This window comes from Ascidiella aspersa, chromosome 3, assembly GCF_963924565.1.
Source record: "Ascidiella aspersa chromosome 3, kaAscAspe10.2, whole genome shotgun sequence".
Classification (NCBI taxonomy): Eukaryota; Metazoa; Chordata; class Ascidiacea; order Phlebobranchia; family Ascidiidae; genus Ascidiella; species Ascidiella aspersa.
The window spans coordinates 27673225-27744765 of NC_139449.1; the positions used below are offsets into that span (position 1 = coordinate 27673225).

General features: G+C 36.8%; 6 protein-coding genes and 1 non-coding gene across 8 annotated transcripts; 3 read left to right on the forward strand and 4 right to left on the reverse strand.

The window, feature by feature from the left end:
• Positions 1-5910: 5910 nt before the first annotated feature.
• On the forward strand, positions 5911-8181 carry LOC146161295 (nucleolar complex protein 4 homolog B-like). Its single transcript, XM_083384445.1, has one exon. The coding sequence runs from the start codon at positions 6375-6377 to the stop codon at positions 7839-7841; it is 1467 nt and encodes a 488-aa protein (XP_083240571.1). The 5' UTR covers positions 5911-6374; the 3' UTR covers positions 7842-8181.
• A 306-nt stretch (positions 8182-8487) lies between these two features.
• Positions 8488-13492, forward strand: LOC146161296 (dipeptidase 1-like). Its single transcript, XM_083385125.1, has 10 exons — positions 8488-8518; positions 8852-8981; positions 9705-9846; positions 10310-10442; positions 10950-11100; positions 11298-11352; positions 11648-11824; positions 12439-12523; positions 12630-12705; positions 13270-13492. The coding sequence occupies exons 1-10, from the start codon at positions 8488-8490 to the stop codon at positions 13490-13492; spliced, it is 1203 nt and encodes a 400-aa protein (XP_083241251.1).
• A 1936-nt stretch (positions 13493-15428) lies between these two features.
• Positions 15429-20344, reverse strand: LOC146161297 (pyridoxal phosphate homeostasis protein-like). Of its 2 annotated transcripts, none has more exons than XM_083384582.1 (5): positions 19806-20344; positions 19243-19386; positions 18090-18294; positions 17143-17384; positions 15429-16670 (listed from the first exon to the last, which is right to left on the reverse strand). In XM_083384582.1, exons 1-5 carry the CDS (start codon positions 19902-19904, stop codon positions 16611-16613), a joined length of 750 nt encoding a protein of 249 aa, XP_083240708.1. In that variant the 5' UTR covers positions 19905-20344; the 3' UTR covers positions 15429-16610. The 2 variants fall into 2 exon arrangements, with proteins under 2 accessions (XP_083240708.1, XP_083240707.1); XM_083384581.1 differs by having other exon boundaries at positions 19803-20344.
• Trnaq-uug (transfer RNA glutamine (anticodon UUG)) lies at positions 17801-17875 on the reverse strand. Its single transcript has one exon. It is a non-coding gene; the product is annotated as a tRNA-Gln (tRNA).
• Positions 20345-28504: 8160 nt separating the features above from the next.
• On the reverse strand, positions 28505-32754 carry LOC146161299 (uncharacterized). Its single transcript, XM_083383406.1, has 4 exons — positions 32647-32754; positions 32227-32257; positions 29447-29631; positions 28505-28632 (listed from the first exon to the last, which is right to left on the reverse strand). Exons 1-4 carry the CDS (start codon positions 32705-32707, stop codon positions 28526-28528), a joined length of 384 nt encoding a protein of 127 aa, XP_083239532.1. The 5' UTR covers positions 32708-32754; the 3' UTR covers positions 28505-28525.
• A 23756-nt stretch (positions 32755-56510) lies between these two features.
• Positions 56511-60208, forward strand: LOC146161300 (josephin-2-like). The gene is made up of 4 exons (XM_083383933.1): positions 56511-56805; positions 56893-57018; positions 58633-58827; positions 59276-60208. Exons 1-4 carry the CDS (start codon positions 56561-56563, stop codon positions 59406-59408), a joined length of 699 nt encoding a protein of 232 aa, XP_083240059.1. The 5' UTR covers positions 56511-56560; the 3' UTR covers positions 59409-60208.
• A 7517-nt stretch (positions 60209-67725) lies between these two features.
• Positions 67726-70911, reverse strand: LOC146161301 (deoxyuridine 5'-triphosphate nucleotidohydrolase-like). Its single transcript, XM_083384305.1, has 4 exons — positions 70495-70911; positions 69168-69379; positions 68331-68401; positions 67726-67826 (listed from the first exon to the last, which is right to left on the reverse strand). The coding sequence occupies exons 1-4, from the start codon at positions 70671-70673 to the stop codon at positions 67770-67772; spliced, it is 519 nt and encodes a 172-aa protein (XP_083240431.1). The 5' UTR covers positions 70674-70911; the 3' UTR covers positions 67726-67769.
• Between the last annotated feature and the right edge of the window lie 630 nt (positions 70912-71541).

Consider the following 71541-nt stretch of genomic DNA (forward strand, 5'->3'; position numbering starts at 1 on the left):
CGCCTCGTTGCTATGTTTTTGTACTGGCACACTAGGGAGACCCCTTTTTACTTGTGACGTCATATGTGAAAAAAAACTATGCCCCCTAAAGCAAAAATCTTGGATCCGCCCCACATTCTTCCAGTGAAAAGTTTGAATCGCAGCGAAAGCTTTTTTAAACGTCTAGAAACAGTCAATTAATTAAACTTGAAACTTCGAATACTTCACGTTTTTAATTTTATGGAACAACATTTCCCAAGACACGCTCGCATTTAAATTATTGTATTTTATTTGTGGAATTTAGCGACGGTAAGACTGACCAGCGGTTTGTTCGGAAAGCTTCTAATTTACGACGATAGTGAACTCTATGAACCGGCTTGGAGAAACGTTTGCGAGGTACAAGGTTTGATTAATTCATTTCTCACACAGACTTTTGCTATAGTTACTTAACCAATTACTTATCTAAAACACAATTAACATTCCTGTATATATCTTAGATACACACTATTAACGCCGAAACAACACAAACTTATTATTTTGAAAGTGTTTTACGTTTCCTTTTTAGAATATTTAAATATTTATTGCTAGATTGTTTTCTTAAATCACCACTATAATCCTTATGTTAGGATATGATCACTGATGACAACCTGATATCTGTCATGAAAACTGTGTGTGCTCAACTGGGAGGCTACATCGACAACAAGCTGTTTTCAGCACAATCAAGCGGGCCTCAGGAAAATGTAAGTTAATTAGTGTACAAATGTAACATGCAGTTAACACAGGAAGCGTATATTGTTAAAAGCGCGTTTGTTGTACATACTTTCATTGCAAACATGCAATGCTACTATAGACATAGCATTTACTGAAAAGAAGTTCTGTACCGGAAGAACTTCTTTTCAGTACCTATATCCTTGTGTTCTCACTGCAAGTGTAAAGCAAATTTTATCATTTGTTTCAGACTTTCCTGATGCCGCTAAGTTGCGATAATGGACAGAAATCACTGATGCGTTGCGAACACAACGGATGGAGAGAATACGACAACTGCCAAAATCCGCTGCAGCTTCAATGTCGTTTAGGTAAGTATTGTCAATCCTTGAGTCGAGTTAAGGTTGATTATTTAGCTTTTAGGCTATTTATAACAAAATAGGGTAACCTATTTTATAATAACGCCTTCTACAAAATGAAAGTTTGTCCAAACGTTAGATATAACTTTGCTCCGAACTGACCGTTATTCCACTTAACTCTGGCAAGAAAAATAAAAGTTGTGTTAAATTAAAAAAAAATAATCGAGTCAAAAAGTATGTTTCGTCATTGTGGCATATTTAACATCATCAAAGAAAAATAGGCCTAGTAGTGGCCTATGTTCGGGTTATTGTTTCATGTTGTCCATATGTTGTTAACGCCCAATAGACAAGCCGATCATGTGGACGACCCATTCATCAGGCATCGTAACCTATGAGTTTGCGAAGACGCACTGCGAGTCATTATACCGTCGGCTCTGCTACTCCTTTGAGGTCTTTCCTTATCAAAACACAACCGGAGTAGTTCCTATACAATCGGGTGACGAGTGGAACCCAATAGAGTAAGTTCACAGGGCATTACCGCTTCACGAATGTTGATAATCCAGGGGTCGGGAACCTATGGCTCTTTTTGTGACGCCATATGGCTCTTCGATAAACGAAACTTGCTTATAGATAAATCTATAAGCTATAATTTCTGAGCATGATCTGAATAAAACTAAAAGCGGCCACGACCGCTTTTCTAACTTTATTTTCCTTTCTATTACATGTTACCAAATTTTCAGCGCTTTTCTACATTCTCTTTGTATCCAAAAGGCCCTATCCTTTCAATGGAACTCCGTCATCAAAGTTGTGCAAACTTAGCTAATTCATTTTTTGGTACATAGCCTATTATGTTCTGTTCTATAAATGAGAACAAAATAAACGGCCCTGCTCAATTTATTATTTTTTGTCAACACATAACTATATGTTAAAAAACTATTATATGGCTATCATGGAAAAACAACAACAAATATTTGACTTGGCTCACTTAGCTAAAAAGTTTACCGATCCCTGATTTAAACTTTTAAGTTTCGTGGAAATTGCAGTGAGTCAAGTAATATTGAGAACCGCGCCATATCCTTCACTGCTAAGTGTCTCGCTCTTAGATTTTAGTTTTTAGAAAAAGAAATCAAAAACGCTCGTGACTAACACGCGACAAGCCGCCAACACATATAAGCTATTGATACGTTTTATACAGCTTAGTAAAATTTAGTGCAGATACGGTTATACTCAAATGCTTTGCAGAGACCGATTTAACGACTGGATACAGATTGGGGATTCCCTCGGGCGGACGGGTTGGATTCACAACGACCATTATAACGCACCGACGTGGGGTACCAACGAGAATTCAGCCGCCACCCTCAAGGGACACGTCATCTGTTGCGTCATAGACTAAAGTTATGCATTTTCGCAACGGTCAAACATGCAGGCCTATATCGAATGGTGTTTTTACCCCAAACAAATCCTGCGTGGTACACTGCAAGTAATGCCTGAGAAGATTGTTGCGTATTGGATATGGTTGAAAGCCAGAGCAACATCGATTCATTAAAGGAATTTGCATTTTTCCGGTTCTTGTATATTCCTGATTTCCTTTCTGTTTTTTTTTCGACCATAAACTATCCACAAGCTGTTACACTTGTCACCTTCGGTTTATTTTTAACTTTGAGAAAGCGCCAAACAAGCTTAATTGAGGCGCAAGCGCACTAAGTAAAATACTACAAGGTTTAGTCATGGGCGCCCGCACAGGAGGGGGGGGGGCAAGTTGCCCCCCTGGAAATTCAAAATGCGATTATTAGTATTATTTATAAGTGTTAAATGTATTACTTATGAAGTTTAAAAATATTATACATTATCCATTGCCCCCAGTGGCGTATCCAGGGGGGCGGTAGTTCTTACCCCCTTTTTTGTAAGTGCATGATATTATCGTTTTTGGTTCGTTGTCATCGTAACAAACTGTTCGAAGCGACGTGCTTTTTAAGTAATTGGGTCACGCGTCTTAATCTAATGCGAAACCAAAATCGAGCGCAAAACGCCGTTTTTCGTCTTTTGTTTGGTCGACCGTAAACGCTGGACTTTAAGCATACTCTAAGACCACGTGCTAAGTGTGCAATTTAAACAACTTATTTCCCTTAACCGCAGCTTGTAATTTAGCTGACTTGGCACACAGCTCGGAGCAGATGTAGCGCTAATCGTGGCATAATAACATCCGGAAAAAACGATCTTCGTATTGCACGTGGTAAAAGGCGTGCTTTTTGTAATTTAGCGCTCGTTACGTTCATGGAACTTTGCGGTGCTGATTATGTGTGATTCTGCTTCAATTAATCACAGGTCTTGGTTTGTTTTTTTGCCTGAAGTTAACGATTGCACACCGTGATTTCGCAGCCGGCGCCTGACAGGATTGTCGATGACGCACGTGGTCGCTTTTTTTGGACGTATTTGGCTGTTTCTGATTAGTTTTTTTCTCAGGTCTTGCAATCACCATTCTATGACGTCATACTGTCACTGTTTTATGACGTCATTATTCAACAACGTCAGACGAAAAATAGGGTAATTCCCCAAGTTGAAAATTCAGGACCCCCCGTTTTGATTTTCTGGTTACGCCCCTGATTGACTCCCCTGGAAAATTTTCTGCGGGCGCCCCTGGGTGTAGCCTATCTATTGCACAGATACATTTTCGCCAATTCATCTACCACTAGAAAGACATTCGTATTATCGCAAAATCTTTTAAGGTCCACATCCTTAATGCAGATGAAGAAAGCTTGAAATGCTGTCGGATGTAATTCAAAACTAATTTTTGATGAAGTTTTTAACTGTAAGAAAGTTCAGCCCTTTATAAAAAAAATTGGTAATAGACGTGCTACCAATAATAAATATGTTCTTGTGACAAACTGGGGACCGCCCCTACCCCCACTGGGGTTATATAGTGTCCTCACCTCACAAAGAACAAAACGTTTAGCTTAATTAATATCAAGTTATGCTAACACAAAACATTTTTGATGTCACCAGGTAGATTCTTTAATGATCTAAAAAATAGGAAATTTTAAATTTTAACCTAGGCTAAAATATCATTTGACAAAATGTTGACCTGTTGGGATACATTAATTAAAAACAAAACATTTTGTTGTAGGCCTACCGTATAAAGTAGGCTACTGCCTAAGTGGTTTGGCCAACATTTATAGCCACTCTGGAGTTACGGACCAGTGTGATCATATGTTCCCATTCCGCACAAAATATATTTATTATGATACATAAATAAATAATTCCGCCTCAATAAGCAGTTCATTTTATTACTCGTTTTTTTTTACATATGAACACACGTCTTACAATCATCACTTTGGTGTAGCCTATAAAACAAAAAAGTCAGCCGGAATAAACGATTTTACGCGTGCGTAAAATAAAGTAAATTTGTGGTAGTCACGCAACGATATAAGTGAGTTTTGGCAATTTCGATTATACAGACCTATAGGCAACAGCGGCGGCTTGCGAGTCGCCTGCAGTTCTTTTTTGTACAAGTGGACACTGTACCGGTAGTTCGCGATGCGATAAATGTGTATAAATTCCCCCTCATGGTTTTGGGGCCCATAAATTAGAAAAAAGACTTTCAACGCCCCCTTGTAATTCCTTACGCTTGGAAACACTGGCTTAAAACATTAATATTCACGAACTAAAACAAATGATTTCATATGCTCAGGCTAGCATAAAAATTTTAGAGCAGGGGTTCTTAAACTTTTTTTACCGCGGACCCCTAAATTTTTTTTTTGCTTTGCATGGACCCCGGTAGACAAGAAATGCTCCAAAATGACGTCATAAATTGACGTCACAAAACAAATAGACTTCATGACTCTGTTATTTCGGTCCGAAAAATGTGAAAGTTAAATGGAGTCTAACTATACATTCAGTCCAAAACCGTTCAATTTTTAAATAAAGTGTTTCCTTTTAAAAAATAATTACTCTAAGTATACACTATTTTTTTAACTAGGCCCTCATGGACCCCCTAAAACTAGTTCACGGACCCCCAGGGGGTCCATGGACCCCAGTTTAAGAACCCCTGTTTTAGAGGAAGCTATGCCTGTGATGCGATTTGAATTTCGGTTAAAGAGTAAACTGGTGTGACTATTGATTTTTTTTAATAGATATATAACATTTTTTTGTATTTCAACGACCAAAAGTAGTTAATATCCTTTACAAACGTATTTTACTTAAATTTGGCACGGGATATTTAATTATTATCCACAACACGTGAACAAGACACGGCACGCATGAATGAACACATTTAGGCTGGGAACAGCAACAGCCACTTTTGGGAACAGCAACAGCCACTCATACCACAACGCATATTGTTTGAGTTAGGGTTCGGGTTAGCGTTTGGTTGAGGGTGGGTCAAGTTATTATTAATAATAAACATAATATTACTTGACCCACCCTCACCCAAACAATATGCGTTGTGGTATGCGGTATTGTTTTGTTTTTTGCATAACTTTTTCACGTAAAAAAGTAATCGAACAAATGTAAAAATACATGGCCGACCAAATCTGCTCGCGCTTTATTCACAGGAACTGGCATATTAAAATGGTAATTGTTCTAGCAAATGTGCACTTTATGGACTTGGATAAGCTTAAATGATTTATATCACTATAAAAACTATTTGTGTTTTATGAACTGCATTACACTTTGCACCTAATAGGCCAAAATAACAGCGCCTTACTTAAAAGTTGATGTATTTTTTCAGCCAACTTGCCAAATTTGGAAAATTTTGTATGTTATAATGAGATCTCTAATAGATGCACTACCCTGTTGGCATTCTTTCGCAGCCCGCAGGTACACTTTCAAGATTTTTCTTAAATTAATTTTTGTGCACTTATTTAGTACCTTGCAAACCTAAATTCAAGATGAAAGGTTTAGTTGTGCAAGATTCTTGAACCCACGGTGTGCATGAAGCCTTTAATTACACACCTGTACACTCAAAATTTGCACTGCACGTCCAAGGTATTGGCGTGAAGTGTCATGAAATGCAGACTGGTGGATTAACAAAATACTTGTGATTCGGCAGACCAGAGAACAAAACATACACACCACTTTTTGAATGTATGGGAAATTAGGTTGTTTGTAAATCATGTATGGTATGAAGGTACAAAATCAGTACCATTTGTGGTGTATTAGTATGGAGAAATTGGCTATATATTATTTCTCTGTCGTATCATATTTTAATAACTTTTAACATGGATATTTTCAGGCACTTATTTCTGTATATAGATATAGAACTTAAAAAATCACCAATTTCACATATAGAAAATTTCAACATTGTAATTTCAAGTGGGGCTTATAAACCATATAATGAAAAAAGGTTTAAAGATTCTTCTGGCTGCAGCCCTGTCCTCGCGAGAACACATTAACAATTTGGTTGAGATTATTAATTTAATTAAACCAAATAAACCTAAACTAAATGATGCAGTAATCGCTTCGGTCAACATTTTAACCAAGTATCTTAAAGAGGATAATCTCAGTTTTTCTGATTCCCAAGATCCAAAAGACAGTGATGCATTGTACTGTCAATGGCTGTGGGACCAACACAGCAATTGCTTTGATGCAATGTTAAATTGTTTAGTTGACACTGAGAACTCCATACTTTTACTGGAGAACATTTTAACACTGTTGCAACTGAAAGGTTTCTGCATGAACAAGAACTCGGATAAGTTTTTATTCCCAGAAGACCTGCTTGAAAAGACTGTTCAGTCTTGTTTGTCCAGCAATGAGTTATCCGAACATCTAACTAGGCTCCTTCCATTAGATGATTTCCGCTTCTACATTTTAAAAGTGATTCCGAAAGTTGTCAACAGCGAACAATATACTGTCGAAAAGGTTTACTCTTTTTTAAAATCCATTGTCGATTATATGCCAACTACTGATAGTGAGATGAACTCTAGTTTTATATTTTCGGAAAGTGATGTTGTAAGCCTTCAAAAGTATGCCAAGTCACCACCGTTTTCGGTCGCTCAACATAGAAAGCGGTTTGCAAGTGCCTGGCTTGAATTTCTAAAGCAGCCGCTCCCTGGTTCCATCCACAAAAATGTGCTTATCATCTTCCACACAAGCCTTGTACCCCATTTCGCCAAGCCCCGTCTGCTGGCCGACTTCTTGACGCGCTCCTACGCGAAGGGTGGCGGCCTGGCTCTGTTGGCCCTACACGGCCTCTTCGTGCTCATGCACCAACACAATCTCGAGTACCCCGAGTTCTACCGGCACGTGTACAGCATGCTGCATCCGCGCATCTTCGACGCACGCTACAAGGCGCGCTTCTTCTACCTGCTTGACCTGTTCCTCGCCTCAACGCACGTGCCTTCCTACCTGGTCGCCGCATTCGCCAAGAAGATGTCGCGCCTCTGTCTAATCGCGCCGCCGGACTGCGCTCGCCTCATGGTCGCACTGGTACTGAACCTGACGCGGCGGCACCCGAGCGTGCGGCAACTGGTGCATCGCGCGCCCGCCGAATGCCAACAAGTCGCCGAGGACCCGTTCGTCGAAAGCGAACCGGACCCGGCTAGGACGCGCGCTCTCGAGAGCTCGCTGTGGGAAATCGCGACGCTAAAGCGGCACTACAGTCCCGACGTGGTGAAGAGCGTCTCGTTTAAAGGCGTCGGCTCGCTGGAGACCGACATCGGTGCGCTTCTCGACTCGGACTGCGCGACGCTCTTCGACCAGTCGTGCTCCACTGATTTCAAAGAGTGCCCGGCCAGCCACGTAACCCCCGATCGCTTGTTTGGAGGCTTTGAGGATGTAACCACGGAACTTTGGTGCACGTAGCTTTCTGCGTTGTGCTGGTGTTAAAGCGTTGCAAGTTTTTGTTCCGAAAGTTTTTTCGCACAATGCGGCAGTTGCGAAGTTTTTTGCACAATGCCGCATGTTTTCCTTACACAATAGCATCCAAAAAATAAAAATTCTTTGGAGTTTTTAAACACTGGTTACCAAATTTATATATGGTCGACTTCAACTGAAAAGTTTTTTTTTTCAATTTGCTTAGCGAAAAGAGTTTCCGGAAATGTGTAAGCAATAGGTTTAATGATTACATGCACTGCTGTTTCGTGTGTGAGTTACGTTTTCTTTCTAATTGTAGTAAGATCTCGTGATTAAACAAAGCCTACTATTTGAAGTGTTTACCAGGTTTGGTGGATGGTTAACTAGGTATTGGTGGTGCAGCCTTCCCTAGGACTTCGATTTGTGTGAAATCATAACACCAGTGAGCAAAAAACTAAAGCGTTTAAAAAGTTTCACTTTAATTGAAAAATAAGAACAAAGCGGCAGAAGAGACAAATGGAGAAAATATTAGCTAAATGTGTTTTCAGTTTTTGTCGTTAAACAATTCGAGTTTTTACCTTAATAAAGCACTGTCTATAGGAAACTGATCAGATAGCTTTGCAGCAAACAAAAATATCGCATCTAATATTTGGCAATGAATACCACAAAGACACTTCTGCTTATCGGTAAGTAGGTTACAAAACCACATAAACTTAAAAAATGTAAAACTAAATAAAACACCCTGCTAAATCTATAAAACTGTAAGTAAATTATTTTGGACGCTAGCAGGAATGATCTATTTGTAAGTAACTTGTAATCACTTCGAGTAATTAAGTCAGATTCATATGGGCTATTATCAGGCGCTTTAAGGTAGTTCAACTATGGAAAAACAGTATATAGAAGGTTAATTATTTAGTGTATAAACAAAAGCTTCAGGTGTGTTAGTAAAAAGGTGTACTCGTATGTTGGACGTTAACACTCGGTATGGCCTAAAAATTCGTTATTCTTGTTCATTGCAGTCGGAATCGCCGCTATAATCGCAGCAATAGCCACTGCAATAGCTGTTCCACTTACTACCGGGGCAACGCCGGAAGAAACTGACCTTGAACATGCTAAAGTGCTCTTGAAGGAGTCACCACTGGTTGACTGGTCAGTTAAAATAAGAAAACTGTTGCTATTAGGAATATTATTAATCAAATTAGCCTGGTATTTAGTTTCGTTCAAACGTTTTGACCGCCTACGCACTCAGCAGACCACTTCCTTTTGGGTTAAGTGAAACCGAAAGTATGTACGGTACGGCAAAAACAAAGGAAAAACTAACGAAAATGCGTACATAAACACAATAAAAATGTTTTTATTCTTAAAAAGCCGATCTGTGTAGGACAGTGGTTCCCAAACTTTTTTGGCTCGCAGCACACTAAAAATATCGTAAATGTTTCGCGGCACACTTTTAACAGAACCACAATAGAGTCATTTTACAATCGCCCTTAACACACGACACACTATATGCCTCAATATGAGGAATTTGTAATGATTATTGCGTATTTAAGTCTAAAATACTTGCGTGTATGCCTATTGGTAATATAAATAACTTATTTTCCAAAGTTACAAAAAGTTTTGCGGCACACTTTTTTAATTGGGCGATGGCAAATTTTATTTTTCCAAAATATAAATGTTCTGGATTTGGTTGTTAGAAAATATACGGCGCTAAAAGTCGACAACCTGACTGTTGCCGAGGATGCAAACACCTAATTAAAAATATCAATAGGCTATTCTGGGCCTGGATTAAATCTTTTGATGGGCAAAACAATTATTAATTTTTACTGTAAATGAATCAAGCAAAACGTGGTTTCCTCTTTTATCGATGTACAGTCACAACGACTTGACATCAAACATTCGCATCCAAGTGCAGAACAACCTTTCCTCGATCAACCTGTACGACGACATGAGGGAGCAATTCGTGCTCTCACACACCGACATTCCAAGGATGAGGGCCGGACTCATGGGTGGTCAGGTGTAATATTAGGAGTTTCAAGTTTGTAGGCCTATCTCGGTACCATCAGAATTAGATCGATTACATTAATTGAGTTCAATTACACAATTACAATTTTCGGCATTAAAACTCTTGTTTTCTCAATATCAATATATTGACCCAAAATTTTAGCAAATTAGAATTATACAGAATGAAAATGCCTCAAATACATTACAATTACAATAAAACTGTAATCCATTCCATCAATTACAATTACAAATTACAATTAATCAAACTCTGGTTTCCATTACTAATTCCGTTTGTAGAGTGTATAAATTTAACTCCGATATATATTTTTAAGCGCGTTTTATCTTTAATTGGTAGAATATAAATTAAGTCAATTTTTTTCCGAAACTGCTGCAAACTTAGCTCTCTTTGAATTGTTGCTATTTCGTTTTATTTCTAATTACTTGTAGAAAACCGAGCGAGTGATTGTAATTGACAGTTTTGGTCCTGTTACGCTCCATGCAACGCCCAAGGCAAGGACGCCACCAGGAGAGCACTGGAGCAGCTTGACGTCATGTACAGAATGATCGACCAATACCCGAACGAGTTCCAATCAGCGTACACAGCCGATGGTACAAGACGAATGAACCTAACCCATAGCCGTCAACAATAGACGCGCCTTGTTTGCGCAAATTTTAAGATCTGTGGTCAGGCCGTGCGATAAGGCGTACACCCACAGTCCACACCCTACAATATATGCCTTCGCAAAGTAACTTTGGAATTGTTCTAGAAATAGCTGAAAACGCGAATTCATAAATTGCCTCGTTTACGTCCTGGTTATTGCATCCGCATGTTTCCATTGCAAAATCCATGGCGGTGGACTTGCTTTGTGACATAGGGTAGTTTTTTATATTATTGATGGTAAAATTTTACAGAGAAAATACACCGCCTTATTCGTTGTAACTCCGTGAACAATTTTTGCTTATGTTGTACAGTACATGCATGTTTTTTATTTCTCTATACTTTTTATTCGGAAATCCGTGCCAGAGATATATTTACTAGCAAGTCTTCTATAATTTTGAAAATATTTTTTTCTTGAAAATGACAAAAATCGCTGATAAATATCACCTTTATTACAGACATCGAATCGGCGTTCGCACAAGGAAAAATCGCGTCACTAATTGGACTGGAAGGGGGACACATAATCGACAGCTCGTTGCCTGCCTTAAGGATGTTTTATCGGCTCGGGGCAAGATACATGATTCTCACGCACGCCTGCGACACGCCGTGGTAAAAAAAAACATTCGAAAAAAAAACAAGTTTTTGACGACGAATTTTTTTTAACGAGTCCCAGATTTATTTGTGTGCTCAGAACAGCACAGTATGCCAAATCGCGATTTTGTTGTAGTTGAACATTTTTTGTACTGGAGTTAGTAGCCTACGTAAGGTTTCTTTAAAGCAAACGTTTTCTTTGGTTTCAATCGCAGGGCGGACAGCTCGGCTGGAAGATCACCGCACGGAGGTTTGACGGAATTTGGAAGGGTAAAGTTAAACAGCTCAACATAGCTTAATTATTTAGCTATTGTACCAACTCCTCTCATTTTTGTTTAAAACGATAAAATCTTTGGCATAACTGCTGTATTTCTTAAAATGACAACACGCAGAATAATATAATGGTATTTAGGAGAAAATGTGAGACTATAAAGGCCTATGACGAAATTGATACCACTAATCACAAATCAGCTCTCCCGAAACTTAGCATTCAAGCTATCTGCTCAGCAATACCATATTGCCGCTGAAGTATGATTTTTCGTAAAAAACTCAAGTGCGATTTTAGAAAGTTATCCTGGAAATGAATCGACTCGGAATGATGGTCGACGTGTCTCACGTGTCCATTGACGTCATGAAACAGGCGCTAGGTGTCAGCAGAGCGCCGGTGATTTTCAGTCACAGCTCGGTCAAGGAACTTTGTAACCACAACCGAAACGTACCCGACGATGTTCTAAAGACCTTAGTAAGAAAACATAACGAGTGTCACATAACTAGCTTATATGTTTGAAAATAAGAAACATTTTCAAATAAACATGGCGGCCTTCGATCAGAACGTAGCAAATCTGTTTTCTGTATATTGATGCAACGGTATCACGAAACATCACAGTCGATAAACAAGGCATAATGTCATGTTTATCCGGTTAACAGTATAGTTTCCATACCTTTGTAAATATCTCTCCAGCCAAAACAATGAAATTTAGTGAAGCGATTTAGCTCCATTTTAGTCCAATCATCAGCTAAACTTTATTGGTGAACTGATACATGATTTATTAAATAGGATAACTGTAAGGCGCCGAACCTGCTTGCGGTGCAATAATTTAGTTTAATAAAGTAAAGTCTAATGAATTAGCATGACGCTATAATTTAGCCAATGTTGAAATAAAATGAACTTGAATGGAAGGAATTTTTAGGCCGATTAAATCCTTCCTTGGCGACCCACTGTTTTACCATTTGCGACTCATGTTTAGGTCGCGACCCATAAATTGGCAACTTATCTGTTAATACTAAACTCAAAAATAAATACGATCTATGATCCAATGAAAAAACATTTATTTTTATATGTTATTTTCTTTTCAGGGTGAAAACGACGGTGTGATAATGATCAATCTTTACACCAAATACATCACATGCAAAATAAACGCAACCGTTAGCGACGTAGCAGGTAAAATAAAATACATTTTTAAGTTGTTTTGCGGTGTGCGTTAGCGGCCGTAAAGGCACTACTTTATTTCTCTCTACCTGATAATTTATGACTTAATATGGTTTAGATCACTTTGATCACGTTCGAAATCTGATCGGTTCAAAACACGTTGGCGTCGGTTCCGACTTCGACGCTGCTCCGTTGTAAGTAAATGGTAAAACAGTAAACTGGCATGCGGAATTTACTATCACAAATCGCATAGCCTACTTTTAATGAAAAACGAGATTCGTATCTTTATTATAGGTATGCTTGAAGGTCGATTGTAATTTGTATTAATTGATTCGCCGTATTAATAAAGAGAAGATAGAAATGTAGCCCACTTGGGTTCGACTGGTCCTACGTCTAAAGATTTAATATGCAAACACGGCGCTTTAATTGTCATCTGGGGTAGCAATTCTCTGTTTGTCGCGGCCCACTATACTACCTCAGAACATCCTTAAGTGTGCCGCGAAACTTTTGGTTATATTGGGAAACACACTATTTATTAGGACTTATAGGCGTACACATGCGAGACTTGAATGCACTCTACCCTTTATGAAAATGATTATATTATGGTATAGGCCTTTACATATTGTTGTGCCGTCTATTAAAGGCGTCTTTTAAGGTTTGACATTAATATTGTGCCGGAAACTTTTTCAACTGTTTTTAAAAGTTTGAGAAACGCTATGCTCTATGCGTTAAACACCGCATGCATGTTTTCCACCCAGAATGCCGAACGGCATTGCGGACACATCGCAGTATCCCAACCTCTTCGCGGAGCTGATTCGGCGCGGCTGGAGCGACGATGAGGTAAAAGATGCGGCTGGAAGGAATATCATACGAGTGATGAGGAAGGTGGAGGACGTCGCCGCTCAGCTCAAGGAGGAAAGTCCCGACGAGAGCTGGATCCCAGGAGAGGAGGTGGATCAAGAGTGTAGGTCACCGAATTGATTGGATTTGGAGGCTAGAGGAGTGTAACACTAGAGTGCACCCAATGACCGTATGTTTACCCTTCGCCTCATGCTTTGAATTGCTTTAATTCTTTTTCGTTTCGATTCTGTAGCATCTTTACGTAAGGTAACAAAAAATCTCACTTTGACCCGTATGGTGTGCAAAAAGTTGACCGTTTTAACGGTGTTACTATCTGCCTTTTTGATTTACAAAAATCCAAAGTTCAATTTATCTATTTTTCCGCACCAATGAGAAAACCTTCCTTAATAATGATGCAATATCTACGGCAAGGGTTCTTAACCTGGGGCACGTGTACCTCTGGGTGGTACGCAGAACCAAGCAGGCGGTACGACATGCAGTGTGAAATTATGCGCTAATTAGGCATATTTGTAAAGAAAGCGTAATTTACGAAAAGCAACAACAAAAAAAACATTGGTAAATTGACTGATTGTTTGAGTGTTGTAAATATTGTTGAACTTACAAGACTGTTTTTATTGCACGCATTAAACACGTAAGTTATAAATACACGATTAATTCCTAATATGACAATTTTACTTATTTTCGTCGAGCATTGTAGACGGGGGTGGTACGAGGAAATTTCATGAAAGCTCGAGCGCAAAAAATGTTACGAAACACTAATCTACGAAAAAAAGGATGTGCGTTGTGCGTTATAGTTGTTAGGACAACAAGGCATTTAAACTCCGTGTAACAGATGAATTCGATAAACGGAGGAAAAGTAAAAAAAAACTTCCTTGGTAAACTTACATTTTAAAAGTTCTATTTTTTTTTTTAAATATTTTTGGGTGTCTAGGGATTCTCCCCTCCGAAGATATGGTCGATACAATTTTTGAGACATCTAAAAAAATTTAAAATTTTGGCGGGAAAATCGTCCTCAAAATCCGGCCAAATTTTTTAAAGCATTTTTGTGACGGTTGGGGTAGACATTTCGGCGAACACGAATAACACAATGCCTTTCAGAGTTGCGCCACGTATCGCTTAACCAGGCACAATCGTAAGAAGTTAGTTAGCCTACACCATATCACCAGGTTGTACATAATTGGAGTAGAGCCCATTCCGGGTTTGGGAGAGGGTGATTGCTGTAGGTAAATGAAAACCACAAATATCTTTAAATATAGTCTTTGTTTTAGGAATTTATAGGGTGATTTGATTTGCTTGAATTTTTTGGTTTTTCGACTATCCGATATCATGTTAAAACTAGGCCTTGGTTGCTCGTTAGTATTAAATGCACCACATGCGACTTGTTGTGTGATTTTCCAATTTTCCTTGAGTAAACTATTTCTAAACAGACCTTGGTCTCGTGTATTCACACTTTTTAAAGGTGAACGAAGATTAAAAAACATAAACACCTCCTTACAAGAGTGTGTCCCCCGGGAGCAACCTAATGATTGGCGTTTGTTTAACGATAACTCCTAACGAAGTTTGCAATTGTCCTGCTTAACAATGAAAACAAGGATTTTGGGGAAACACAAAGCATTAAACTACGAAAACCTTGTGAAACAAAAGATTGGTTTAAAAAAAACCCTTCGTGACGTTAGTAAAGAGCACGGCGAACTTTTTTTCTCAAGCAAAGACAATGGAAGAAAGAAACAGTGTGGATTGCATTTCAAAATAATATCTGATTACTAACTGGAGCATTATGCGTGATTGTGCCGACAGAGGTCACGAAAAAATGACTTTCCATACATAAAAGGACGTTCCACTCGATTCGCCACAACGCGGTTTGAAGGTTAATTTTTGCTTGGTGAACATTAAATAAGTGTTTGTTAGTTTGCATTTCAAATCGTAAAGTAGCCTTTTAGTTCTGAAAATGTACTTACTATACACAATATGCCTATGAAATTTATGAGACGACTTTATGTATTCGAATAATTAGGGCTTTAAAAGAAAAGTACACTTTCGGAACGAGGGGCCTCGAAATATCCTAATCCGTGCCTTTGATGTTGACCAATAAAATAAGCTGGGAATAAATCGGGAATTCTGGAAATGAGTATTTATTGCTTTAAATTAAATATTAAAAAATACGTACTGCTGTTAAATTACCCTCTTGTGGTTGTCACTCAACTCTTTATTTTTTTAAATCATACACTCTAACAAAACAACTTCCGAGCAGATAACTTTAATTAAAAAAAACCTAAAACGCGAGCCATAACGTCCGCCTGTACGAACCCCAGGCATGTAGAAAAACAAAGTTTTTTTTTTAATTATTTCTTAAAAGTCTGTCTTCTTTCCGTTTTCAAGTTTTCCCATGTAAACATAAAGGGATAAATATTCTTTATATTTGCAGCATGTACCGATCACAGGGTGCATCAACTGATCGTAGCCTACTCGAATCAGCTTTTTCAATTGTAGCATCATCACACGCGCCGCAGTCGTTAAGTACAACCAGAAACAAGTGATTTCATACGCGCTCAGCACAAAAACAAGGCTGGTTCGCAATTCGTAATTCCCAAAACTGGCAGATTAAATAAACTATATTTACGAATGGGCGACACTTCTGACTGCAGACAACGCAAAAAAATTATCCGCAATACTTCCTGCCAACACAATCAGGCCAATTCAAATAGAACAAAAAAATCACATAGGAAAAAAAGTAAACCGCAAATTGTTCATAAAAAGACGGCTTATAAATAAATAAAAATAAATATATAGTCAACAGGAACTAAAAAAAAAAAAAAAAAATAAAAATTGTCAACATAACTGCCATATTTTTATTAGACTAGACTGGGATAATCCACAGAACTGCGTTCTGCCAGTTTCGCTATTAAATTGGTTGCGCTTGTGCGATGAAATATTGATTTCAACAGGTCAATTTTGAGCGCGATTAAAGATGTCACTTGCAGCTTTAAGGTTGGTTTGTGGCAACCAATATGAAAAAAGTAAAAAAAAATCTGCACAAAAGTTTCAGAAGATAGAGCGTCTTGCGTTAGCGCATAATTCGGGCTAGAGCTCTACATAAAAACTATACGCGAAAAGAACGAAGTATGGAAGATTGAGGACTTGTTTCACTCTTACCACACTGTACGACGAAAATTAGGGAACACCTTGCCTAAAACGAATTAGAAAATAAATCGCTGGCACTCTCCGGCCTAAGCTTGGGTTATTCCCTGGCCCCAAAAATGTTCGATCCGACCCGGACGTACGTGCTGCCTGCCGCGATCTGCAATATAATCGAAACAAATGCAGTTAAAATATCAGCTGTAATTATAAATTAATCAAAGGTGTGTTCTGAAAATGGTCGATTTTTGACAGTGTTAATAGCAAGTAACATAATGAAGGGTCTATCCCATTAATAAAACGTCGTACTACAAAATATAGGTTTGTGTAATTTTTGGCCCCTGCGTTTGGTAAAACTGTTCTGACCACAGCTCTTCTATACCCATTCACAAGCAAACATGTGATTCGGTGTTTCTTGAAGAGAATCAAGAAATATTGTGCTTTAGTGTCAGTGGCCATCAACTGTCACGTCGATTTTTTTCTAAAGCTAGAAATATTTACTTTTGCGTTGTAGCGCTGGTCGATATACCTCGCCGACATTTCATTAAAAAAAATTGGCCATTCCATTAAACAATAAATTTGCAGGACAAAATGACTCGAATGAAATTATAGTATTTACGTTGTATCTTCCTTACCGCTTCCTTATAGTCATTCGACATTCCCATGCTTAGGTCCAACTGTTCCTTGGGTAGGTTCAGACTGGCACAAATTTCGTCGCGACACTGTCGAAGACTTTCAAAATCAGGGTTGGGGCCCTTGCTGTAGTCATAGCCAATGGCTCCAATTGTCATAATTCCAGAGAGCTTCAGTCTAGGACAATTGTTTATGATGTGCTCTGCGACAGATTTGCATTTGTCGGGGGTCACACCACTTTTGTCTGCGAGAATAAAAAAAACAAAAAAGCAATTGATTATCTTGGTTTAGATTATAAAACTAATTTTTTTTGTACAAGTTCAAAATATTGGTAAGAGAATACAATTTTATTGGCTGACTTTCTATCAAAAAAAATTAGAAAGTGTTTTGGTCAATTATTTCATTAGCATATAACCCCTCAAAGATAAAAAGAAACAGAATATTTTTCCGGAATTTTTAACCATACTGTAACACAAGCACTAGTCCTATGAAAGACACACACAAACATATGTGTTTAATAACATCTGTGATCTAGCCCCTCGGAAGTTGCTTTATGACCAACGATTACGGCTTCCGTATCAATAGGACACCGAAAAGCCATCGCAGACTCGCCGAATCTGTCGATCTATGATGCAAGCAGAGCAAGCCAGAAAAACAACTGGCCTGCAGTGAGGTTCGAACTCACGACCTCCGGTCAAGCCGGGACCTTCGCTCTACCAACTGAGCTATGCAGGCTCAGAGAGGAGCGAGTCGAGAAACAACCATGCGCCAATCCTTGCACATTTTGTTAGTACAAGCAACTTCACACCATCAGTCTGTATCAATCAATGAAAGACACACACAAACATATGTGTTTAATAACATCTGTGATCTAGCCCCTCGGAAGTTGCACTAGTCCTCTTATGCCTTGTCGATATATGATATAGATTTTTAGAAAAGAAAAAATTACTTGATTCTCCACTTGTGTTAACTTGGATCATTACACGTAAAGGTTCAGCCGTCTTTGACCATCGGCTATTCACTGCGTCTGCTTCTTGACATCCGTTTAAAGTTTGAAGCATGTGGAGGTTTTTAACTCGCATCAAAACACTGGCTTGCTTTTTGGTGAAAGAACCGATGTAATGCCATTTGATTTCCGGACATAGCTGTTCTATCTGTATGTGTGTTACATTACTGTTTAAATCCACATCTGTTCAATATTTTATTTTGCCAAAATAGTTGACTGATGTGTAAATGAAGGCAATTTTAACCTATAAGAAAAACTATTCAGGCTGCAGTAAAAATCATGTTATAAACTATACGAAAGTGGATGCATGCAAACACTGCTGTGTTTTAGCGAAGACTACGTAATAGTTTAATTTTAGTTATATTTACAAACTGTAAAGAATATCTATAAAGATAAGAAAGGATACAAAATTTGTTCATCATTTTAAAAAGAATAAAAATCCTAAAAATCACAATGAAAAAAACTTTATTTGAAAACAGTTGCAACAAATGGCAGTTCTGGAAAAAAACTCTTTAAACGAAATAGACCAGCAGTTCTAAATTGCTAGTCCACAGACTGGTGCTGGCTGATGATAATTTATCGGTGGTTGTCAAAATGTTAGCTTTATTTGGACAGTTGACAAAAAAATGACAATTTTTTGCCTTCAAGTAAGTTAAGTCCGTTTTGGAAGAGACTTTTAACCACAAAAGCACTATGTGTATTTAATTGCACTCTGCCTCCAAATTTAATTTTATGTCACTTTGCAACCAAATTCAAATCACACATACTTTAGCTCACAGGTATCTAAAGCACAGGGTTTGGGCCTAAAATTTGCGATTGAATATCCCTCACCCCAACCTAACCAGACTACCTCGGAACTCTGTACAATAATTTATATTTTTGTGTTGTTTGTAACTCTTAATAGAGAAATGTCTTCAGAAATTCTGGTGGCTCGTACAGAAAATGTTTTTTTAATATTTACAGGTAAAGCAGTGTCAAAAGGTTTAAAACAACTGAAATAGACAATCAACAGTTTTGCAACAAGCATACATCCAAAAACAAACAATACATAACATATATTATATATAACAACCAAACAGAATAATGTAGCACTCACATCAGGATTGGATGATTTTAAGATTAGCTCCTTCAGATAGTTTTCCCCAAAGTGTCTCTGGCCTGCGTCATATGCCTTCTTAACCGAAACAAGAGGTTTGGTTTTGCTCACAGCCACTAGAATGGGATCGGGAATGTGGGCACTCTGTATTGATAATAATTTATGAGTAATGCATCACAACTAAATATAAAAACTTGCCATAAATATAATTATGTGTAAAAAACCTCTATAGCTTTGGGAAGATAATTTTTTTTGTCAATGGGCAATAAATTATGTTTTTTTGTGTTTGAGCCACTTCTCTATATTTGTTTTTAGAGCATTCACACACGCTTTTCCACCTTTTCTAGGCCAAATGTTTAAAAAAAATCCAACTAATATGTGACTTCATGCACCATACCTTATATAAGAGCAAATTTATGTTTATAGCATTAAAGTGAGTTGTAACAGCATACTGGCATCTCATAGCTTTTATAACACTTGACCAAATTACTTTCATATATTAAATAAATTTGCAGGAAACCATGGAATTATTGTAGCAAACTTACTGTACATATACTTACAGCAGGTCTGATTTCAGCTGCTTCCTTTATTCCATTCCTTACAGCAGTCAAATTGGCTACAATGTCAGTAACAGCTTCAGCCATTATTTTGTATCTTGGCATTTCACATAACAATAAATGGCAGAAAAAATATTTCCGATAGAAATATTTTATCTAGAACACTTCGGTGGTTATTAACATACCGTGGCTTTTTACCAATAAATATTAAAAAATATACTAAATTGTTGTTTGAGTGAAACATATACAAATGTCGGGTGAACCATTTATTCTGTACCTTGCAATTTCAATTAAGACAAGATGTTTTTTTGTTACTGTAAACAAATCGTTGTACGATTCTAGACAAGCGCAAACGGCTATTTTAAATCCAAATTGCTCGATTTGTGCAACATTATTTATTTAGGCATCTAAAATTAAACACTGCTATACGTTTGTTTGGTAAATTGTATATTTCTGTCGTTCTAGCTTCTAGGACACAATATTTTTTGCCAAAAGTGTGATTGCTGGAAAGGTGTAGGCAATGCAAGGACTGTGTAATAATTTCAACTTTGTATCGTCACTTTTAATTGCATTTTTGCGCACATTTTTTTTAAAAATATTTTTCGCCAAAAGTGTGATTGCTGGGAAGGCGTAGGCAATACAAAGACTGTGTAAAAATTTCGGCGCTGGTCTAGAATCCTACCACATTATTAAAACAACACACAATATTTGAGTTAGGGTGTCGGTTAGTGTTTGGGTAAGGGTGGGTCAAGTATTAATATATTCATTATTTAATAATAATACTTGACCCACCCTAACCCAAACGCTAACCCCGCACCCTAACCCAAGTAATTTGCATTGTGGTAGGATTCTAGACCAGCGCCAAAATTTCAACTTTATATAGTCACAATCACAACTTTGGGAGATATTGCCCAAAACCAATTCGGGCGCGCCAAGTTCGCCCAGGTTGTCCATAAAATCATAGAATACTAATTACTCTATGAACCATAAACAACGTTTTTAGATACACAATGTTTTTATCTTTATAACCAGAAAACTTGATTAAAAGTTATTTGATTTTATTTTACTGCAGGCTTTTGCAATAAGCGCTATACGTGCATTCGCCAGGTGCTCCAATTTTGCGTGGTTAAAAATGCATAATGCCATAAACATAAAGCTATTGATTGTTGATCACCGTCACATACTATGGTGTTATGGTGTAGTGTAGCCTTCAATTTCTGTGTAAGTGCAAATAAATGTGTAATACAACAAATAAAAAAAATAATGTTTCGTATTGTGTATAAATTGGGTCGAGTAAATACTTTCTTGAAGCGTTTGATGCAACCATGCACGTCACATTCTCACAATTAAAGCAGGATAAGTCTGCCCTTGGTAAAGCAGCAACAATATTGGTCTCTACGTATTGAGAAAGGCGCTATAACCCTAATAAATGTGTATTTCCCGGGACAAATCATTTTCTAGTATAGGTTCATTAAAATGTAAGGTTCCACACAGCTGTGGCCTCTTAATTAGCGGTACATATTATGTTGTACCCTGCGCCAGTTTTCCAAGCCGCGTGTTATTGCCGATGATTTAAAAAAGGCAATTTAGCCTACCATGTTTCTAAAAAGTAATGTTATGGATGGTGCACTATCCTGGTTAGTGTGCTAAATAATGTGAAAATAGTTTGAAAAGTGGTAAAACATTTTAATTCCCCAATCGTTGCACTACGTGGAGCAGCTACACGTTCGTCGCTGCTCCTTTTCGTTTGGCGACGATAACGTTGCTCTTTCTGCCTCTTTAAGATCACATGCCAGCGACCGACTGGACGAACACATGGCGTCGACCGTCGACAATCATCCGCCGTGATCATTCAGCCGTCCGCCGTCTTACTTTGCCAATTATTACAAAAGGTTATGCGACCGCTCATATATTCGAAATCGCCACCCGTAAATGCGACATCGGATACCAACCATGGTGTCCGGTTTAAACGTTCCGGTTAATAAGAAAAACTCTTTGTTCTTGCTCAGCTCCTGGTTAACTCCTGCAATCATTTTTGGCCTGATAATTTACCCTTTATATAATCAGTATGATAAAAATTGGTAAATTGATTTTGCTGTGAACTTTGTCGGGCAGTTAGCAGGCGCGTATCCACGAATTTTGTTTGGGAAGGCATGAAAAGATATTTCAGAGATGAACTCACAAAGTCTCGTTAAAACGTGACGCACCAAATAAGTAGCCTTACGTTCTGGACCCTACACGGTTCCTTTGTTTTGTTTTAGGTTGGAAAGGCGTTACTTTCAATACAAAAGCTATAACCTACATTATGTTATTGATTCGCTCAAAGCGAAAAAAACGCCACTTTAGAAAACAACATTGGAAATCGTTAAGAATTTTTTGTATAAACGTAAAAAAAAGTCGAAAAGGGGCATGGCCCTTACTTCCCCCCTGAATCTGCCCCTGCCCGTTCGTAAATAAAATTTGTATTTATTTTGCAAACAGCGAAATTCAAACATGCTTTTACTTGACCGTATATAAGTATATAAGCTACGCCATGTTTGCAGTTGTAGTAAACTGCTTTCTGGCTTGAGTTCGGTTTAAGGCTCAACTCCTTTCAATATTTTTCGGCTCAGCTAAAATTTAGGCTAAAACTGTTTCATGGAACTCCGGTTTCGGGTTCGGTTCGACACCACAAAAAGAAATCACAGATATTTTATTATTTCCGTGTTATCGCTAAACGTAGGATAAATAGCTGCCACTTGTAAACCTGCAGGGCTATGGCACACTTGAAAACGTGTAGAATGTTTTTCCACGGTTATCGCATACTTGAAAACGTGGAGACTGTTTTTTGCTGAATTGACACCTGTTGTTGCATGTACATCGGCGTGGGAATATATAGTTATAAAAAAATATGGTATGAGTACGTTACAACTCCATTATGAGACGTGCGGATTGGTTTTTTTCTAATGGCGTGACCCAGCGATGCAATAATGAGCCATGATAAAAACTCTTAGACCCAACGTTTTTTTTAAATATAGTATAAAGAATGTACGACTATCACGCCTCCTACAACTATACCTGATAAAACTTAAATAAAGAAAAATAGCTTTGCCGAAAAAGGTAAAATGTAATAAAACAAAACACTGTAAAAAAAACTCGCGAGAAATATTTTCACAGTAACTCATAGAAAAAATAGAAATGAAATATCTCAGGTTGTTGTTGTTGCAAAACGATAACAATACTATGGTTGTTCGTACTAGACGAGGACCACAATGGAGTCATTCTGGCAGAAGCTTCCGGATAAACAACACTTGCAGATCCAAAGCAGGATAATTAGGCCGATGATTGATCCGACGGATCCACCGATTATTACAGTGTTGTCACTATATTGTTGCAAAGTTAAACAAACCATTTGATGGAAGGTTAAACCAAAAATATATAGAGAAGCTATAACGGCGAAGGTGGAAGGTATTTAATGTCTTCTAAGTGAGACTATAGATTTTTTTTGCAAAAAACGTGTCTAACGGAAAGTCAAAAAAATTGTTGGGGCGGCATAGCATGAAATGCCAGGCCAAAGACATCGTAAATTTTCATCTAAACTGCTGGCTATATTTTTCAAAATGTCACCGCTGTTCCCTTTAGCCTAAAATTTATTGTTTATACTTTTTGCGTATAGTTTCCGTTGCCGTGTTTACATTGTTTTTATTTATATTGAAAGGCCTAGCCAAGCGACCGCCCGCAAAGTTACCATTGAAAATCATGCGGAATGTAAAATGGACACGTTATGGAATACAACCATTGTTGTAGTGAAACCGCCAACCATTGTGTTCTAAAAGCAAGGTTTCACAACTTACGGGAATGTCCAATAACAATGCAGTCGGCGTGTAACTAAAACATACAATACATTGGGGAAAACCAACCTTTTATGTTTCGCGACAATTATGTTTTTAATTTTCGTTTGCAGCTTTTCGTCGCCTTACAATGGCATTCGTGCTTCGTGGGAGACAACAAAGTTGGTCAGGTCTGGCTTGTGCTATTGTTTCTTTAAACAATACTAATGTAAAGCAATGCACTGTTACCCCAGTCAAAAAATATATACCAATACACCTTAATTGTTCCGTAATGTTTTATTTTATAGCGATCGCGTTCATAAGCTAATACGACAAGTTCGCTGTCGTTGCTTAGTATTATGCAATTCAGTAAGCATTTAAATAAATCATTATCCCGTCGCCATTAACAAAATAAAAAAAAAGAAGATAATATGGTGTATGGTTTTTGCTGCGGTTGTAATGTGAAACCCTAGCCAGCCTTAAGTCATTCTGTGAATTGGAAACGTTCTTTCAGAAAACTCGTAAAAGGGGAGTCCTTGAAAAATGAGAGAAACGTAAGCATTACAGTCCTCTAAGCCAGTGGTTCTTAACCGCCGGTCATTGTCAACTTTCGCAAAATACATTACAATTTTATATCTCAATTGCAAAATTCAAGATGTTGAAGGCTTATCCATCAAGTTTAGAACTTCGCCAGCTCCGTAATTTGCAGCATTGTGACGTAACATAGAGTTAACTGTCTACTTTGGACTTCATTTTACGTCACAATGTTGCAATTGTTTTTGCTAACTGTTTAAAGGTAGACTACAACTCGTTTAAGTCTTAAACTTTAAGTCCGGTTGTATGTGAAAGCTAAAAAAGGTTTTAGTTACGTACTGTTACTTTATTAAATTTTGGGTTGATTTTGATTTCTGAAGGTCCACCGATCCGCAAAATTTGTTTTGAAATTTTACCGGTCCGTATGTTGTAAAGGGTGAGAACCACTGCTCTAAGCCTCTTATAACATCCCGATTTATTATGTTTATATATTAAGTTATTGCCGTTATGACGTGTTTTGCCCGACATATAACTTTTGGGAGTAAGGCTGTGTCGTATAAGTAACACATAAGCCACCACGGTAAACGCATTGCAACTCTTTTAGTGCTTAAAGCGAAGTTTTTACGTGTTTTCTTTGCATCCTAACAGCCGTTGGGTATATGGTGCTTAAAACTTGAGAAATGTCAATAAATCGAGCAATGCGCATATTTGTGTCGCCTATTGAATTCAAGAAGATGCGACAGCAGGCGTTAAATAAATGCGTTAGTGTTTTAAACTATCAGCAACTTTTTAACAGTTTTAGACCACTTTGCTTCTGGCAATAAATCTGCGCTCGCACTGGTTGTTTTATAGTTTAATATTTTTTTACGTTTAGATACTATACGTGTAATATTGTTGAGCCTTCATAGACTGTAAATGCTTTCGCGTCCGCCCTGGGACTGATGTAATTAAGTTAAAATAGTTTAACAGAAAAAAATCGGTTAAAAGATAGGCAATCACGAGGAAATCTGTAAAGCACCGTGTTTTTTTGCAAATATTTTTCTAGTAAAATTCCATCAACAACCTACCGGTACAGTTCGGAAATAATTTAAACTCTTCACCCATATTTTTGTGGGCGCTATTTCGGACTTAAAACACTGAACAGTGCTATTAAAGTTGTAAACTCGTCTTTGAAAGATAAAACTAACCTGCTACTGCTGCTGCTTGATGAGGATTGAGAAAGTACGCCTGTAACAGAACTATAGGTTACTTGCCTTTAAAAACGTAATGTTAAACAGTTCAACAATTTGGTCGTTTTTTAATTTAAAAACAACAGGGTATAGGACACATTGGTAAGAAAAATGCAACTACATATTGCGGGCAAAACTTTTTGTATGCCTATGGGACCGAGTTTGCATTGTATTAGTTTAAAAGTAAAAACATTTCTATTCATGAGAAGGGCAAATTTAAATAGAACAAGCCCAAAATTTGTTAACGAATCACCTTGTTGACGCAACCCGGATGTACATGCTTAAACCCAATTTATAGAGCCCAAACAGTTTAAAGCCAATATTCAAATCAACAGAATCGGGAATAATAAAAAATCCTGCAACACGCCACACTTACTGTGTATTGTTTCCAAGATGACTAAAAAAGTCGCACAGGAAGTTGGTTTGAATCCCTGCATTTATTTGCTGTTAAATATTAAAAGGAGGCAACAAGGTAAGCTCAGATTGTTCCAGACTGTTCCACGATTTTAGTAATCTCGAGCTTAATATATAAGATGCGATCGGAGTTTGTGAAAAAGGGGAAGTGCAGGAGCAATTTCCCCTTTCTTCGCTGACAGATTTGACGTGAGCCTTAACTTAAAATACTCTGAGTATCGTACAAAGTCCGCTCCTTAATTTGTTCCGGCGTGAATCGCGCAAGAGTTGATTCGTTAAGGTGGTAACTCGCGGACATATTTCTAATAAGTAACAGTTAAAAAGTATTAAACGCAAACATCATATATTGACTAAAGGGGATAAAGTAAAACACAAAAGTCTATTCCGTGTGGTATTTTTGATTTTCAAAAAGGGGTTGAGACTTTATTAAATTAAAGTTTTACAACCATAAGACGGCTAATGTGTTTTTAAAGAAAGGCTGTGTAGTCGGTAGTCCGGCTCCCGAGTCCGACTCCGGCAAAAAACTAAACCCGAGTCTGATCCCGTCCAATGTGCGATTTCGTCGAGTCCCGAGTCCGGCCCTGACTCTACAGCCTGTATTCCGCCAAATTACGTAACTAAAATAACGTGGATATTCAACCATCCACGTATAGGGGTGTTAAATTTTTTTGTAAAATTCATTCACTCACAATACAGCGTTGGCCATATGCTATTCCACCTTTACAATTTCCAGTTGACGGACATATCAGTTTTAAAATTTGTTACTACGCATGCGCATGTCGGACTCGGGACTCGGGTAGTTTACGTGGTCTTACTTGGACTCGAGTGCCGAGTACCGAGTCTGACTCCAGCAAAACAAACCGACTCCTCGAGTCCCCAGTCTGATTCCGACTCCGCAGCCCGGTTTTAAAGCACTTAAAATTCTGTTTAAAAGCTGGAGTAAAACTGCTCCAAAAGAAAACCAAAAAAACACGTTTTTGATAACAGATATGTACGACACATTTAGCAAAGCAAAGTATACTTCAGTTTTTTGAACTGTACCAAATATATATCTGAACATAATAAAATAGAAAGTTTGTGAAACTTCAGTTTTTCGAACTATACCAAATATATATATATATAAATTTTAACTCGTTAGCGACATAATACTTGTACAATGTCTGCTGTGCTCGTGTTATGCAATCTTCCGTAAATAATATACATAATAGAAACGCTTCCTACTTCAAAGACTCAATCTTTCTTTCTTTTGTTTGTATCAGATCTTGTGCAAACAGTTGTCTTAATGTACATAGTCAAAGTAAAATACAGCTGTATCGGCCATATTTTGGAAGTCGCTTTTATCTATAAAAACGATATTCATACCTAGGAAACATATATAGTTTCTCATATTTTGCATTCTTATGAGTGAATCGCGTTTCGCAAATTTGTGTGTATGTGATTGAAAGACGGCCGTTGACCTCTTCTGCACACAGCACCAAACAAAACTAAACCAGCAGTTGTGTAGGCCAGTTGTTATCAACCATTTATGTCGATCGACATATGTCGACCGTTTGAAAAGTAAATTTGCTTAATGTTCAAACCGCTGCAATAAACGCTATATTTTGCAAACTCAGTCCAAATGTTTCATAGTTTATACTCGGCTAGGGTTGCTGTACGTTGTCTGTGTAAGTGTCTTAATACCTTATGAAAGAATGTTAAGGAAAACGCTGCAATAAACGCATTATTATGCGAACTTAATTTGCGTGAGTAAACAAACTGCAAAAAGCTATTAAACATAAAAGTAAAAAATTTGCCACATGAAATTTTATTTTTACCAAGGCAATGTACTTGACTTGATTTTTACGGTCATGCAGGTTATTGCCCTATAAATGTTTGGAAACGTTTTACCCTTACCCTTATTTGTCAAGAGGTTTTGCAAAAAGTCGCACGCGCACCCTTTGGATTTAACATGCAAACAAAGTACAATGCGACTATATCACACGTCACTTGGGTAAGCATTTCACGCATCTTTTAAGTAACGAAACCCCGTAACATTCGTCAATTGGGAAAAACTCTCAGACGTGCAATTTTAGGTTGCGGCAGCAATTGTTTAGACCTGCTTTATAGCGTAATATTTAAGCAAATACGTAATCCCGGTGCTTAACTGCGTCAAACGTCTGAAAAGTCCAAATTGAAAATAAAAAAGCGTACTGTCAAAATATCACTGCCACAATATTGTTGGGAAGTTTTGTTGTACGATATATACTATAAAACCACTGCAAGGACTAAATACCTAACGGCTAAGCACGTCAAACAACTTTTAAGTTGTCAAAATTTATTTTTTATTAGGCTAATATGCTCAATTTGATTTTTCATTATACTTCACGGCTCAGCTAAAATTAGGCTAAAACTGTTTCATAGAACTCCGGTTCGGGTTCGGTTCGACACCCTGGGTTCGACACCACAAAGACAAAAACACAGTGATTTTTTTATTTCCATGTTATCGCCAAACGTAGAACAAATAGCTGCCATTGTAAGCCTCCAGGAATATCGCAAAGGCCTACTTGAAAGGTTCATGAAATAATTGTACATCGCGTTTTTGTTGTCTTATTCATCTGTTGGTCACAATATATACAATATACATATAAGAATGCATCTAGAATAAGGTAACACACAGGCACAAGCTTACTAAAACTACAAAAAAACAAATTACAAACTTCGATTTGTGAATTTTAGAAATAATTTTAGCTTGCAGTCGATATTATTTTGCATAATATGCAGGTGGTTGTTGAGAATAGCCCATGGGGAGCTGTTGCTGCTGAACAGGCATCTGTTGTTGCATGTGCATCGGCGTAGGGATATATTGGGCTAAAAAAAGTGTAATGAGTACGTCACAATTCAATTATGAAGTGTACGGATTAAGATTTTTTGTTTTGAATAGGTTGGTTTCGACAAATAATGAAGTAAAGAATCCCTTGATTATTCCAGGCCGATTAAACCCTGACTTAAATATCGTATACCCTATAGGCCTAAAACAATGGTCGGCAAACTTTCTTTGTCGCGGCCGAAAATACTCTGACAAAAGCTATTAGCCTTAAGGCCAGTAAACAAAACCAATATGACAGGGGCGGATCCATTGTTATGTTTGATTTCAGCCCCATGAAAATGTTTCAAATGACGTTAGATTAGACCAATAAAATAGATACATAACTCACGAGTAACATAGAAGAGATTCAAATGTTGCTTTACATAAAGCACCTTTCACTCCAATTCAACATAATTTTGACTGTAGGGTTCATAAGTCATACGACGCAAAAAGTTATACAATGCTTATCGGCTTTGGGTTCAATATATGTAAGTGAAACCGTTAAACATTCGCTCGAAGCGCGACAAAAACTATTACCACAGTTTAACTTTTTTAAGAATATGGTTTGCGGGAAAATGGCGTGGCAAAGTGATGCAATAATTAGCCATGATAAAAATTCTTAGCCCAAACACTTTTTAAAATACAGTACAACGAATGTACAACGGTCACGCGCCCCACAACTATTCGCGATAAAACCTAAATTAAAAAAACAGCTTTACCGACCTCTATCCTAAAACAAGTAATAAAACAAAACACTGTAGAAAACCTCTCGAGAAGAATTTTCACAGTAAGTCATGGAAAAAATAGATATCTTACGTTGTTGTTGCGGCACAACAATAATATTATTGTTGTTGTTATTGTTGTTCGCACTGGACGTGGCCACAACATTGGATTCAGCCACGCAGCAGTATCTTCCGTAGCAACAACACTTGAAGATCCAAAACATGATAAATAGCCACACAATCGTTCCGATAACTCCACCGATAACTCCACTGCTGTCACTACATTGTTGCAAAGTTTAACAACTACTCGATAGAAGGTTAAAGGAAATATATATAGAAGCTATCAAGGCGTAAGGTGGCAGGTATTTAATGTCTTCTAAGTGAGACAATATTTTGTTTATCTTGTGAAAATATTTTTTCAAGTTATCTGTGGTTAACTGTCGGCGTAAAACCAAAATAACCTGCTGTTTTTACAACAATCGTGTGCAACGAAAAATCCAAAAAAACATATCGAAGTTTTTCACAAAAAAAAACATATCGTACCTTTAAAAAATGTCAACGCCGTTCCTTTTAACCTAAAATTTATTGTTTATATGTATTTTGCATTTTGCGTAGTTTCTTGTTTTTATTTATATTGAAAGGCCTAGCCGAGTGACCGTCCGCAAAGTTACCATTGAAAAACATGGGGAATGTAAAACGGACATCACGTTACGGAAAGTTGTGGAACACGTCTTTTGTTGCAGTGAAACCGCCAACCTTTGTGTTATGAAATTTTAGCAAGGTTTCAAAACTCGCGGGAATGTCCAACAACAATACAGTCGGCGTGTACTGATAAATGTAAAATGAAGGACGAGTAAAAAAATTAGCATACAATACATTGGGGAAAACCAACCTTTTATGTTTCGCGACAATTTATAATTTTTTAATTTTAGTTGGAAGCTTTATATCGCCTTTACAATAGCATTCTTGCTTAGTGTGAGACGATAAAGTTGGACAGGTCTGAACATGTGCTACTTTTTTTAAACAATACAAATATAAAGCAATGTACTGCCACTCATTCAACAATAAATAGGCGATATAGCAATGCACCTTAATTGTGCAGTAATTGTTTTATATTTACAGTGTTCTTCTTGGTAATATGCAATTCAATAATTAATGTGAGCGTTTAAATCGTTATTTCGTCGCCATTAACAAACTTCTATGCCGCTTACTTTCGGCTAATCATATCATTTGGCCACAAACTGTACAACCATTTGTAAGCAATAAAACTCAAAGTTTAAAAATCTACAAGCAGAAACCTGCTGTCAATGGTTTTAGATTCCTACGCCCTTTTATATACCCATGATATGCCCTCTCATATACCAATTTGCAAGTGCACGGTGCACGCATTCTCTGCCTTGCGTGTTCAGAGTGGCATATATTTTGCATTTGGGTTCGCTAAATTATATAAAGATGATAACGTTAATTCTTTATGGTGTTGTGTGGTTTTGGCTGCGATACTAATGTGACATCCTATAGCCAGCCTCAATTGAAACGTTCTTTCACATAACTCGTATAAGGAGAGTTCTTGAAAAATGAACTAAAGGTTAATATTACGGCCATCTATTTTTATAGCCTCTTTGCCCTCTTATAACATACCGATTTACGTTTTTTTAACGTTATTTAATTAATGAACTTTTAACGTGGTTTGCTCAATATATACCAAAATGGAATATGGCTATTGTATCGTAAGTAACACATATGCATGGTAAACGCAGTGAACATGTTTTTAGTGCTCAGAGCAAGCTTTTTAGTTATTTTTTATGCAGCCTAACCGCTGTTGGGTCAATGGTTTCCAAAACTTAAGCAATGCCAATAAATCAAAAGCAATGTGCATGTTTGTTTTCTGCCTTGTCGCCTATAGTATAGAGTTTAAGAAGATTTTATATTTCTGGACAACGTAAGCGTTACCCAGCAGGCGATTGCTTTAAATAAATGCGTACCGTAGGCTAAGTGTTTTAAACTGTCAGCAAAATTTTACCATTTTCAGTCGACTTTGCTTCCGGCATTAAATCTCGCACTAGTTGTTTTATATTTTAATAAATTTGTACATTTAAATCAGGGGTGGGCAATTATTTTTTACCGCGGGCCGCATGAGAAACGTAAAATGTTGCGGCAGCCAGGTCAAAAATAAGAAATATGAAACGCGAAAAAATGCGGACTATATATGATTTAAAATGCAAACTTTTATTTAGATTTAGGGGGACGTGACGTATTGAGAACATATAAAAAATATATTTACCCTACTTGATATGTTGACATTAATCAAGTGGCATGGGTCGTTAACTTAACAGCTGAAGGTTAAAATACCTGAAAATCTTGCACAGAGCAACTTGCAATGCCCTTTTTTGCTTTTTGAGGCTAAAGGTTGCTAATGCATTTCTTGGGATACATTGGACATATTGCAAATACAGCATAAATCGGGAAAAACGCAAACATGGCATTAACTAAATTAAGTTGACAAAATGCTAATCGGTATGTTTTAGAGGTTGGGAAACGGTCGTTATACTAATGTTCGTTTATTTTTTAAGATGGAAAGAATACTTTCGATCGAAGTGCAAAAAAAAATCCATTTAAAAATATTAGGCTTGTCTGTAAAGACGCCCAAAAACGCGCGTAACTTACAAAAAAGAAAAATGTTCGCGCGAACGCGAAAACAGTTTCCTTTTTAGTCTTTAAAACAAGCTAAAAATGGAGTTTGGCTGGGTCCTAGATCCAACCGTGGAAACACTGTATATATTTTTGTAGTGGACATTTCGGACTCCAAAGTAAAACTGAACGGTGCTATTAAAATTTATAAATTTGTAAATTATAAATTTAGAAAGTAAAACTGACCTGCTACTTGATGAGGTTTGAGCAAGTCCGCCTGTAACAGTACTATAGGTTACTTAGCGCTTTTAAAACATAATGTTAAACAGTTCAATGATATGGTCGTTTTCTTGTTATAAAGGTATTAGCTATAGAACACATTGGTGAAAAAAGCAACTTCACATTGCCGGCAACAAATTTTTGCGAGATTAGGCACGCGTTTACATAAGGAATATATTTTGTATTAGTTTAAAAGTAAAACATTTTTAGTTTCATTAGAAGGGCAAATTAAAATAGAAAATGCCCGTAATTTTTAAACGAATTTCCCCGTTGACCTAACCCGGATGAATATGCTTGAACCCAAATTAGAGCCCAAACAGTTTAAAGCGAATATTAAAATCCATAGGATCGGGAATATTAAAATATCTTGCAACACGCTACACTTACTTTCAATTGTATTCAAGGCGACTAACAAAGTCGCAATGAAAGTTGTTTTCAATCCCTGCATTTCTTTGCTGTTAAGTATTAAATTAAGGCAACAAGTGAATTTCAGATTTTTTCAGACCGATGAACGACTTCAGTAATCTCGAGCTTATATAAGATACGATTTGAGTTTGTAAAAAAAGGAAGTGAAGGAGCAATCTTCCTTTTTTCGCTATTTGACTTGCCATCATAGGCCACTCTGCAAATCGTACAAAATCCGCTACTTACTTTTCTCCGACGATAATCCGGCAAGAGTTGATTCGTTAAGGTGGTAACAACGCCGTCTAGCGGAGGTGTTTTTGTTAAGTAAACGTTAAATAAAAGTATTAAAAGCAAACATCATATATTGACGAAAGAGTGGAATAAAGCGAAACACAAAAGGCCTATTCCAGGGTTGTATTCTTTATTGTAGGAAGGGGGTGGAGACTTTATTCAGTTTAAGATTTATGACAACAAGACGGCTGCTGTTTTTATTCATTGTCTGCTGTGCTCCGTGTTATGCAATCTCCCGTAAATGCTACATAAAGAAACGTCTCCTACTTAAAAGACTCAATCTTTGTTTCTTTTACTTGTATCAGATCTTGTGCTAACAGTTCTCTTAATATACATAGTCAAAGTAAAATACAGCTGTAGCGGTCATAATCTGGAAGCCGTTTTTTTTCTATAAGTACGATATAGTTTTATTGTTATAACCTTGCAACTGAAAAAAAAATTTTAGTTATTTATCTATTTTTTTTAATTTGGTGTAAACTTTCACGTTTTTTTATTTTATATTCAGTATAGTAAAGGCATACCCTCTGCGAAACAATTGTACCTATAAAAAAGAACACATAAAATATTAACACAGTTTTTCTCATTTTCGGCGACCCCCTGTTTCAATCGTGTATTGGAAGTTTGTGCTAATTTGGCTGAATATAGCTGTTGGTTACTTTCGTTAGTGATTTTTATGTTAAGCTAAACAGTTATAAAAGCTGATTTAAAAAAAAAATTGTTTAAAAAAGACCAGTGGCTGTAAAACGAATTCCATAGAGTTGCCGCTGTTGTTGCATGGGCGTATAGGCTGTAGCTGTATCTTTTTTTACATTATAATTTCTAAATTATTTTTTAAACGAAAACTGTAGAATGTAGACTCAATAAAATTTTAATTTCAATATTATCTAAAAAATTCTTTTTGTGAAACATAGCATTCCCTATTACAAGCATTAAAATAGAAATAAGCATTTTGCCATGCCCATTTAATATTTTTTGCCAACATGCAAAATACGTAAATGCTAAAATTTGTTTAATCCGTGCGAACATCTGTTTTTTACATAACTTGTTTAAAGAAAATATGTTCTGTCCAATGCCATATGGCACCAAATAAAATCATTATTGGGAGATTTTGTTTTTCTGTTTTTTGTTTAAGAAGTAGCTTTTTTCCTAAACATATCCAAAATTCTCGCAGTTTTATTAGCCGTAGCTTAACTCGATAGAGATTTAATAAAAACAACAAACAATGTTTAACAAATCAAATGTCGCCGGCTTTATCTATGCACAAATAACTGTCTAAACTCTAAACAATGAAACTATTTGCTTGGGGTCTAAAATTCACAAATGTCACCGCACACAGCTTTTATAATATTTTAAGAATTATTTTTGCGTAAATCCCCTTATTAATTTAGATCCAGACATATCTCTTTTACAATGAAAAAGTTCCGCCGCGCCACTATGCGTTAAGTCAATATTGACCGTACCTTTAGCAAATGTCAAAAATTAGCATATAAAACGGGCACAAAGAGAAGCGGCAAGCTTGGCGTTTCAGCGATGCTTTTAAGGTTCTTTTACGGTCGGCATAGGCCACTTCTTTCACAATGACAGTTGCTCGCTTTGTATGCGATGCTTTTAAGGTTCTTTTACGGTCGGCATTAGGGTTCCTCTTTTTCCCGGATGTTTTCAATCCCGTACTTCCCGGGAATCCCGGGATCCCGACAATAAAATTATACATAAACTTACACCACTAAGACGTTTGAATTTTTTTATTTTAGCTCCAAACATTTAATTAAGCTCATTTATGGGCGTTCTTTCACTTATGTACGTGGAAAGTTATGCAAAAAACAAAACAAAAAATTACCGCATACCACAACTCATATTGTTTGGGTTAGTGTTTGGGCGAGGGTTGGTCAAGTATTATTATGTTTATTACTAATAATAACGCTTGACCAACCGTCATCCAAACGCTAACCCGCACGCTAACCCAAATAATATGCCTTGTGGTATGCGGTATTTGAGGACCGTTTTTTTTATTAATTTATACGTTCATAACTGAACGCCCATTTATGTCCTGTAATATTGCTTCTGCAATCGTACAAGACCTTCTCGTATTAAAGTCAGGACCCTTATTTGTTTTTATTTAAAAAAAGCGCATGCGTTTTTATTGGTAGAATAAATTTAATTAAGTTTTTCCGCTGTTAAGCGCGAATAAAGCAACTCAAGCAACGACTTTCACATGGTTGGTACTACTTTTTTCTTTATATTACTCAAAAACGACAATCTTTTTTAAAGTTTTGCTATGTTGCCGAATACCCGGGATTATAAAAAAAATTTCCCGGGATTCGGGATCGTTAATTCGCGGGAAATCCCGGGAATTTCCCGTCGAAACATTCCCGGAGAGGAACCCTAGTCGGCATAGGCCACTTCTTTCACAATGACAGTTGCTCGCTTTGTAAGAAACGATTTTAATAAAGTCTACAGATCTATACAATTTATATTACATATGAATAATTTCGTCTTGGCGAGTCATTCCTATACGGTTTCCGCTTAGCGTGAAAAAGGTTTCATTTATTTAGAAGTTAAGCTCAATATTTGGCATGCCGTTACTTATTTTTCCTAGGAAAACCGTGAATGAAGAAATCGTTTTTCAATAAACACCTTTGCTAGATTTTTGGCAAGTTTATAAATAATCAGGCGGCGGCTGTTGGATCCACAAAATATAGGTTTAAAAATTCGCCTACAAGTACAACAAGAAAACCGAAAACGATTGTTTTTTCGATAACAAACTCGACAGCATTGATTGAAGCTGTTTGTTCTTTGAAACTTTAAGTGTATCCAACCGCGTGCAAACAGTTGTCAATTAATTGGTTTAAATTATTATATGGGCACAACAACTAACGATTTTAATGTTGTCGCCTTGAGACGGAGATAATTTTTTAAATTTATTTTACCTAATTAAAATTTGTCAAATTGGCATGTGTCTGGTAACTAGTTTTGTTTTACCATAGTCACAAATCTAATTATTTTGTGATTGTATGATATGGATACCAAGAAGTAACGATACCTAAGAAACATATATAGTTTCTCATATTTTGCAATCTTATGATTAAATCGCATTTCGCAAATTTGGGTGTGTGTGGTTGGAAGACGGCCGTTAGGGTTGTTCAAATTTTGAAAATTTTTAAAAAGTTTAGCTTATCAAAGTTTTTCCCATGGTTCGGACCTTAAAAATACGATTGACAAATTTTTTTTTTAAATTTGGGTCATGATTTCGCCCTCCTCAAAGCCCCCAAAGTTTAGCAGTTCAATCAACGAAATGTGGGAATTCCCCTATTGCGAAAACTTGCTAAATTGGCTCTATTGTTACCAAACGATGACAATTAGTATTGTAAAATGTTATATGTATTATATTAATAACGAATATGCACATACAACACAATAAAGCATTGTAAATTAGCTAAATAAAAACATTTTTTGGCAATAATTTATTTTTTCAAGTCTGGAAACTATCACCGGTGTTCTACGACTTGCAGGAGGCTAGCGTGCTGCTATGAATCGTCAGTGTTGTTTGCTGAGTAATCGGTGTTTAACTTGAACATTCTCTCAGTAACATTATTAACAACTTGTAGGTATTTACAAAGTTTTTCGCAACTTGAAAGTCATTATCTTGCGGCCAATCACAAACTGAAAGCCTCAACAAGTTGCAATAAACGCCCAGAGAGGAAAAAAGAAACCAGGACTCCAAGCCGACTAAATTTTCAATTCTGGTGCGTCTCGTTTCTGTTGAACGCATCACTGGCAACCCCAGGCGTAATTTACTTGGCTTGGGTGTATCAAAACTTTTTCTTGTCAATGCCGCTTTCCTTATTTGTCCATAGTAGGGTGTAAACTGGTTGCCGCCTTTTTAAGTCATTAAGTTATGTCGTAACGTGGCGTCATAAAAAAGTAATTATAGTAAACCTGCTGTATATTTTATTTTTTTGTGTTTCTTTATTTGTTTTTTTTTAAATGCATACGTCGCCTTTCGATTTACCTATAGTTTCTCTTAACTGGGCTTCCTAAGCTTTAAAACGCGCCTGCTAAATTATTTTTGCTCTTCTCTTTTAATTTAAATTGCAAGGGGTCACAACGTATTACATTGGAAATGGCTTAATCCTACAGTAAACCAAATATATGTTTTATAAAGGGGAATTTTGTTGACAAATTGATATGCTGCATGAACAGACATATAGGCTAAATCAATTTATGATCCTAAATAGGGGATATGACTTGGTTAACACTTTCGAAAGGGATTTCGAAGGTATTTCACATTTTATTGGGCGATAAATAAAAGCAAAATTGCTCCGCATATAGTCCTTTATTTTTCAAAAACGCATTATCATGTGTGCGGCCTATCAGTGGTAACACCGACCGAAACAATTGATCAATCTAAAAACCCACCATGACATTGAGAACTTACCTGCCACTTCCACTGTTGGGTGGTTTTGATCATTTCCACCTGTAACAGAAATACATTAATAAACCTTTTGCGAATTGATTTTTATATGCCTAAACAAGTCAGAACGTGTATGTCTATGGGCCAGAGTTTCATAATAATATTTACGAAAATCCTACATATGAGTATACACTGCGTGTTATATGATCTTGTCGTTTTTTCGACCAGTTTAAAGTTTTTGTCAATAGTTGAAAAAATATAAACTAGAAGGGGGTGCGGTTGCTGTATATTTTGTCCGGGGGTATATTTACAGGGCTGATAGTATTTATTTCATTTTATTTAAGTGTTATTGGGCCGATAGCGTTATTTACCAGGGTTACTTTTAAATATTATTAATTTTACTTTGGTTCGTGGTTTAGTAAATACGTTGCATGTTCGATAGTTTCCTTAACTTGTTTCTACGAGCAAAAACAGGTATGGGCCGAAAATTTCCCGCCTTAACTTATGGCTTAGATGCGAAAGGTGTAGTTTGCCAGGGGTTCATTTTCTTTTACGTTAGTTTGGGTGAAACTTTACTATATGGCCTTGCCTCGTTTTGTATTATCGCGACAATAAATTCAAATACGACGGGGCATTTGTGGAACGTTCGAAGTATATTTGATCAATAGACTTAGATAATACATGCGGCCATGTTATTAAATTTTGGCCAGCTAACATATTTAAAAAACAAATATAAACGTTCTCTTAAAATGATTCAACGCCTACATTGTATACTATACTTTTGCCAATGTTTTACTAAGACGGGCCACTTCGCACAATGAACGTAGCACGTGCAGGACAGTAGAATTCCAGTCGCTTCGCGACATAAACCAATAGAGCGAAAAAAAGTGAAAATAAACTTTCGGCTATAACAGCAAAAACAAGATGCGTCCCGAAAACAAATATTTGGCGCATACGAAGCAACAGCAAGGCTCCTGGTGCAACGGTAGCGCGCTTAACTTTAAGTAAGAAGCTTGCGTGCTCAATCACGTCGAGTTCAAGATTTAATTTTCAACATTTTTGAGGGGAATTAATGTTGACGTCAACAAAGCAAGGTAGTGTTGAAATCAAGTCGGGGTCAAAAATGTATCTATTCGTACGATTTTTAAAATGATTTATTTTGCATTTTTGTCTTTTTGGTCGTTTTAATTTGCGTGGTGCAATGTTTTTATTTCCTGATATAGGGGTCCTGATGGTAAGTCGAAATGTTGGTTAAAATAAATAGGCCTAAGGAATTGCTGGAAGACCTTCTCACTTGCGATGCGAGTGTATCTTAATGTTTTGCTAGCAAAAATCTAAAAATATACTGATCCCGCATCTGAAAATACTAGAAAGGGTTAAAATAATTAACAAATAGGTGGAAAGTCAAATAAGTCGGCTAAAACAGAAACATTGAACTTGAAAACAAATCAACAACGCAAATTAGAATTTAAAAAAAGCGCAAGTGTTTTTAATAAACCTCTTAAAATCAACCAAATCTTACTGAAATCGTTTGCAAAGTCGTCGATTTCAAACATAGTTTTACCAAAGTCCTTTACTCACAAGCTGGGTCATTCCTAACATCACTGAAGTTTCACACCAATATTTTCTGCCGGTAGACGGCGCCCCACTCCCGCATACGTCCGGTTCGTCACTTCCGTCTTCGCAATCCTGCCAACCATCACACACGAAGCTTCCAGGGATGCACCTTCCGTTGAGACATCTGAACTGGCCCGACGGACACTTTATTGTAGCTGAAAAGGCACAATTTGATTCATTTTGTCGAATATTATGTGTTGCAATGTCGCCACACATTTTTATGAAATAAATTCAAAGGAAAGACACTTTAAGAAAAATTGGGGGGGGGGGAGCTTTCAAAGGCAAAAAATGTATGTTTTTTAATAAATTTGAATAGAAAACAGTATTTTTTGATGGTAAATGGAATAACAAATAGTTTTGCAACGGTACTGCTTTACTTTCTAAACACTTAATTTATACTGCGCTTGAAATATATATAGAAACTTTTAAATAAAGGTAGTGCAATTTTTCGCGTCAACTAATTGGTGTTTATGTATTTCAAATAACATAATTTTTGCTGTAGGCCAGGGGTCACTAAATTTCGGTCCGCGACCCAGATCCGGCCCACCGGAATAATTTTTCCGGCCCGCGACCGTGCGTCTTTAAAATTATCCGGCCATACATGACAAAAGGTTGGCGATCCCTGAGGCCAAGCGATAAGACAAACCAATTTCAAAGACCAGTTAGGCTTGACGAAAGCTCATTACGAAGAATGTACTTAAATGTTTTAGTTTATACTTTGTGAAGGGTGGTTGGTAACGAAAGGACAGGACCAACCATAACATCGCTGCTGTAGGTCTACCCGATCGTGAATTTAGAATGCGATCAGGTGTTTATTCACAACTACGGCCATACTTTGGAGGATCAAGGGTGCCACGAGACAAGTCCCCAATTTATATTGAGACGATTTTTGGGGGGTTCTTCGCACAAATAACTTAACTCCAGTAGCTTATTCGCACACGAGTTCGTTGGCGAATATCACTCTTCCCGAGGTTTCTTGATTTAATTATGACGTAACTTGTAACGTTATGTCAAAAATATATTTAAACGAAAATTCCTGATCCGCCCCTGTGAGGTTGTTGCTTTACCTACTCCGCTTAATTAGCAGGTTAAAAGGTAAAACACCCAGTACGACAGAAGAGCTTTGCGCCTATGTATAGAAAAAAAATTCTAACCACTTTAACATTGCGCAGTCTTAGTGGGGATGCAAGTCTAAAATCAAACACACGATGGTTTCCTACTACAGTGATGTACCCGGTTTGTATTTGCACTTTAAGGTTGTAATCGTTACAACACGAAAACACAACACATTGGCCAGCTCGACGTACTGCAGTTAAAATCATATTATTACCCAACGAGTCTTATACAGTAATTACATAACAATAAATTAGGCAAATAGGGGATAATAACTGTTTTTGGAAATAAAAATATTGTTTTCAAAGCTTTTGAAGCCAAACTTCGTTAAACTAAAACTCGCGCGTTTAAAAAAATTCTATATGTCTTTGTTTTACTTTGGCAAAACGACTTGGAGGCCCTGTGATGCACTAATGAGTCAAGATAAAAACTTTTAGCCATACCAACTTTTGGCCCACAACTACATGATAACGCCCCACTAAAAATGGCTAAAACGCCCACATTTGGGTCGCGGCCCACTGACTTAAAATATGTCCAAGCTAAGTGGTATAGTTAATGCTGGACTCTTCGTATTTGTACTTTAAGATTGAAATCGGTAAAACTCGAACGACACAACAAATCCCGCCTGACTGGCGACTCACTGCAGTTGAACTCGTCCGATCCGATTCATCCCGGCAGTCGAACGTTCCATCGCATTGTTGGTTGGTTGTGTAGCAAGCGCCGTTGTCGCACTTTAAATCGTCACAGTCCGGGTAAGCTAATCATAAACGGAATCATTAGAGAAATGTAATAATTTTTTCACGCTCCCCTACTGTTAAAATAATACATTTGACGCATGGTTGCGCATCGTGATTCTCTTCATAATTTTGTTTCATCATGAGAATAAAAGCAATCATTAAAGAAAGATCGCGAATATTGAGGAAAGCTGCGGTTTTCGTAGGAAAAACATGCGAGTTACAATTTAAATTCCCTCCGGCCGCTAGTTTTCCACGCTTTATGTTGAGCAGTGGTTCGCGAACGAGGTGTCACGGTTAAATTCTATGGATCCAATTTTGGCTTCGGGGTTGCCACACAATCTTTGAAGACATTCAAGTATTTTGTAAAGAAAGTCTGTAGGTTTTTAAAGACCTAGAATTGGATCGCTCGTTGTTTTTTTAATATAATTCTTAACAAAACAGTATAAATGCCATGGCCAACAAAACACACATAACTTAGGCCATTTGATTTGGTTTTGTCGCCGACTGCAGTGGTTTATATGGTTAGATTTGTTGATATTGATTTTGAGCAAGCTTTCTCCCAAATTTCATAAAAAGGTATTATGATGTAATGACTAACATTATTTTATTTTGATTTTTTAAGCTATTTGTCTTCAGTTTTGTTCATTATAAAACGTTCAGCAAAGAGAATTAGGTAGCAAATGCTTTGCTGCTATACCGACGCTTAGCATTTGGGTCGCGCCTAATAAGGTTACGAAACACTACTTTAGGCTTGAAACAACACTTACTGCAGTTGGCTTCGTCGCTACCGTCAGGACAGTCACTGGTGCGGTCGCAGTAAAAGTTCAACGGGATGCAGTAGCCACTTGTGCAATTCCACTGGTCGTCGTTGCACGTTGACCCGGCTGTAAAAATATCAATATTTTTATTGGCTGGCATTTGGTTACAGAAGGCAATGTATAAACTGTTACTCACGGCAGCCGTTTTCGTCCTCGCCGCTTAAACAATCGTTCTCGCCGTCGCAGACGAAATGCGAAGGAATGCAGGCGCCGTCGGGACATTGGAACTCGGGTGCGGAACACGTCGCTGCACCTGCAGAAACAAACGGAACTTTGCTGTTTTTCTTTCGCAAAAAAAAACTGGAAGGTTAAAAACTCAAGCGTTTGCAGAATTCTGTACTTTAAGGTTTTAACATTTTTGGTATTGTTCAGTGACGAGGTTGTTTTACATCCATTGCACATTCTATAGCCTCCAATATTGATAGCTTGACAGACATGACAAGTTGTTACGTTTTAAACGTTCATAAGAGTTTGCACCAGTTGTATGGCTTGCGGCACACTAACAAAATCTACAAATTTCTAAACAACATAATCAAAAGGTAACCGAAAACGTAAATCACCCTGGCAAAGATAACGCCAGCTAACTATGGTTAGTTGGAGTAAAGTTAGTTACATTTTATATGCGAAGAGCGAAAAATTATATGTGAAATGGACTCGTGTTTAGTTTTTCAAATAGACGACGGGTCGGATGAATTACATTGGCGGGCTGTAGGTTGCCGACCCCTGCTTTAAACAAAGAGGAGTGTATTGGTCGGTGATTAATTTACGGCAAAGCTACACTGAGATTTAGGCCCGTCGCTCTCCTAATTGCCAATAAGCTTTTTTACAAACTTGTAGGATTTCGCCGCAGACCTGCAGTGGTTTACAACGTATATATAGCCTAGTTTCTTTTTAAAAAAACTTTGGTGAAAGCGCTGTTGTGTGAGTGCGTGAACCACCTTTGCATTTCATTTTTGATAAAAAAGCGATAAAGTGTTTCATCTAAGAGCTACCTATTTTTTTTTCAAATAATAAGTTGTCCTCATTTCCCCAAAAAAGGTTATTTTAAAATGCTCAAAAGTGTTTGGTTTTTGCAAATTAGCTTTTTTGCTTTTAAACTATCGAATATAACCACACGTATTATACTGTGCTCACCTTGTAAAACACCGTGCTTACCTGGTTGTGGCGTAACCAGGAGGCAGAGCGTCAAAGTCAAACAGATTCTTATTGCGTTAAGCATCTTGAACAAACTCTAGCATACTCTAATGCAGTGGTGTCCAACATTTTTATTAAGCGACCGCAATTTAAATAAAATGAAATAGGAAATTACATTGCGACCCCGTTTTATTTTCAGATAGTAATAAAATATATACATAATAATGCTGGAACTATAGGTAATACGAGCAAATATGCCTAAATGATACGTATTTTCAGAGAACTGTGGCTCCATATGTGCACCAAATTGATTTCTTTTAGGAAGTTTTATTTAAATTATGAATTTGAATTTAGCACACGAACGAACACAAAGTTTTGAATTTGTTTCGACCCTAAATTGCATTTACAGATACTACACTGTTAAAAAAATTCTGTAAAAATTACACGATTTTCCTGTGCAGCAGTTTTACATGGAAACACTGTAAAAATTTTACTGTTGAATAACTGGTAAAAATTACTGACTAATTTTTGTAAATATGGATTTCTGCCTGTAAAATTTACTGCGTAATAATGTAATTTTCACACCATTTTTGCAGGTAATTATTACTAGATTTTGAGGTAAAACTGCTGCACGGGAAATTCGTGTAATTTTTACAGAATTTATAGTCTGGAAAATTCTAAGGATTTTTTCTGTAATTCTAATAACACTAAATTTCATTTTTTTAGTACCCCACTTTCCTTTTTTTTTATTTAAATAGGCAAGCAAACACGATACTGAACACTGTGTTTGACGTTTATTGGTTGGAATTGGATTTAGGTTCCTTTTGCAATCAAATTGCAAAGGCGTAAAACCCTTGGGTGGACATCCTTCCGCTTCCGCTTTATACCTCTTCCACTCTTCCATCTAATGCCGCAAAGTATCTGAAAATAACAAAAAGCCAAAGTGATTGTATCTCAAACAATAAAATACCGCTACAGATTGTATTTTTTTTTCTGTTTAAAATTTAATAATGTAACATGACTGCAGGTTAAACGGTAGGCTATACAAAGGATGGTTACCACTAACAACCCCTAACCAAAACTATGACGATTATTAACCTAATACATTTACACATGTGCATTTATGGTAACTTATTACTCACTGGCGTCATCTATTGAATTCGCAAATTGGCTTAGTATATTTAAAATTAAAATTTAATCAATATGATAACGATGAAGCAAAGTAAAAAATCCTACAGGCAAAAAGTCTAAGATATAGTCAAGTTATTTCTGTTAAACTTCCCAAGGCGAAAATATGTGTAACTTTTACTATTATCATCCAGTGGAAGCACTGTTTTAAATATTAAATTAAAAAATGATAAATTACAAAGTAAAACCATACCTTTGCACAAACTCCAGCAATATTTCACAGCTTTTTGGATATACCATGTTGAAAACATAAAATGAGCAAAATTGGTAGACAAATGCTTGAAAAAAGTCACTGAATGTGCAGGCCAAATTTTTTTCTACCAAGACAACAAATTTTGTGGCATCAACAGGAGTCATACCTATTCAACATAACAAACAATAGCATAACTTAACTGACAAAAGTAATATGCTAAAACCCATCAACCTATCTTTATTCAACAACCATTATCAAAAAAGGCAAAGATTAAAGTTAGACTTTAACAGCATTGTAGCCTGCCTTGGTAATACAGTTGCACTGCACAAGCAACTTGTTTGGTTTTATGGTTTCAGGTTTCAAGTTGAGAAAACATACATGCTCATAAAATGATCGCATAGCGCAACCAATATATATATACATATATATATATATATATATATATAGTAATTAGTTATGTTTACTAAGTGATTTTGTAACAACATTATTACTAGCAAAAACTTTACCTAGCACTACAATAAAAGGTGTCGCTGGTGCATCTTCAACTATATTTTCAAAAAGAGTGTCGCTCTGCAAAATAAAACTTATGTAATAAATTACATCAAATATCTGACCCTAAGAATGTACAATTATTATTCTTAAAAACTTTTATCCAACCTTACATAACTATTAAATTTCCTTTAAATTCAAACTATAGCAATTGATCTGGTTTAAATGGTTAGCATTTAGATGTCATAAAATTAACAAATCAGATAGACTTACCGAATAGCATTTGTATATATCGGACACCTCTTCTTTAAAAAAACTTGACAGAATATCAAACAAACTATATGATTTGGCCAACTCTGTGTTTGGTTTTAATTTCAGTTTTTCTTTTATTTCTTTAATGTTCAACTCAGCAAAAGTTCTGTAAAAAGTCACTAACTTTACAAAGTTGAATTTATAAGAATTAACGCTACGACAAGATTTTCTTGCACTAAGGAAAAATGTCATCTTTACACTAAACTATCGTTATAACAGGTTGGTGAAATTTTGATAGTCACAGGCCCCAAAAAAAAACACTCAAAAGGTTTTGGCAGGCAAGATAAATTCTAAGTGATAATTTGTTGTTATAACCTGAAGTTCTTAAAACATTTACAACTGAACTTAGGTCTAATTACATTTAAGAGGGTGGTAATGCATTGGCACAAAAAATGTGTAAAATTTGAGTGCACATGGCGTCATCCATAATCACAAGTAAAATGTGAAATAAAACAATTATCAAATGGACATTTTACCTCATAACCAGTCCGGATGTGCAGTTTTAGGTGCCTAAGCAAAGACTTGGAATCACATAAGGTTTTTTGACATATTTGTAAATTGCACTTAAGATTCATTTTAAACTTTCGAATTACGAAATGAGCAGCAAGTAACCTACAATATAAATACATAAATTTACATATTTGACTGAACAACCACAACCTAAAAAGCATCAAATAGAATTGATTATCTTCTCTTGATTATCTGACAGCTCAAAAAATGTGTTGCACTAACCCTGACTATACACAAACATTTCTTCTCTTATTACTAAACTCAAATATTTCAGTTCGGCACATGTTATAGGTTTTATCAAATCAATATACCTCGATGCAGGACTGCTAACTTAACACTGATATTTTTTTATAAAAATTATGAACTCATTAAAATAAACCAAACCAAAGTCTATTTTGCTATCCTTAAGTTACAAACATATTAACTAATTAAATTATTTTCTTAACGTTTCGTAAGAATTTAACAACCAACAAAATATTTTACTTTTCCGGTTCTACTAACCACGTTTTTTTTGGATGCTCAAAGAAATATTTCCATTTCACTGTTACGTCACCGACTTTTTTCTTTCGTTTGAGACGAGCGATTTGATTGGTCGGCCTAAAGTTCCCGCCAAACATATTAAACATTTTTACACTATTTTAGAGTAAAACGCTTTACAATCACCAATGTAAAATATTTACCGTTGTTCTAACGGTAAAATTTACAAATTTTTTTAACAGTGTAGGTACAAGAGGATTTTTTAAACTTGTTTTTAAAGTGGAAGATTGTTTTCTGCGCAAACCATAGAATCATTAACGCATAATTTCGATCAACGCATCAAGTCAACTAAAATCAAAAAAATACTTTTATCGAAAGTTTATACTTTCCATGTTGTTGATCCATTTAATCGATATTTCGTCAGAGTTTTATATTCAATTAGGTTTTTATACAAATCTCAAATTTGCCGTAAATATTACACCTCTAAGCAAAAGTTATTTCGGTTGACTTTAATTACAAATTAAAATGCCTTTTAACATACAGGGTGTTCATAAAGTTTACAATTTCGAAATTTTGTTATTAATGAGTTCTCGATAACGTATTAAATTAAGTAAAATAATCTAAATGGCAAAAACATTGATAAACACCAATAAAATAAAAACAACCCTGGTTAAGATATATTGAGAACTGACTTTGAAATCGCAACAGGAATTTTTGAATACCCCGTAGATTTATTTCTGTTAAAAGCGTTTTAATTTTTAGGCGGCTATGTTGCAACGGCTGCAACGGTCTACGATAATTACCAAATCACCTGAAACTCAATGTACAGCTTTAAAACAAGGCAAAACACCAAAACGACTCGACTTTGCCCACTTTTTTAATATATTTGTTGGTGTGCCTTTCACGACGCTCTGCAGCGCTATTGATGCAAAAGCAAAGTCCGGGCGATTTTTATCCGTGGAATTTTGCAACCTTTACGAATTGCAACATCGGCTGCATTAAAAAACAAACGAGTTTTTTTTTGTCGAAAAAAGACAAGCGGGCGATGGTATGGCGCTATAGGGAAGGCGATGCGAGGAATTTACAGAAAAAAATGGACTTCTTTCATGTATTTTCAACACAATTGGTGCCAAGCCGCGCGTACGCGTCACTTCATCGCACAACAAATAAATACCTCGTCCAGAAATTAAATTGGCGTCATCGATGTAAAATTTGCGTTTTAGCGTTTTAAAGCACAAAGCAAGCGAACTAGAAAATGCCGCTTAACTGGCATATTAATCCAACGCACTTGGTAAAGCCATGCAGGCCTATTGTCACCGTTACAGTTCGGACTCCTGCTATAACGGCAGCCGTTAAGTTAAGTTGCGCGTTTGGCCGTAAATGCAAGTTGGTACTAGGCAAGATAGACATTAGACGTTTAAGTTTTGTTGTTTGGCATACTGGCTTCTGGCGTTTTAAAGCAGAATAAACCAATTTGGCGTAATCTGTTTCCCTGCTATCAATATAATGTCTGATGGCCAGGGAGATGTTTAAGATTTGACTGTATGTGTTGTCATTCTGGCTATTGATGCTCCAAAGGAGAATACACCGTTTTGGCGCAATCTGTTCGCTGCAATCAATGCCCTTAGTCAGCCAAGAATCATAACTCATCAAAAGCTTTATACAATGAGATAAAAACATACACTACTTCTTCTTCTTCTTTCGTGAGTCAAACACGGAGCTCTGTTGACGAGAGCCATTTCAGAGTGTCATTATCGAGGTCTCTGAGGCCTCGTTCCCCATGGGGTGGGCGGTAGGTGGTACATTCCTCCACGATGTGGTCCGCAGTTTGGTGGTGGGCGCAACATATGCAAGCCGGATTGTGGGTCAAGCCCCACTTCAGCATCGACGCTCCGAAACAGCCGACGCCAGTACGGAGGCGGTTAAGATTAACCCATTGTCGCTGTGGAAGGTCCAGGCCTTTTACTTCATAAGGGCTGTCTGTAAAGCGATGTAATCTTGTTTGTGGAGCTGCTGACCACCTCTCCGTCCACCGGTTCTTTACCCAGGTGTCCTTGGACATGCCATCTCTGACGACCTGTAACATTGTCTTTGCCTCGATTTTAGGCGCTGACGGAGAGTCTTCTCTGTGACAACGTTGTGCAGTAGATGTTCTTCGGTGCAGAGCGCTTTTCTACAGAGGGCTAGGGTCGCTGCCTCTCGGCGAATGTCAAGCGGTGGTATGCCAGCCAGCACTGGCAGCTGCTCGGTTGGCGTGGCACGTAGGCAGCCAGATATGACGCGCAACGCACTATTAAGGGTAGTGTACACCTTCTTGGCGTGACTACCTCGGCACCACACAGGGGCACAATACTCAGCGGCGGGTAGAACCAGAGCCTGGTCAGATATACGCAACACTTTAGTTGAAGCTTCCCATGTAGTACCGGTTAGGCGGCGTATGAGCGCGATGCGAGCGGCTGCCTTCGCCCTGACGCTGTCGACGTGATGCTTGAACGTCAGCGTTCTGTCAAGCTTGACCCCGAGGTATGTGGGAGTAGCATTATGCTGCAACAATGTGTTGTTGACGCGGATGTTTGTATTACGCTTGGCTTCCCTGTTATTTAGGTGAAACATTGTGGCCATAGTTTTCCCCATGCTTAATTTTAGTCTTCAGTTTTTGAAGTAAGATGACAGGATCCCCAGGTATGCGGTGAGACCTTCTTCGGCTTCGTCCCATGTTGGCTTGCTGAGTAGAATTGCAAGGTCATAGCCATATTTCTTCGACTGGGTGGCGGGTAAGTCGTGGATATATATGTTAAATAACATAGGGGCAAGGACGTAACATTGCGGTACGCCATTCCTCAGCTTTCGAGTCCTACTACACTGGCCGTCACTTGTGTGGAGCTGAAAGCTACGGTGGCTAAGCATGTCTAAGATGAAGTTCACCATGTGCATATCTGGGATCATCTCCAGAAGCTTTAGGTGAAGACCACGTAACCAAACGGAGTCATACGCAGCCGTGAGGTCGATGAACACGGCTCCGACTTTTTCACCAGCCTCAAACCCATTCTCTATATCTTGGCACAGTAGGGTAACCTGGTCTGTGGTAGATCTGCCACTGCGGAAACCCGCTTGCTCCTTGGGCAATTGTGGATCGATAATTGGATTTAGGCGCGTGTGGACAAGTCGCTCCAACATCTTGTAAGGCACACACAGTAGCGATATAGGGCGATAGCTCTTCGGGTCGTCTTTTGGTTTGTTTGGCTTCGGTAAAGCTATAGCCTTTGCCCGACGCCAGATCTTGGGTAACGTGCCAGTTCAAAGACAGGTCGAAAAGAAAGAGGTTAGCCATGAGGACATTTTCCTTCCTTGGTGTTTTATAAACTCAGGATGGATTCCATCGATGCCTGGTGATTTGCCCACTTTAAGTTGTTTGGTGGCTTCCGCAAGTTCTTCAACGGTGAAGTCAATTGAAAGGTTGGAGTTACAGGTTGGGGACGTACGAATTTCTTTGATCTTGGCTTTGATGCTTCTGCTGAATGGCCTGTCTACATTAGGGCAAAGTTGGGCGGCAATCGCATTGGCCGTGATGGGGCATTAACTGGTTTTTGCCGACCTTTCAGTTAGCCTGTTGACTGTTTGCCAAGCTCTACGACTGGAATGAGTAAAGTCTATTGACTTCACTGTTTCAGTCCATCTCTCCCTTCGTTGGTCGTTTATTCTGCGGATGAGATCATCGGCGGCCCTTTCTCGCTCATGGATGGATTCCGTCTCATTTTGTGTGCGAAGTAAGTGCTCGCATACTTTGTCCCAGCAAGGAACGTAGTTGCTACGAAAGCCGCGGGAAATGTTATTCTTCGCAGCAGAAGTTATAGCCTTGCAGAAGGCGCTATAAGCGCAGTTGATGTAGACTGAGTTCGGGGACGGCAAGCCAACAGCTACTGCATCGAGCTGTTGCCTGAATCTTTTCCAGTTAGCTTTGCGGAAATTCCAACGCCTTACGGGATTCTCTTCGATAAGCTGAACTAACGCTGGGGTTAAAATCAGCGATGGACGATGGTGAGAATGGGGGAATATATCCAGGACGCGCCTCTCCGGCATTAGCTCACCGGCGCAGCTCTTAAAAAAAGCCAGGTCGGGATTGGTGTCGGTGTTCCAGCGTGCGGAGTGGAATGTGGGTTGCTCTTTGGGATTGAAAAGTAGAGTGGCGTCAATGGATGAAGCCTATTCGATAAGGGTATCGCCGTCTGCATTGGTTACGCTGTAACCCCAGTCAGTGTGATGGCAGTTAAAGTCGCCGGATTAGTGCGCTGGTGCGGTGACATCTGGAAGTGAGTCGAGATACAGTCTGCTGGGTGGTGGCTTGTAGATGTTGACGATGGTAGTGTCTTGTACCTTGGTTGTCAGCCACTCCACAGTTGTGTTGTCGTCAGACTGCGTTATCGCTGACCAAGGTTTTCCATTCCTGATAAAGGTTGCGATGCAATGCTGCTTGTTTAGTGTGAATCCGGCCAGGTTGAAACCCAGTATCTTCAGGACGCTATAGAGTTGGTAACATGCGTTTCCTGCAGGGAAATTATCGCAACTTTGTTGTTGTTGGCGATATGTGCAATGACGCTGAGTTTGGCTGCTGTAAGCGCCTCAACGTTGATCTGTAGCAGTGCCAAGTCTTGGCTTTCGACGAACGTTGTTTTTGCCGCCTGGCCTGAAAAGGCCACACGCTTCCTTGGACTTGACGCCGGGTTATGAATTATTTGACCTGTTTGACGGTTTAAAGACATTGGTTTCGCTTATGTTAGCTACTCATAGGGGATGACACGTAAAGGCTGGCTTTGTATCCCCTATACATACACTACTGATCGTCCGCATAAAGAACAAAGCAAGTGGGAATGGGATTTAAATCTTGTACCGAACACAACTCCTTGGGACAGGTTATATAAAAACACCTGTAAAGCCACAATTGAAACTTAACTGCGATCCTTTCAAATTAAACTTAATCTTCGTGCGATTGTGACCAATGATGCGCTATTCTGGTTTGATATAACTGAAACCAACCGGTGTGTGTTTTTGCAACTTAAATGTTGAAACAATTTCTCATGTGTTTTTCTGTTGCGAACATGTTGCAAGGTTTTGGGAAGAAGTCACTGCTTGGATTTCATCAAAACTTTTTATATCCCTTCAAACCATTCCAGTAACTGTTCTGTTCGGTATTGTAAATGAAACCGACTTGCTAAACTGTTTACTGATTTGCTCTCGCTTTGTGATTTATCGTTGTAAATATGCCAAAACTTTGCCTTCTTTAATGATGTTTAAGAACATGGTAAAAACAGGGAACCAAAACCTATAGTCATTTTTTTCACGATTAAAGCGACAAAAAAGGCAACTCAAAGAGGAAGCCGACAATAAAATTTAATTAAGGTTGCCAAGCTTATTTACATCAATAATTCACAAAATTAAGTCATAACGTGACGTCATTAAATAAGTTAATATTGAGCTTTTTAGAAGACATCTGTAAAAAGAGTAAAAATAAAACAAATGAGGCAACAGTGTGCACGAATTCGCAAAATTTCCGTCTATATATATACCGATAGGTTTACGCTTAAAAGTGAAATACAAGTTCGCGAAATACGAAAAGGATTGCCATTCCCTTATACAGGCAGTTGGAATCTTTCAATATGGAAGAGCAAGGTATTTACGTTTATTTGGCCACAAAGACAAATAAACATTTGCAAACATGTCAATCGAATGCTATATGTAAATCTTAATAGTTCGTATACTAGATACATTATACTTTTCTGAAAAAATAGTTAGTTATCATCTAAAAACACCCGTGAAATTTCCAAAGCTTGCTGCATATTTTTTCCGACAAAATTCGACAAAAAATCGGTCAAAGGTTTCATACCACCGCCAACTAGCGGTTAAAATGTTTGTTGATTTTCGAAATTAATAATTGGAAACCTGAATAACACGTGGTGAAAACAAAAACGAAAATTGGTTTTGATGTAAAATCTATAATTATTAAACTAATTCGACCTAGATTCTGGTAAGGGTAACTGGGATGACGCCGCTTCTATCGAACAAGATTCCTTTCCTCGAGTTTCGACTGCCACTGAGTAGGGTGGCGGTAATTCTCCCGTCATAGTTTCGCAATATGCAGGCGGCCGCTGGCTTTTCCACGCCGGTTCTTCAGTGCGACTCGGCCAGGTTTCACACTGATGCTGTCGTGCTTGTTGATTAGGAACGGTTGGCTGCGTTGCCAGCGTTGCTAATGTCAGGTTTTCTAAACGTGACAAAAATGACATAAAAAAGTGTCATTTTACTCCCCTCTTATTCCTCCTTCATTCCTCTAAGTTATTCTTAAGCACAGAAGTAGTTTGCCGCTTTAAAATAAACCGGTCATTTACAGTGCCATTTTCGTATCTTCAGCTCAGTTAGTCGTTTTCTCTCATGGTGAAAATTTAAAAGGTTTGAAATGTAAAATAATCAGGTAAGTAATCTGATATGGTATGCATGCCGAATTTTCTTTAATTGCGAATATGTTCAAACCTTACCTAGGCCGCGTGCCATAAAATTAAACCACGTTATGTTTACCCGAATTCCGTTAAATTCAGCTTATAAATTGCAGGATATAGACGCGTTTCTCTAGAAATTCAGAGACAGACTTCACATAGTCGTAGCCTTTACCAGCATGTATTGATGTCAATCAGTCCCGTCGTTTTTCGTGTTAAATTTTATTTTAAGCATTAACTGGCAGGAATATAAATGATTTCAATTACTGACCAAATATTGCGGATGTATACTAAAAAGTCATTTTATGTTTGTTTGGCTCAAGGCTGTATTTTTTTTGTTTACTAATTCTTAAATATATAATATTAATCAATATTCATAACTATGCAAAAAAAAGTTTAAGCGAATGTGTAAAAAGTTAAAAAGTTTTTCGAGTGAATTGACTTTTAGCAATTAATCTACCATGATCTTAGTTATTGGTGATATGGTGCGTTAGAAGCAAAAAAATTGTGTTAGAATTGTTTTTTTATGTTGTGCTAGCCAGCTAGCCTATAAAAAAGACTCCTACGTCCGTTTGAAACCACCAGTTTTAAAAAGAAAAGTTAAATTTGACATGATAAAACGTCTTTTTAACACATCTTAAAAAATCAATCAATCAAATAAAAAAGTTAACATTGCAAACGTAAGAACGCTCCCTTACCAGGAGGACGCCGAGTTCTTTGATGGGCACGAGAGGGCCAAAACTGTTTAAAAAAGAAAATGAGGAACAACACCAACAACAATATAACAACTCCAGCCGTCAGCCATATTCTAAAAAAGAACGGCATTTCAATAAAATGTCGTTGTCTTGAACGTCAGCAACCACATATACTTACTCATATGCTTCCACCATTTGTCAACACAATTTCTTTAGTCGGTTAATCTCAAACATAAATAAAGCAAACTACAATTAACAAAACTGCTGTAGCCTTTGTGACCAGCATACACCGCCGACTTAGCCTAAAACATGCCTAAAAGGATCTTTATTAGTGTAGGCTGAGGTACACAACCAGTTTTATTGCAAAGTAAACAAAAGAGACAAAGTCGCTTGTCGAAATGTTGTCAGTACTTTTGGCTGTTCATATTGGTGATATTTAGGCACTAATAAACTGGGCAAGGCTGTAAGGTAGCCAAGAAAAAAAATGGCCAACTTAAAAAAATTTCTGTAGCCTTATTTTAGTATTTTCTACCCCGGAATGCTTGATTGATACAGTCGATGTTTAATAAGTTATTTATGCTACCATTTATTTCTACATCCTTAACGTTGGTTCACACCAGGCGCGTAAGCTATTTTGTTTGGCGTCAACGTCTAGTGTCAAGTGCTAAGGTCATCCAGTTTACATATAACGCATTGACAGCGTTAACACATCGCATCCAAAAGAGTTTTATTTAAAATATTTCAACCTATTGCGACATAAAGCTTTTCTATGGGCCAACGTTTTCAGTTAATAAACCATGTGTAGAGTGCGAACCATCTTTTATGCTTATAAATTTCGACTTCTTATAACATTTCAAATATAAGGATTTAAATTTTAAAAGATAATTTTGGAACGCAAACACTGGTATTTTTCATGGAATCCTAATACGGCATAAACCAGGGTTTCCCAAACTGTGGTCCGCGGACCATTGGTGGTCCGCGACGACTGCACAGGTGGTCCGTGGAGATATGACAAGAAATTCAAAAGCCACACATATACGTTGTACAGTATACCATTTTTAAATATAATTGCTACAGTTATGCACAACTTTATGATTTCGAAAGTTTCTGCTATCCAGTAACGCAAATCTTACTTGTTGCGCCTTCGTTTTACTCAAAAAGTTGTTTACGCATTCCTCGTCTATAACGTAATAATATACTTATCGCCATTCGGAATTTGCGGTTTTGTTGAGATCATTCCAAACGTTTGCCAACGCAAAAGTTAGTGCCTACACAAAAGTTTCCGTCCCATTGATGTTGTCAGTTTTGTAAATAAATAAAATTCGGGTTTATTTATTTTTGATTGGTATTGCGGTCCACGAAATAACAGATTCACAAATAGTGGTCCGTGGTCCAAAAAAGTTTGGGAAGCCCTGGCATAGACTACTATTAGTATTCTATGTTAATACGTTTAGTAAGTATTCTATGACAAAAACTAATGGAAATGTTTATTTTGTTTTTTTACGTCATAGTTACGCAATTTTACAACTGTTTTCTCGTGAAGGTTCACATTACCAGAAAGTAAACTTTTTTATGGTTTCTACATATTATTCTTTATCCGTTAAGTATTCGTTTGTTCCATATTTATATCAACGTTTACTGTCCATAGAATACTAGTTCACTTCATTACCATGTACAAGTAAACAACCAACTTCTCTATAGTCTTAGCGGTTTCTTAAAAGTGTTACAAACAGCTAACGTTACAATTTAGTGTTTTTTTAACAAATAACATTTCAACTTTTTAGGATGAATACGGCAATTTTACCAAAAAAAGTAAGGCCCCAAAATCGTATCACTTTTTTTACAGTAACGAAAGTAGAAATGAATTGTTAAAGTTAAAACTGCAATGAATAAATATGGTATTGTAGAATAGATATAATTATGATACTTGACCCACCCACTGCTAACTCGAACCCTAACATAAATAATGGTAGCAATGTAACCCACCGGACGAAAATGTGGCAGGATTCTATAGATCAGCGCCAAAAGTAAATCTGCGTTTTTACAGTAAACACAAAGATTTTTATATATATATATATAAATATATATATATATGACATATTACATATATTATATGTACACTAAAAGCCAAGGCTAGTCAATTGTCCAAATGACTCAAATTATTTCATGGTATGTTTGCAGAATAAGTTTAAATAAATTCATTGAAAATGATGCGTGTTTTAGTCATTTTGTTTTTGTTGGTCATGGTTTTTTTCAATATTTAAAAATGCCTATTATGCATTTGCAAAATCAAAATATTGTATCTGATCAAATACTGAGATAACAAGTCACTTTCTATCAAACAATGTTTTTTCCCCCCCACTCTATTTCATGATTCTTTCACCTAGTGTTAAGTTTACAGTCTACTATTTTTAACTGTGCTTGTGTAAAGGGTATTATGCAAACTTGTGGTTCAGATCTCAACCCCAACACGAAGCTTGATACGTTAAAAACTAAAGATATTTTCAAGAATCTATGTGTGTAATTTACTAGTTTGGAGGCATACAAATTGAATTAAAAAATCTTGGGTGCACTGTGCACCTTCCACAAAAATGGAACTGGTTTATTGCACTTACAAAACAAGGGCACTAGTCTAGAAGCATACCACTTTTTCGTCTGGGGTTTACATTGCTAACAATATTTGGGTTAGGGTGAGAGTTAGCATTTGGGTAGGTCAAAGAAGTATTATTTAAATTTAGTCTTAAATATTTATGCCTTTGATGTAATTGCAAATTTGAGAACTCATTTCGTTAGAGTTGAATTAAATGTGGTAGGATTCTAGACCAGCGCCCAAAACAAGACGAATTGTTTCACTGCCAAATACCAAGTTTTTTCTTAGCTTTTGGTGCTAAAAATAATATATATATATCTGTATTTCAAATTCCTTAAAACTTTGAAATGATTGTTCTTGCTTCAGTAGAGTTTTTTTAACATTGTTAAATTTATTATTATTTAATTTAATGAACTTAAGATATATTTTGTTTAATTTAAACCCTTATCCGAAATCACACAACATTTAAAAAATTTTATAATAACTGAGCTGTCACCAGTCTTTTTCATTTTGTTAGTTGACGTGCCTGTTGATTTTACAGCCAGAGAAGTGTTTTTCTCTAATTTGTACTAAAAGATGTATCACACAAATAAGTATGTAATTCTTTACATAACACATATTTGCGGGTCTTATCTTGAGTCAGTCCTTGCCACAATTGCATTAATGTTTATAGAATTCTATGAAAGCATGGCATGTTATCCTGCACATTTTTTGCCACAGTTTTGTCATTTATGTATATATATTGTGGATATATTAATCACTGATCATATTATGAACAGAGGTTAGGCATGATTACTTGTAAATTTCAATCTTAGCAATTAACTGTTTTGTTGATGTGCCTTTGGCTGTTAACTTTACTAAACCAGATTGTGGTTTTTGCTGAGTCTTTTGGGAAAAAGGTTATGTCGTGCCTAGCACTCCGAGGCCTGTCAGACAACAATGGCGATAATGCCAATGTGCTCAAGAGAATTTACCATGAGCGGCAACATTTTGAACTTTGTGCTTTACATGCACTCAACAATGTCTTTCAAGACCCAAATGCTTTTACCAAGGAACAACTGGACGAAATTTGTTCAAGGTGTGTTTGATTTGTTGATTTTCACACATGTTGGGTGTTGTTTTGTATGCCTAGTGTCTCTAATTTTTTTTTATTATTATCTTGAAGACTATCACCAGATTCTATGCTTAATCCACATAAAAGCATGCTGGGCACTGGAAACTACGATGTCAATGTTATAATGGCCAGTTTGCAACTAAAGGGTCATGCGGCTGTTTGGTGGGATAAAAGGAGGTATGTAATTTTGTTATTAAACATAAATTTACTTTACTACAGTATAACGTCTTTTAATGATATTATTTTTAATGCTAAGAGTTAGTTCTGTCCAATCTTATAACACAATTTTAAATTGTATTAAAAATTAGTATATTTTACAGCCAACCAAACGAGGCTACATACAGGTATCAACTACAGCAAAAGTTATTGAAAAGTTACTGGTACCAGGCAAACCACTTTATTATTGCTACTAGTTGCATTGGGTTTTAATAATACGACAACAATGGTATTTTATGTGTTTGTACAAAACAAATATCAAGCTAGAAACTGTTTAAATCAACTTTGTAACAAAAACAAAAGTACAGTTAGTATTATTTAGTTCCTTAAACATTTAAATGTAAATATACTATTCGGCCATAAGTGTTATATCACTAAGCTTTTATAATTTCCGCACACTAGTTTCCTTTTGAGTTAAGAAATAAAAATGTCAGATAATGGCACCTAAACGCATATTTGTGTATATATATTTTAGGCTCTGGATTTCTGACAGGGCGTTAAAATGCCATCTGGTTTTTCGCATGTGCACTGTACAAGCACAATTAGTGTGCAAAATTTATTCCTGGAGCACAGTGTTCGAAATGTTCCTGAGTTGCCAAGTATAGGCAAGAGTCCATCAAACCCTCAAACTATTTTTTAATTATATATATGTAAATTACCTTTTTTTATTTAATGATACACCTATTTCAATGGAATATTTTAAGCCTAAAGATGCTGTAAGAAAGTTACACTATATTAAATGGTTTGTATTAGTCATAATGTGCAATAGCATAATTGATGTTATAAAAAATATGTCACTATGTTGTAGTAAGTACACTGAAAGCCATTGCAGACTCACCGAATCTGTCGATCAATGATGCAAGCAGAGCAGGCTAGAAAACAAGCGGTCCCGGCTTGACCGGAGGTCGTGAGTTCGAACCTCACTGCAGGCTAGTTGTTTTTCTAGCCTGCTCTGCTTGCATCATTTATAGACAGATTCGGTGAATCTGCAATGGCTTTTAGTGTACTATGATATGTTAGCCGTAATCGTTGGTCAAAAAGCAGCTTCAGAAGGGCTAGACTCCAGTGTGTACATATGTTTCATTGAGTATATTGTAGTAATTAATAATATTCATTTTTGTACTGGTTGAAAAAAAAAAACAGCCTTGAATTTTGAAAGTTCAAGGCCTATGATAGGCTACAACATGTTTGTTGTTTGTCCCTCTTAGAGCTTAACTGTTTTTACACTATTATTGATTACTCACTATATATAAAGATATTACTCACTAAACACTATATAGTGTATATAAGCTATTGCTGCCAGGCATAATATCAAGTTTGTAGAGCTCTTCTGGCAAATGTAATTTTACTATATATATATATATATACTGTTAATTGCCTTGTCAATTGATGACATATAAAGTTATCAAACATGGCTGATGTCTGACATAAAAAACAAGTCTAAATACAATATTGTTAGTATTCTAACAAATAGATAATTCTACTAAGTGTCGACATGTCTGTAACAGTTTTGGTCACAGCTGATTTAATCATTGCACAAATAAATAAATTTAAATATATATTTTAACATTCAAGGAGCCTGGAGCGGATATGCCTAAAAAATATCAAGGGCTTCATTCTCAATGTCCCTTCATCAATTGGATGGGGTCTGCTGACTATTCCCCTAAAGAGGCGACATTGGATTGCCATTCGTGCCATCGACAACATTTTTTACAACCTCGACTCCAAGCTTAAACTACCTGAAACAATTGGCGAAGCAGTACAGCTAAAGTAAGACTTTTAACTGCATATGCCTTTTCAACATAGTTCGATCTAATATATTGTTTGCAGCTAATCCATCAATCGCCTGTTAGCGTCACACTTTTCAATAAAAATAATTATTATTGGTATTTTAGCTATGTTTGGTGATCAAGGTGATTATTAGGATTTATTCTTAGGATGGGCAAATAACCTATTTTTTAAAAAAAGAAGAAATTATTGACTAAAAATTGCATGGTTCAATGGCCTATGCCTGTTTCAATTTGAACTATATTGTATATTTCACCTTTTTGCAAATGCATTCAGAAAAATGGATTTAGCTGGCAGTTTGTTTAAAATATATCCAGTAGTCAGTTTTAGAAAACATAAGGGTTATGTTAAAGATCAAGTGTAAAAACTTCCATTGTTTAAATAATACATATTATTCAGCTTTAACTAAGAAATCACTTTAACCCCTTAGAAAATTTCTGGCCAAGAAACTTTCATCGAAAAACTGTGAACTATTGCTGGTTGTTTCCTCGGAGGTTGAGATTGACCGAGACTGGAAAGTTGGCTCCTCTCCGTCCAACTCTATAACTCACATGGACACTTGACTTTTCTCTGCATGGCATGCATCACCACTCACTTGCTATCCGGAAAGATTTTTATTTTTGCTTTGTTCTTGATTTGTTGTTTTATCATTCCAATTCCGACCTCACTTATCTGTTTAATTCTCCCACTTATTTTTGTCATCTGCTCACTACTGAAAAACAGTTCCTTTTAAACTACAATTAAGTTTTACAAAACCATATTTGAAGATTATGCTTAAATTGGAAAAGCCTCTAAATGACGATTTAATGCTTTTTTTTAATCAGTGAATTTTTTTCAATGCTGCTGGGATTCGACCTAAATTGTATTCAATATTATTCCACTACTTTCCATTTGACACAAACTTGAATATAAGAAAAAGGATATATTAAAATGTTTGGGCTGTGACTTGCATTTTAACGCATAGCAACCTACTTTTCCCTATTCAGTATTCATATATAAAGACATGTGTGTGTTTGCCTCTTTTGGTGCGTATTTCCAATGTTTGCTTAACACCACTGTCTTGCATACACCCTCACTTTGTCTAACCGTGCACTACAACTTTTCAAACGTATTTTGCCTGGCGATCCAAATATTTGTTAGGTGTTGGGTTTGGTTAAGTATGAGAGCGTTTGGTGATGGTTTTATTCTTTTCAGTCACGAAATATAACTACATTTTGTCTAACAAAGAGAACTGTCAGTTTATTTTACTTTTGCAACCTTTAATTTTAAACACAAAACAGTGGTCCTTTGAAAAACAAGGGCGGTCACATTCCTTTGCTTGTGAAAAGTATTATGTTACCACCCATTGTTTACTAGGTACTGAAATTATGAGTTGACAATTTCGTGGCTCATTTATTGCGTGCACATAGCTTGTTCATAACTTATTAAAAAAAAAATCACTTCTGCTTACAAATAGTGGCAAAGGTAGACCTTACACTATGCTCTCATTTGTGCATTATTTACCCACACTGCGTCCAGTGAGTTAAATTGTACTGATTTTGTTAAGATGAATTTCCATTTTTCTGTAACTGTTGTTTTTTAAACTGTCCATGGCTTGTGTTCCAGTATGCTTTTCGGTATTTCTGTTGCACTAATCCTAGAAAGCATTAATCTTTGTTTAATTGCCATTTTTGTCATTTCCTCTTGCCTAAACACTAAAAAGCTATGATGCGAATGGCATGTAATGAGCAAGTTGCTTTTCGTCCATTAAAGGACCTCCCTTATAAATTTTTCAGGGACATATGACAATGACATATAGTTTCACTATGTTAAATTAACCATTATTATGAATGTGGTAGTAGTAGTATCAGCTAAATATCGTTCGGCAGAGCAGTGTACAACAGCAAACAGTTTTATAAAGTCGTTAATGCCTCATTTTTCTTTAACAATACCACACCTGTCACTAGCGTTTGATGGCTATAACTGCCTCCTGACATTGATTGTGATGTTGACACACGTACGAAGTGCCGCCGTATTCATTTGTTTACATTGTGCTCATGCCGCTTTCTGTCATGTAAATACTGGCCTTTATTTTTCTGCATTTTCTTTGAACTTCACAAGTTCACTCCTGCCTTGGAAGATTGATTCAATAAAAAAACAACAGCAGGAAAAGTTCTGGGCAGTTTGAAACACCACAGCTAGTCACTACATTTTGTTACACATTGGCAAGTATGGATTTTTTCCTTTTATAACTTAGGTTTCAAAACTTGTTTCTACTCCCCAAAAACAACCACCCAAGGGCAATCCGCAGCCTTAAATTAAATATTTACCATTTCTATCAGCATTTAATGGTGAAAATAACGGCCCAAATAGATCAGGATTTACTTTTTACAAATTACTCGTGGAGGGATATTAAAATTGTCAAGAATCGTTAAAACGGCTTGCTTTTAAGAAGTATAAGCAAGAAGTAGTCGTGGGCTTGTTGGCCTAGTAGTGGCCTCTGAATGCTTCTATGAACATAAAACTATCTCGCCTTAATGGCCTTTCATTAATTGAACACCAAATGCTTTTAAAAGCAGCACAACAAAAAATGTAGTGTGTTCTGATGCAGGTTCCTAACAAAATTACAACCCATTGGATATATCGCATTTTGTGCAATTTACCAAGATCCAATTATAAAATTTGTTTTGGTTTGAAAAGGCTTTGACCCTCATCTCAGGCCTATTTTATTTCACTTGAAAGAAGTGTGTCATTTTGAATATTAACAGGGTTATTAGGGATCCTTTGCTATTGTTAACACTATGGCTGTGAAACACCATCATCAAAATAGAATGTCAACAAAATAAAGTGAAACTCTTATTTAATTTATTGATAGCTAGATGAAATACCCGGCGTTGCCCAGGGTAAATAGAGTAATAGCAGTTTAATTCTAACTGATAAAGGACGACTATGTTACACCGGCTATGTAAATCAAAGCGCAAAACCCCAAATTTGCGTGGTTAAAATTAAAACAACCTCTTCATCATTATATTACGTTATTGTCGGGTAGGTTCAATAAAGAGGCGGAAACACAGCCATACGGCCTCCAACGTATATAGCCCTTGTTGCACTACAAAGTGTAACAGATTACGCTTTATATGATTTAACACTGTTTTAAAAACGAGGAGATGAGCGATGAGTCTTACCTTCACGAAGGAGTCTAATGTCGCATTTCAACATCCTTCGAACACTTGTGCAACCATCATTGCTAAGAGAAATGTTTTATTCAAAATGTGTGTTTTTGCCCGCCGTTTAACGGAAATATAACAGCCCAAAGTTGTCGTATGGCATGATATGGCATGGTACGGCATGTAAACTCAATTTTTCGCGCTTTTCAAAAACATAAGGCCGAGATTTAGGCTATATAGGCCTACCTGCATAAAAGGGCGAGATTTACTTGTATGTTTGCGCACGAATTCAAGATTGGGTGTTTGTAAGTTAATTAGTTGTTTTATGGCGTCACGATATGACGTAACTTATGACGTAATCCCTTTAATTTAATAGGCTTTGTGAGTGTGACCCGTCGAAACTTTTGGCAATGCGGCCATTCTGCTATAAGGTTGGACATCGCTGGGCTAAACAAAGTAAAATAAATAAATGATTTTTTAATCTTGATCTTTTAAAATTAAAAATTGCTATGACGATTTTTAAGAGTCTTGCGACGTTTCAACCCTCTTTCGCTGATAGAAAGACACTATCGTTTTTTAAAACTAATCCACTAATTTGGTGATTACGGTTTAGAAATCCTCACTGTTACGAAAATACTTAGCATAAAAGTCTTAATTTTGCAAAAGTAACGACATTTTATTTTTGCGGTTACGAAAAAGCTGCGTGCAACGTCAAACCGTAACCCGTAAAAAATGGAAAATTGCTTACTGTTAAAACGAAGACACTAAACGCGATATTTTACAAATTCTGCCTGACTTTGCGATTTAGACAAACTTCAATAAATTTTTAACCTGAAAGTCTTTACTTGGAAAGTTGCACTAACATGGCGCTACACGTTCGATAAGAATAAATTTCATAACATTTGAAGAGTTTTTTGCGTTTACGAGTAGTTTACAGTATTGCAAAACATCAAAGGTGCTGGTCGTCTCTCGACACTTAATTTTTTTCCCTCGTGGATGTTACTGGTTCGATAGAGGTTTTACTATGTGTACCGGTAACAATATATTTTCAAATGGTCTAACACTTTTAATTATGCCTTAACGTTACACTTATACTTTGCTCTACACGTTTGGCAAATATAAATTTCATACCATGTGATATATGTTTTTTTTTTCGCTGTGATCAGAGAACATGTAATTTACATTGTAAAACAGAAAAGTTAATGATTGTTTCTTGGTTGTTGACCGCTGATGTCTAAAAGGGTTTAACTAAATTCTTTCCCACAATATCATCTTAAAATATAAGTAAACGGCATGTGTGGAAGCGGCATCTAATCAACTGTCGTTGGTGTAAACTTTTGATGAAGCCGCATGCGAATTTCAAAATAATATACACTATCCATTGCCCCCAGTGGCGTTTTCAGTGGGGGCGGGAGTTCTTACCACCCTTTTTGTAAGTAATATTATCGTTTTTGGTTCGTTTTTGTCATGGTTTAACAAACTGTTCGAAGCGGCGTGCTTTTTAAGTAATGGGGTCACGCGTCTTAATCTAATGCGAATCCAAAATAGAGCGCAAAAGGCCGTTTTCGTCTTTAGTTTGGTCGACCGTCAACGCTGGATAGATTTTCTCTTTGATTATTTTAATAGGTCAGTGGTTCTCAACCTTTTTTCTTTCGTGGCCCATTTACCTTGCAAAAAAATTCTGTGGTCCAATAGAATTTTTATGAAAGAAAAAACTTTAAAATAGGTTTAGAACAAAACACAGCAGAACATATTTCAAAACAGATTATTATTTTATCAACCGTGCATTAGTGAGATACTTGCGGCTGAACAATAAATTTACATTCCTTTTTAATTCCTCCCAAACGATTTTTCCTTTAAAATGAATTATAATGACACAAATAAAACTAAATCTAGCTTTTTAAATTGGTTTGTGGCCCACCTCAAATGCTCTTATGGCCCCCACTGGTTGATAAGCGCTGGTTTAGGTTGACTGATTAGCAAGTGTGTATTCGACAATTGACAACGCTAAGTCAAACCTTATTTCTTTTTTTTTGCTAAAAAACGTCAAGTTATACGCAGTATGTTTCTCGCTGTTCGGTTTCTGCGCTAATATCTGATGTAAGACCACGTGCTAAGTGTGCAATGGACACGACTTATTTCCCCTCAACCACAGCTTGTAATTAAGCTGACTTGGCACACAGCTCGGCACAGATGTTGCGCCAATCGTGGCATAATAACGGACTCCAGCCATACGACCAAGATAAGAACAACACCAACGTCAGAATAAAACACAATTCGGAATAAGACCAAAATAGGACTAATACCTATGGTATTAGTACCGTCTAAATCGTAATAAGTCCTAAATCCGTCGGAATAAGACCTAAAAGGTCAAAATCAGGCCTAAACAACACTTTAACTAACCCCAAACCCCACCCCTAAGTACACCACTAACTCCCCTAAAAGTTTCAACACTAACCCATTTTCTAACCCCACCCATTACCCACCATTAACCCCAAACAGGACAAAAAATCCGGTGCCGAAACAGCGGCGCCCTGACGGCGCCGGTCAGACTAGGGCGTCCAAACGTAGTCACCAAAACGGCCGATGCCAGACCGATGGCCCCCGATCGTCCCATACCCTCTACCTACAGGTTCGGGCGTTATTCTGGCCATTTAGGCCTTCTTCCGATGAATTTAGGCCTTATTCCGATGAACTTAGGTCTTATTCCGATGAAATTAGAACTTATTCCGATGAATTTAGGCCTTATTCCGTTGAATTTAGGCCTTATTCCGATGAATTTAGAACTTATTCCAAAGAATTTAGGCCTTATTCCAAAGAATTTAGGCCTTATTCCGTTGAATTTAGGCCTTATTCCGATGAATTTAGAACTAATTCTGATGAATTTAGGCCTTATTCCGACAGATTTAGGTCTTAGTCAGACGATTTTGATCGTATGCTGTACTGGATATTACTGCGTATTTGGCTTTATTATGTCGTTTGTCTTAATACTATGGTTTTATAGTTTTTTGGGCTTTATGCATTGTTGCTTTTTAGGTCTTATTGTGTGTTCCCATAATAACACCCGGTAAAAACGATCTTCGTTTAGTATTGCACGTGGTGAAAGGCTTGCTTGTAATTTAGCGCTAGTTCCGTTCATGGAACTGCGCTGCTGATAGTCGAATTATAGCGCTGCTGATAGTCGAATTATGTATGATTCTACCACAATTAAACACACATATTTTAAGGTCTTGGTTTTTTGCCTATAAAGTTAACTATTGCACACTGTGGTTTCGCAGCTGGCGCCTGACAGGATTGTCGACGACGCACGTGGTCGCTTTTGCTGGACGTATTTGGCTTTTTTTGGGTTTTTTCTATCACGTCTTGCAATCACCATTCTATGACGTCCCCTTATTGCCCCCCTATGGAAATTTTTTTGCGGGCGCCCCTGGCCGACAGGTGCTTGCTTTGCACAAATAAGTTTTATTCTTGGTGTCATATTTTACTATTTGTACTGCAGAGCTAAAACTGTTGTTAAAAACTGATTCTAGTTGATTAGAATTGTATTGTATATTTTCGAGCGCAACTATTCCTGGTTTACGCTGACTTCGTTTGCTAAGGTGGCGTGTTCCAACAGCTTAGCCTCATCAATGTAATAAACGAATCTGTGTTTTATTAAAATAACAGAACAGCAATCAACTTACAGAAATAGCGTAACGTCCGGGATGCAGTGCTAACGGTCCAGCATATTAGCTCCTAACAGTTACTTTAGTGGGTTTAAATCTCCTAGTGATGAGGACTGCCTTAAGTCACATCATAAAGTTTGGTTATAAAACTTAGAAATAGTAGCAACAAATTAGCTAGAAATAATGGCAACTAATCAAATGTTACTACAGTACACCTAAAATCATACAACTTGTTTAAACTCTGCAGTCAATTTTATTTGTGTTTAACAATAATGTGACTGCAAGTAGGTGCACCTTCACCATTCCAGATGTAGTTTAAAGTAGGATACAACACGAAAACCTCTGGCCTGATTTAATGTATAAAACATGGAACAGTATCTTGATATAGCTTTGTCTGTATGCGTTTATAAGCAGTTAAATTCAGGTTTGAAAAGCCAGGCACATTTATTATAGGCCTACCATGTCCTCTTTTAGGAGGATTTGTCCTCTTTTCTCAAGAAAAGTGAATGGTCCGAGGACGCTTAAAAATAATGTCCTCTTTTTTCGCATTTCAACTTAGTTGCTTCTACTTTTAACAAGACTTTTCGGCGAGACGTTGTATTTATTCCCAAAAAATTACTATAGCCATGAAACATGCTGAATTGCTGTTTTAAAAAGTTTTCCAACACATTGCCCTACCAGCACTATATTCTTGATTGTTATTGCAAACATTGCGCCGGAAAAATTTCAACCGAACCTCACATGTAAAAAGGCCTATTAATACAGCAAAGGTGTGAGTTTTGTAGGCCTTGCCTATCATCAGTGTTACTGTATAGGCTATGTTCTTATTTCTTACAGAAGCTTGCATAGTTAGTCTATAGAAGGGGTCGGCAACCTACGGCCCGCGGGCCGGATCCGACCCGCCGATGTAATTCATCCGGCCCGCGGCCTCTTTGACAAAATAGACACGAGTTCATTTCATATACTTTTTGACTGTCTAAGCTACGCAAGTGCGCAAACATTTTTTAACGTTTTAATACTGCATTTTTACCTAGATCAGCGCTTCTTTACAGTTGCGCCGTGGGAGACCGCCAAGTGCGTCACGAAAAACGTATTCAAAATGTTGGACATATGTTTTCAAACATGTTTTTATTTTCGGCAATGTAACATTATATTTTTCGGCTTTTATTTTCGGCAATGTAAAAAACTTGCAAGAAATGCCGGTATACCAAAAAAAAATCGCGCTCGCCAGGTCTGCCCAAACTTAAAAAAGGTTAACATACACGGAGCTGGATTAACTTTAAATGTTATCGCGTTATCTCATAGTAGTTTTATTACACTTTTCATTAGTAGTATTGGTTGACGGCGTGTGAACTCGAATTTTAAACCAAATAAACGCTTTTTTTCGTGCTTTGCGCCAACACTTTACTGATTTCTTAAATGCGATTAAACACCTTTTTAATTGCAAAAACGATCCGAGGCCCGGCTGATTCACAGTTGTCCAAACATGAAAATAGCACAATTCTTAGTTATTATTTTGTGCGTTTGGCAGAACGTCTTTCTGAGTTTGGTTTGGGCCCGCGACTAGAAAAAGGTTGCCGACCCCTGGTCTTTAGCATACATGTAGTTGTCAGCAGATTCTTTCAATTTTCTATAATATTCTTTAAATTTAGACAACCATAAAGCAAAATAAGCGGGTGACACGTCAGTTGTAGCCGCCGAAGCCACCATGGCATTTCATACAGTGAAGCACCATTATAGCTATAAATCAAACGACTGCACCTCTTTTACTAGCCGGCAAAAAATGTCCTCTTTTTGGGTGCTGAAAATATGGTAGCCCTAATTTATCACCAACTTTAGAATACGCAACAAAAATGCAAACAAAATTAAAAAAATAAAGGCTAGCAATATTGTCAATCAGTTGAAATTTGCAGCATTTTTAATACACACATTTGATGTATGCACTATACTTTTAATTAAGGCTTAGTCATATCAAACAATTTCTGGCACAGAGTCATGGAGATCATTGTAAGCTGGCTCATTGGCCTAACTCTACTGTCCGAAAGTCCTTAATAACAAAAATGACCCAATAAGTACAAAAGTTGTGTATTATAACGTAAAACTAGGCAAGACATTAATTTTTTCCTGTAGAACCAAAGCCACCATCACCCCTTTCGGTTTCTTGCAAAGTCTAAAAAAAAATTAACAAATGGTTTGCTTATGGGAGATTTGAGTAAAGAATGAGGCTTTTAGAAATAAGGAAGGTTAAATCATTTTTCATTACAGGATAGATAAAACTTACCAAGTTGCCATTTGGATGAGTGTCTACCAATCATCACTCACCAAAAATGTCTGTGGTAGGAGTTTTACCATGAACGCACATGTTTAATTTGTTGTTGAAGTTGCACAATGCACAAGCATTATTGTTAGCAATTAACAAAATTTTGGCCTTTTAGATTTGAGAGTAGAATTTGTCACAAATCAATAAAATTTAGTTCAACAGTCCTGATAACAACCAACTCTTGCTTAAAAATCACTTGGCAGTCAGGTGTAAATCAGCACTCTTGATAGGTTAAAAACTCAACCCCGCGATATTTCATTTGCATCTGACAACATTGGTAAAATATGAAATCTTCTAGTAATACATAGATACTCTATTTAAAATACAACTTTTTTTTTTCAAAAAATTACTTACATTAACTTCTGATAATGTCGGATGAAAGATTCTCTCACAAATAAGCTGGGCTATGCGGTCTCCTTTTTTCACTGCAAAAAAGTACACAACTGTACAACAAATGAAATAATGAAAGACACACACACATATGTACAACAAATGAAATAATGAAAGACACACACACATATGTACAACAAATGAAATAATGAAAGACACACACACATATGTACAACAAATGAAATAATGAAAGACACACACACATATGTACAACAAATGAAATAATGAAAGACACACACACATATGTACAACAAATGAAATACTATGTTAATTCAGTCATCCATTATATCTGTTTGGGAAAATTTCGGAGTTTTTTTAAGAAACACTATATTTTACTTTCTTTGTTAATATTAGGCAAAAATATTGGTTTAAACTTACTGATACCAAAACATCAGTAAGAGTTTAACAAAAATTAATATATATAATATTCTTCTTAACAAACGATTTAATTACCGAATTTGTCATTTGGTTTCATTTCTATGTTTAGCGTTTGGTTTATTTTGTTCAGAATCATGCAACATTATTATGCAATAAGATGTGTATAAATAAAAATGTACAATTACAAAGATATGGTAATTGCTGTGTCTTGGGTAAATAAAAATTAGCTTGAAAAATTTTTAGGATTTTAAAAAGTGACACACTTTTTAGATACTCGGTAGGATGAAAATAAAATGTGTCTCCCGGATTATACTATTAAAAATTACACTTAAAGTATTGCATAAACAATTCAAGATTTCATAGTCTTATATTTATTACTGGAAAAACTTAAAATTTCCAAACATTTGCCATGTTCAGTCCAACCTTCAAAGTCCTTATCGTTGAAATTAAACAATATAATGCCAACATTTCCTCGATAGTCTTGGTCAATGACTCCAGCTCCAACATCAATAAAATGCTTATGGGTCAATCCTGACCTAGGAGCTACCCGGCCATAGCAACCATCAGGCAATGCAATTTGAATGTCTGTTTTTGCTAAAACTTTTCCTTTGCTTGGAATGATATAATCATAGGCACTAAAATAAAATTAATTTGTTTAGTTAAGCAATAACCTTTTCCATATAAAATGTACTCAAAAAACAAACAAATAAATAAATAAACTAATTTGGTTTGTTAATTGCATTCCATTTTTACATTAAAATTTATTTGTCAGAGTTGTTTATTTCACTGTGGAAAGTATGGCAAACCCAACTAAGGATTTTTTTGTAACAGGCCAAATCTACAACACAAATTAAATTTAATATGCACCCTGATTGTTTTAAATTTTTATCATACTTATGTTTAGTAAACAATTAAAGCACTGGCGCTACACATTGTGAGGCTAACAATAAGGTTGTCAATTCCCATGTAAAGGCTTTGATTTTTTTCTTAGGCTAGACCATGCTGAAATGTGCAATATACCAATTCAGGTATGCACAATTTTCTTTTAACAAAAAAATCGGTTTGCAGTGCACCTGTTCCAGAATGCCTGACTGCATTACATAATTTGTAGCCGCCAAAGATTCACGCTAATATTTTTTCGGCTGAAATCCTACGCCAAAAACAACAATTTGTTTTGGTATATTCATAAGGCCAACGATGTTTCACGCCAAATGACGTCACTGGCGTGATTTGGGGCAAGCATTCCATGCCATAGATCTCTGACAGGAAGACACTGGAATGCAATCGGGATGGAATGCAGACTGGCCACCAATATGGTAAGTAGTCGGGGGTAGTTAAATGTGTGAATCAGCGTTTGGGTTCACCGTTCAGGAAGGTTATGTTGGCCAAGTATTATTATTATATTTATTGTCCAACATGTATATTTCTTCCTTACAATTTTAATATTGACGAATTATTTAGTTAAAAAGTGGTAGGATCTAAGACTAGAGCCGCCAACATGTGTAACGTTTTAAAATTTTGCACATAATGTATCTTCAAATTTGAGATAGACCGATATATCGATTTGCCAATAATATCGGCCGATATTTGGCTTCTACCGACCTAACGGTAAAAAAGAATCAGTATCGGTTGACAAAACTGTAAAAAATCGGGTATCGGTCCAAAAAAGTAATAAATATATATATATATACACGAGCCAACTCAAATTTTAGTTATTTAAACCCTATTTTAAATTGTGTTTTAACATTACCTGTACAAGTCAAAACCAGCAGCTAGCTTTGAACCTTTGCTTGGTGCGGTTGCGTGTTCAGATAATTTAGCAAATTTAAGAACAACGTTATCTTCCAGTTTAGCTCTCTTTGGAAATGGTACATTTTGCATTTCTTTCAGCGGTGAAACGCGCATTTCATTATAGAGTACGCTAGCCATTGTAATTTGAGCTTCGACAAATTTAAAAGTCCTAAAAATATACCGAGCACTTTTATTCGTAGAGTCTTTTACAGTTTTAGTGAGTGTAAAGGCCCGTTCACACTACAGCTGCACTGAGCTGAGCAAAGCGTAATTTGCATTTAAATTCTATTGTGGCGAGCGTTTCATGCTTTGCTAAACTCAAGCCCCGTGCAGCAGCTGCAGCTAGCTTAAAAATACGCTTTGGAGCGATTTTCACGCTTTGCTAAACTCAAGCCCAGTGCAGCTATAGAAACACATTACGTTTAGAGCGATTTTTACGCCCAGCGCAGCTCACTGCAGCTGAAGTGAAAACAATTTCACGCCCAGTGCAGCTGTAGTGTAAACGGGCCTTAAAAAAGTTGTTTTGCATGTTTTCCAATTTTGGCGGGGTTCTAATTTTGGTGGCATGTTTTTTTATTTGGGGAGTTATGTGTTACAATTCAGAAAATCACTTTTGTTGGCAAACGGGATGGGAAAATGTGCAAATGAATAATTAGCCTAAAAACTAAAACATATATTGCAAAAAATTTAAAAAATAACTTTTTCACCGTCGCAATTAAAAAAGGTTGTGTTCCAACTAAAAATTAATAAAGGTCCAACCCGTTATGGAAGACACTAAATTATTTGGCCTTTGCAACACAACTAAGGTTTCTTTAGGCAAAATATGTCGAGAACTTGTCGCCATGTCATCTCGTTTTTTTCCCGCTCTGTTTTTCCCGTATCACCTTGCTAAAATACAAGAACAAACCTTGGTCCCGTGTGGTCCAATTACCAACAGTCTTCCATACGCAAACCAACAACAAACCACTCACCACGAACCAGACAACAGCAACAACTAATACTTAAA

Coding starts and splice junctions, on each gene's coding strand:
- LOC146161295 (XM_083384445.1), top strand. CDS start 6,375: ATGAAAAAAGGTTTAAAGATTCTTCTGGCTGCAGCCCTGTCCTCGCGA.
- LOC146161296 (XM_083385125.1), top strand. CDS start 8,488: ATGAATACCACAAAGACACTTCTGCTTATCG. Junction 8,519..8,851: donor AAAGACACTTCTGCTTATCG/GTAAGTAGGTTA, acceptor TGTTCATTGCAG/TCGGAATCGCCGCTATAATC. Junction 11,825..12,438: donor ACGATGTTCTAAAGACCTTA/GTAAGAAAACAT, acceptor TTTTCTTTTCAG/GGTGAAAACGACGGTGTGAT.
- LOC146161297 (XM_083384581.1), bottom strand. CDS start 19,904: ATGCCAAGATACAAAATAATGGCTGAAGCTGTTACTGACATTGTAGCC. Junction 18,295..19,242: donor TAAAATCATCCAATCCTGAT/GTGAGTGCTACA, acceptor ACACACATACAG/ATAGAACAGCTATGTCCGGA. Junction 16,671..17,142: donor CGAATGACTATAAGGAAGCG/GTAAGGAAGATA, acceptor ATTATATTGCAG/ATCGCGGCAGGCAGCACGTA.
- LOC146161299 (XM_083383406.1), bottom strand. CDS start 32,707: ATGCAGGGATTGAAAACAACTTTCATTGCGACTTTGTTAGTCGCCTTG. Junction 29,632..32,226: donor CAAACCTCATCAAGTAGCAG/GTCAGTTTTACT, acceptor GCAACAATGTAG/TGACAGCAGTGGAGTTATCG. Junction 28,633..29,446: donor TGTTGTGCCGCAACAACAAC/GTAAGATATCTA, acceptor CACTTTTTTTAG/CCCAATATATCCCTACGCCG.
- LOC146161300 (XM_083383933.1), top strand. CDS start 56,561: ATGTGCCTTTGGCTGTTAACTTTACTAAACCAGATTGTGGTTTTTGCT. Junction 56,806..56,892: donor CTGGACGAAATTTGTTCAAG/GTGTGTTTGATT, acceptor ATTATCTTGAAG/ACTATCACCAGATTCTATGC. Junction 57,019..58,632: donor GTTTGGTGGGATAAAAGGAG/GTATGTAATTTT, acceptor TTAACATTCAAG/GAGCCTGGAGCGGATATGCC.
- LOC146161301 (XM_083384305.1), bottom strand. CDS start 70,673: ATGGCTAGCGTACTCTATAATGAAATGCGCGTTTCACCGCTGAAAGAA. Junction 69,380..70,494: donor GCTGGTTTTGACTTGTACAG/GTAATGTTAAAA, acceptor ATTTTATTTTAG/TGCCTATGATTATATCATTC. Junction 68,402..69,167: donor CAACGATAAGGACTTTGAAG/GTTGGACTGAAC, acceptor ACTTTTTTGCAG/TGAAAAAAGGAGACCGCATA.